Source organism: Carcharodon carcharias, chromosome 3, assembly GCF_017639515.1.
Source record: "Carcharodon carcharias isolate sCarCar2 chromosome 3, sCarCar2.pri, whole genome shotgun sequence".
Taxonomy (NCBI): Eukaryota; Metazoa; Chordata; class Chondrichthyes; order Lamniformes; family Lamnidae; genus Carcharodon; species Carcharodon carcharias.
The window spans coordinates 160,981,498-161,053,586 of NC_054469.1; the positions used below are offsets into that span (position 1 = coordinate 160,981,498).

At 41.5% G+C, this 72,089-nt stretch overlaps 1 protein-coding gene across 1 annotated transcript; it reads left to right on the forward strand.

Moving 5' to 3' along the window:
* The first annotated feature begins 6,787 nt into the window (after window positions 1-6,787).
* On the forward strand, window positions 6,788-47,882 carry nsun2 (NOP2/Sun RNA methyltransferase 2). Its single transcript, XM_041184856.1, has 19 exons — window positions 6,788-7,216; window positions 10,704-10,861; window positions 13,204-13,308; window positions 13,386-13,491; window positions 16,029-16,100; window positions 17,692-17,776; window positions 19,301-19,496; window positions 20,396-20,470; window positions 29,664-29,794; window positions 30,218-30,291; window positions 30,719-30,849; window positions 32,481-32,577; window positions 33,871-33,995; window positions 34,722-34,814; window positions 37,067-37,202; window positions 38,251-38,331; window positions 43,661-43,799; window positions 44,857-44,896; window positions 46,536-47,882. The coding sequence occupies exons 1-19, from the start codon at window positions 7,154-7,156 to the stop codon at window positions 46,984-46,986; spliced, it is 2,358 nt and encodes a 785-aa protein (XP_041040790.1). The 5' UTR covers window positions 6,788-7,153; the 3' UTR covers window positions 46,987-47,882.
* Window positions 47,883-72,089: the final 24,207 nt, after the last annotated feature.

Consider the following 72,089-nt stretch of genomic DNA (forward strand, 5'->3'; position numbering starts at 1 on the left):
GGGGGGGGGGGGGGGGGGGGGGCGGACAGGTGAAGCTGGATAGGAGGCCAGTGATAGGTGGAGGCAAAGGAGAGATCGCAAAACATGTCATAAACAAAAGGTTGAAGGGGTGTTGATGGTGGTGATATTGGCTAAAGGAGGTGCTAATGGTGACATTAAGAGTAGAAAGCAGAATGAGCAAGTCACAGATGGCCCTAGTGGGGGTGGGGGGAGGGGAAAGTGTGGGTGCAAGGATCAAGAAAGGCTAAAAGGTGGGGATAAAACAATGAATGGAAATAAATTTTAAAAATATGTACATATTAAAAAATGTACATAATTTTTTAAAAATTGATAAAAGAGGATCAAAAAGGGGTGAGGATGGAGGCAAGAGTTCATGATCTGAAGTTGTTGAACTCAATGTTAAGTCCAGAAGGCTGTAAAGTGCCTAATCAGAAGATGAGGTGCTGTTCCTCCAGTGTGCGTTGAGCTTCCCTGGAACATTGCAGCAGGGCAAGGACAGACATGTGGGCATGAGAGCAGGGTGGAGTGTTGAAATTGCAAGCGGCAGGGAGGTCTGGAACATGCTTGCGGACAGATGGAAGGTGTTCCGCAAAGCGATCACCCAGTCTGTGTTTGGTCTCTCCAGTGTAGAGGAGACCGCATTGGGAACAGCGAATGCAGTAGGACAAATTGAGGGAAGTGAAACGCTGCCTCACTTGAAAGGAGTGTTTGGGCCCTTGGAAAGTGAGAAGAGGGTAAGTAAAGGGGCAGGTGTTGCACCTTCTACGGTTGCATGGGAAGGTGCCGTGGGAAGGGGTTGAGATGTAGGGGATGATGGAGGAGTGGACCAGGGTGTCCCGGAGGGAATGGTGCCTATGGAATGCCGACGGGGGGTGAAAGGAAGATGTGTTTGGTGGTAACATCATGCTGGAGTTGGCGGAAATGGTGGAGGATGACTCTTTGAATACGGAGGCTGGTGGGGTGAACAGTGAGGACAAAAAGGGGGACTCTATCATGGTTCTGGGAGGGAGAGGAAGGTGCAAGGGCAGAGGCGCAGGAGATGGGTCGGACACAGTTGAGGGCCCTGTCAACCACCATGGGTGGGAAACCTCAGTTAAGGAAGAAGGAAGACATGTCAGAAGCACTGTTTAGGAAAATGGCATTATTGGAACAGATGTAATGGAAGCAAAGGAACTGAGAGAATGGGATGGAGTCCTTACAGGAAGCAGGGTGTGAGGAGTTGTAGTCAAGATAGCTGTGGGAGTCAGTGGGCTTGTAATGAAATTTGCATTTCACTTAGCATGTTGAGGGTAGTTACAAATAAATTAAATGCTCATTGTAATGTTATAAAATCACAAGCATAGTATTGGGAGCACAACAATAATGAAATAACTAAATGACAAATATATCTCACAACAACTTGTATTTATGTGGCGCCTTTAACATAATAAAACACTTCCAGGCGCTTCAGAGGAGTGTTACAAAGCCAAATTTAATACCAAGTAATGTAAGAAGACATTAGGGCAGAGGGCAAAAACTTGGTTGAAGAGATAGGGTTTATGGAGTGCCTTAAAGGCTTAAAACAATATAGAAATGAAGAGAGTGGAGGGTTGTAGAGATTAAGGAAATTTCAGTGTGAAGGAGGAGCAAGACAGTGGAGGAATGTGTAAACAAGGGTAAGAATTTTGAAATCAAGGTGTTGTTTAATCTGGAGCCAGTGTAGGTCAATGAACGGGTGATGGGTGATTGGAACTTGCTACAAGTTAGGACATGATCAACAGTTTTGGACTACTGCAAGTTTAAGAGGGTAGAACATAGGAGGCCAGCCAGAAGTGCACTGGAATAGTCAAATCCACAGGTGACAAAGACACAGATGAGAGTTTCAGCAGCAGATGAGCTGAGGTAGGGGTGGACTTGGGTGATATTACGAAGGTGGAAATAGGCATCCTTAGCAATGGTGCTAATATGTGATCTGAAGTTCATCTTGGTCAAATATGATTCCAAGCTTGCGGACAGTCTGGTTCAGCCTGAGACAGTTGTCAGGGAGAAGGATGGAGTCAGCGGCTAGGGAACTGAGTTTATGGCAAGGACTGAATGCAATAGTTTCATTTTCCCAATATTTAGTTGGAGAAAATTTCTGCTCACCAGTATTGGATGTTGTCTGAGTAGTCTGACAATTTAGAGAGAGTGCAGGGATTGAGAGAGTTGGTATTGAGATAGAGTTGGGTGTCATCAGCATACAGATGGGAACTGACACTATGGCCTGGATTTTTGTCTGGGCTCAGGAAAACTAGAGCTGCGCACTTCTGAAGATTAAAAAATACACAAGAGAAAAAGGATGCTTTGGAAGCAAGGCTAGTCTGGCACTTTGTGAAAGAATTTTACTAAAACCACAGGCCTTTGTACTGTTAAGGCTTCTGCTACATTTTTGATTCAATATCTTTCCCTTGCTTTCATAGAAAACAGTTACAATAAATGCCAGACAGGCAGTATGGAAAAACAAAATGATTAGTGAAGACAAATGTAGGTCCCTTACATTCTGAAATGGGAGAATTTATAATAGAGAGAAAAGAAATGACAGAGCAATTAAACAACTACTTTAGTTATGTCTTCATGGAGAAAAGACACAAATAACTTCCCAGAAATGCTGGGAATCAAGGGTTTAGTGAAAAGGAGGAATTGAAGGAAAGTAGTATTACTAAAACAATAATGCTGGAGAAATTAATGGGGCTAAAAGCCAATAAACCCCCAGGGCCCAATAATCTGAGAGATTTAAGACCTGTTTCCTTGCCCTAACCATAGTGGAGCTCATGGTGTTGTGGGTCAGACCTGACTTGAGCAGAAAACTGAATAAGAAGTTCTGTATAAAAAAGACCTCCATATTTCCATACTTAAGACTAATTGATTCTATAGATATGGCATACTGTAAACCAGGCATCTACAACAAAACAGTGCTCGAAAATGTGTAATGTGTGAGCCATTACTTAGTTGGTAGCACTCTCACCTCTGAGTCACGAGGTTCTGGATTCAAGTCCCATTCCAGGTTTGAGTACAAAAATCGAATGCAATACTGAAGGAGTGCTGCACCATCAGATGTGCTGTATATTGGGTGAGATGTTAAACTGAGGCCCATCTGCCTGCTCAGGTGGATGTAAAGGATCCCATGGCTTTGTTTTGAAGAAGAGTAGGGGAGTTATACCTGTGGTCCTGGTCAATATTTATCTTTCAATCAATATTAACAGATTATCTTGTCAGTATCACATTGCTGTTTGTGGGAGTTTGCTGTGTACAAATTACGACAGTGACTATACTTCAAAAGTACCTCATTGGCACTGAGGAGTCTGGTGTTGGTGAAAAGCTTTATATAAATGTAAGTACTTTGTTTTTCCTATGCTAAGCTGCTGATGTAAATAGGCTGGTTGTCATAAATTTCATGCCTGTTCACTCAGATCCTGGCATAAGTAACAAATATTCATAAAATGCGATTCCAGAACATTTCCGTCCAAATTATAATATCTTGATGAAGAGTCATACGGATTTGAAACGTTAACTGTATTCCTCTCCGCAGATACTGTCAGACTTGCTGAGTTTTTCCAGCTTTTTTGTTTTTGTTTCAGATTTCCAGCATCCGCAGTATTTTGCTTTTATACATCCAAATTATGTCTAGATACATAATTTATCTCTCAAGAAGATAAGGTTGTATTCATTTGCAAACAGCTGGCAATAGGAATCAAACCTGCAGGAATATGTCCAACCAGAGTTATCAGCCCTACAGAAGCAAATTTCTAATCTCCCAGAAATATTGCCTTCATTTTGAAAGCGGGCACATTTTATGCAATCCCAGCCCCAACAGCTTAGAGTTGCAAACAAGAATTTAATATATTAAAAATTGCAAGTAAATATTCTCCCATTATACTGAGTGCAAAATGATTGATATAAGAACAAAAAACTGCGGATGCTGGAAATCCAAAACAAAAACTCAGCAGGTCTGGCAGCATCGGCAGAGAAGAGCACACTTGACGTTTCGAGTCCTCATGACCCTTCAACAGAACTAAGTAAAAATAGGAAAGGGGTGAAATATAAGCTGGTTTAAGGTGGGGGTGGAGGGGGGACAAGCAGCCAGTGTTAGGAGATAACCAAAAGATGTCACAGACTAAAGAACAAAGAGGTATTGAAGATGGTGATATTATCTAAAGGAATGTGCTAATTAAGAATAGAGAGCAGGACAAGCAAGGTACAGGTAGCTCTGGCGGGGGGGGGGGGAGGGGCGGGGGGGGTGGTGAAATAATATTAAAAGGGCATAAAAGGTATGGATAAACAATGGGTGGAAATACATTTAAAAATAATGGAAATAGGTGGGAAAAGAAAAATCTATATAAATTATTGGAAAAAACAAAAAGGAGGGGGAAGAAACAGAAAGGGGGTGGGGATGGAGGAGAGAGTTCAAGATCTAAAATAGTTGAACTCAATATTCAGTCCGGAAGGCTGTTAAGTGCCTAGTCAGAAGATGAGGTGCTGTTCCTCCAGTTTGCATTGAGCTTCACTGGAACAATGCAGCAGGCCAAGGATGGACATGTGGGCAAGAGAGCAGGGTGGAGTGTTGAAATGGCAAGCGAAAGGGAAGTCTGGGTAATGTTTGTGGACAGACCGCAGGTGTTCTGCAAAGCGGTCATCCAGTCTGCGTTTGGTCTCTCCAATGTAGAGGAAACCACATTGGGAGCAACGAATGCAGTAGATTAAGTTGGGGGAAGTGCAAATGAAATGCTGCTTCACTTGAGAGGAATGTTTGGGCCCTTGGATGGTGAGGAGAGAGGAAGTGAAGGGGCAGGTGTTGCATCTCCTGCGTTTGCATGGGGAGGTGCTGTGGGAGGGGGTTGAGGAGTAGGGGGTGATGGAGGAGTGGACTAGGGTGTCACGGAGGGAACGATCCCTACGGAATGTTGCCGGGGGTGCGGTGAAGGGAAGATGTGTTTGGTGGTGGCATCATGCTGGAGTTGGCGGAAATGGCGGAGGATGATCCTTTGAATGCAGAGGCTGGTGGGGTGATAAGTGAGGACAAGGGGGACCCTATCATGTTTCTGGGAGGGAGGAGAAGGCGTGAAGGCGGAAGCGCGGGAGGTGGGCCAGACACGGTTGAGGGCCCTGTCAACGACCATGGGTGGAAAACCTCGGTTAAGGAAGAAGGGGGACATGTCAGAGGAACTATTTTTGAAGGTAGCATCATCAGAACAGATGCAACGGAGGCGAAGGAACTGAGAGAATGGGATGAAGTCCTTACAGGAAGCGGGGTGTGAGGAGCTGTAGTCGAGGTAGCTGTGGGAGTCAGTAGGCTTGTAATGGATATTGGTGGACAGTCTATCACCAAAAATTGAGACAGAGAGATCAAGGAAGGGAAAGGAAGTGTCAGAGATGGACCATGTGAAAATGATGGAGGGGTGGAGATTGGAAGCAAAATTAATAAATTTTTCCAGATCCCGACGAGAGCATGAAGCAGCACTGAAGTAATCATTGATGTACCAGAGAAAGAGTTGTGGGAGGGGACTGGAACAAGGAATGTTCCACATTTTCCATAAAGAGACAGGCATAGCTGGGGCCCATGCAGGTCCCTATAGCCACATCTTTTATTTGGATGAAGTGAGAGGAGTTAAAGGAGAAATTGTTTAGTGTGAGAACAAGTTCAGCCAGACGGAGGAGAGAAGTAGGGGATGGGGATTGTTCGGGCCTCTGTTTGAGGAAGAAGCAGAGAGCCCTCAGACCATCCCGGTGGGGGATGGAGGTGTAGAGGGATTGGACGTCCATGGTGAAGAGGAGGCGGTTGGGGCCAGGGAACTGGAAATTGTTGATGTGACGTAAGGTGTCAGAGGAATCATGGATGTAGGTGGGAAGGGACTGGACAAGGGGAGAGAGAAGGGAGTCAAGATAGCGAGAAATGAGTTCCGTGGGGCAGGAACAGGCTGACACGATCGGTCTGCTGGAACAGTCCTGTTTGTGGATTTTGGGTAGGAGGTAGAAGCAGGCCGTCCGAGGTTGGGCGACTATTAGGTTGGAAGGTGTGAAAGGAAGATCTCCAGAGGAGATGAGGTCAGTGACAGTCCTGGAAACAATGGTTTGATGTTCAGTGGTGGGGTCATAGTCCAGGGAGAGGTAGGAGAAATTGTCTGCGAGTGGACACTCAGCCTCCGTGAAGTAGAGGTCAGTGTGCCAGACAACAACAGCACCACCCTTGTGAGCGGGTTTGATGACAATGTTAGGGTTGGACCTGAGAGAATGGAGTGCAGTAAGTTCAGAGAGAGACAGGTTAGAATGGGCGAGAGGAGCAGAGAAATTGAGGCGACTAATATCACGCCGACAGTTCTCAATGAAAAGATCAAGAGAAGGTAAGAATCCAGGTGGAGGGAGAATATTGGAGGTGGGTAAAAGGATCCATTGAACGGGGAGAGGACTCCTGCCCAAAGAAGTGAGCACGGAGACAAAGACGGCGGAAGAAGAGTTCAGCATTGTGCTGAGCCCGAAATTCATTGAGATGAGGGCGTAAGGGTATGAAACTAAGGTCCTTTGCTGAGCGCTGAACATTCAGTGTTGGAGAGGGGAGGGTCAGGGGGTATGGTGAATACAGGCCAGGGCTGGGAATTGGAAGACGGGGTAGGGACAAAATGACTGATGGTGATTTGACAGTGATTACCAACGTACACATAATAATAATAAAATTGCACAATATTTGAGCTTGTACACGTGAAGGCGGCTGCCCACGCTATTAGCCAATAACTATGTTCACCGCATGTGAAGGGTTAAGTTTGGCGGATGCGCTGTGAGCAGTGAGGGGTGCGGGATATGTAGTAGCGGCTGCGGCAGTATCTTATAATTTTGCTACATTTTGTTGTGGTGGCGCGTGCACTGCACAAGTAGCAAAGCGGGTGTGTGTGTCAGTGGGGCTGAGTGAGGAAGATCTCTCTCGAGCTGGAGGAGCCTCGGTTTTGCGCCGCCTGCTCTGCGCTCCAGCTCCGGTTTTCTGCCGCCTGCTCTGTGCTCCAGCTCCGGGTTTCTGCCGCCTGTTCTGTGCTCCAGCTCCTGGCTTTTCTCGGCCGGTGCCGCGTGCGCGTCAGGCCTGCTCGCGTTGAACTTACGTCCGCTGGCGAGAGCCACGTTTTCTCGCTGCTTTTCCGTCCTCTGCACCATGGGGAGGCGAAAGAACAGACCCAGAAATCGAGACAGGAATGAAAACGCCGGCAACGAACCTGTAGGTATTGAGTAGGACTCGAGGTCCGGTTCCTTTAATTAATCAATATATTCCTGAAAAAAAGTGCCCCGAGTCCAGCTTTTGTTGGACCACACGCATTTGGAAGTATCTTTTCTACCGTTCTGTGTAGTTTCCAACATCGTCGTCCAGAAAGGCAATGTGAATAAATCCAAGATTTTTTTTTGCTATAACTTTTTACTCACTCACAGGCTATGGGCAGGGCTCCATTGGCCTGGAGTATGGTTGAGACGCTTCCTCGATCCACTGTGGTTGTCAGCACAGTAGATCCAGGTTTTTTTTTTACCATGTGGCACTGCTATATTTCTAAGCCAAGATGGTGTGTGGCTTGGAGAGGAATTTACAAAGGGTAGTGTTCCAGTGCCACATGTCCACTTGCCCTTGGACTTCAAGGTGGTGGATGTGGGTTTGGGAGGTGCTGTTCATAGTCTTGGCGAGTTGCTGCATTGCATCTTGTAGATAGCACACATTGCTGCAACTGTGCAACAGTGGTGGAGGGAGTCATTAAGATGGTGGCTAGGGTGCCAATGAAGGGGCTGCTTTAGCTTGGATGGAGTTGAGCTTTTTGAGTGTTTTTGGAGCTGCACTCATCCAGGCAAGTGGAAAGTATTCCACCACACTCCTGACTTGTGTCTTTATAGATGGTGGAGCGATTTTGGGGGATTGAGTTAGGGATGCGGTCACTTGTTGCAGAATACCCAGTCTCTGACCTATTTTGTAGTCGTAGTATTTATATTGCTGGTCCAGTTCAGTTTCTGGTCAATGGCAACCCCACATGATGTTGATAATAGGAGATTCAGTGCTGGTCATGCCATTGAAATAGTTACACTTGTAAAAAATTATTTTGTGGTATGTAGGTGTTGCTGGCTAGACCAACATTTATTGCCCATCCCTAATTGCCTTTGAGGAAGTGGTGGTGAGCCACTGCCTTGAACCGCTGCAGTCCATGTGGTGTAGGTACACTCACTGCTTATCAGCCTGAATATTATCCAGGTCTTACTGCATGTGGGTGGGAACTGCTTCATTATCGAAGGAGTTGCAAAGGGAACTGAACACTGAAGATCCCCGTTCTGACCTTATGAATGAAGCAGCTGAAGATGGTTGGGCTTGGGATACTGCCAATAGACTATGCTACGATAGTCTGGGTCTGAGATGATTGATCTCCAACAATGACAACCATCTTCGTTTGAGTTGGTTTTAATCTAGCCTTTGAAGAGTTTTCCCCTGATCCCTATTGACTGCAATTTTACCAGGGCACCATGACGCTATACTCAGTTACATGCTTCTTTGATGTCAAGGGTGACTATTTGTGCCTCATCTCTAAAATTCAGCCCTTTTTCCTTGTTTAGATAAAAGCTGTAATGAGACCTGATACTGAGTGATTAACCTGGTTATTCATGTTTTTAAGCCACCCTTGGTGATGGACATTGAAACTGCACCTGTGCAACACCAACACACACACACACACACACACACACACACCCCCCCCCCCCCCCCCCCCCCCCCACCCCAAGGGACATCCCGTACCCCTGCTCATCTCAGTACTCCTTCCAAATGACTTCAACATGGAGAAGTATTGAGTCAGCAGCAGAGGGAGGGTGAAAGGTGGTAATCAGCAGGAGGTTTCCTTGCTCATGTTTAACCTGATGCCATGAGACTTCATGGATAGAATATTAAGCTCGGCGGGTGTGCACCCAACCCGGCTGAGCGTAAAGTGATGCGCAATGACATTGGGTGAGTGTCTTGACGTCATCGCGCAGTCCTGCGATATTTTGTTCGGCGGGCGCGTGCCAGAGTTGACAGAGCACCCGCCGGCAATTAAAAGACCTGTTAAGGCCATTAAAAAGATAATTAAATTCAAATTTATGCTGCCCGTCCAACCTTGTGGTTGGCGGGCAGGGGAAAGGGCCAATCGGCCTTTGCACTTTTTAGGAAACCTCATCCATTGGCGGGATGATGTTCCCTAAAACAAATAAAAATCAATAAAAATTTTGCACTTGAATTAAAAACGTGTCCTTGTTCGTGTGACAGGATCACATGAGGGGACATGTTTTATGACGTTTTTATTTTCTTTATTTTTTAAACAGCATTTCATCTCCCTGAGGCAGTTCTGTGCCGCAGGGAGATTATGTCACACACGCATGTGTGAAGTTCACGTTCGGTCCGCTGGCCCTCCTTCCCCTGCCCACACAGGCCGCGCTGAGTGCTGCCATTTGTGTTCCACGCTGGGCGGGCCTTAATTAGCCCACCTGCATAAAATTGCAGTGCCAATCGCGGGCAGCGGTCAGCTTCCCGACCACCCCTGCTGAGCCCGCATGCTGGGGCAAAATTCTACTCAGACCCAGAATCGCAGTTGAGAACTCTTATGGTGATACCTGACGACTGTATCCAGTGTGTGCTACCTCTGATAGACCTTTCCTACTCGTGGGCAGGTCATTCCCAGGGATGGTGATGGAGGAATTTGGGATGTTGCTGAAGGGTATGAGTATGGCTGCTGGGTTGTTGCTTGAATAGTTTGCGGATCCCAATTTCAATTTTGACACTATGCTACTGAGGGAGTACTTTTCAGAGTTGATTGAGCTGGGTTTGCCTTTGTTGGGTCTGAATCTGGTATCTAGGTTGCTGTTGGGTGCCCTGTCCGTTTTATTATTATTATAGTTCTTTGTAGCAGTTTAGATGCAACTGAGTGACTTTCCAGGCCATTTTGGAGGGCAGTCAACTGCGCTGCTGTGAGTCTATATGTAGGCCCAGACTGCACATGGATGGCAGATTTCATTCATTGAACTAGATGGGTTTTTAAAACAACCTGGTAATTTCATAGTCACAGTTACTGATATTTATTCCAGATTTACATAATGAATTGACTGAATTAAAATTCCTCAGCTGCTGCAGTGCGATTTGAACTTGCCTAGATTTAGTTCAGGCCTCTGAATTACTAATCCAGTAACATCAACCTCTGTGACTAACTCCTTAACTTCAACTGTTTGTTCCATGCTTTATTTCCCCATAGGCTGCTTTTAGATTAAATCCATATTATTGATACTGAATGATTTTGGTGTTGTGCTTTTAGGGGTTATCCTGCAATGAAGCAACAGTCCTTACTGCTTCCCGAGGACAAATCAGCAAGCAGTCCAATAGGTATCTGCACAACAGAACAGAAATGCCTGGAATTAAAACGAAAAATGCCAGATTTCTAGCTTGTGTTTATTTTGCTTTTGTGTTGCTGGAATGCCTGGGCTTTGTGGACCAGATTGCCAAGATGTGGAGGCTGTAGTTTGGACAGCCCTATTGTAATTAACTCATGTTCATGTGCAAAAGGACGACATAAGGACCAAGTTAGGTACAAGATGTATTTTTTTTCACTTTGTAGTATAAGGTACCATGCAGATGAGTTGAGTTAAACCATATTGTGGTAAAAATTGTAGCACTAGTTTAACAGTTGAACGTATATTTCCTGCTTCACTTACAGGGTTGGGGAGCTGGTTATCAAGAGATTATTAAAGAGAACAAGCTCTATGAAGAATATTACCAAGAACAAAAGATTGTTCCTGAGGGGGAATGGGACCAGTTTATGGCAACCATGAGAGAACCATTGCCAGCTACTATTCGGATAACTGGATATAAGAGGTAATTGAGTGAGAACTGGATTAGTGGCCCGAATTTTTATGGTAGACTAACGGTGAGACTATCGGTAATCACCGTTACTTTGGAGTAAATCAAGTGGCAACTTCTAGCGTATGCAAATGCACGATTAAATGCAGCAATCAGTAATTTGCTGAATTGCTGTTCAAGTTGCCCTGCCCCTCTAGAAGCTTCACTTTAACAGTACCTTGCTGAAAGACTGGACATTTAAACACATGAAGGGTATTTACCAATTTGGATACACATGAAATGCCAGAAAATTTTAGGGCTTATTCAGTCAAGTTTGTGAATTTGCAATTTCCTTAAATGCTTCCAAACAATCTGGCACAGAAAATTTGCTTTTAAAATTGTGAACTCTCATTCCTTCAAATTTTTCTTATGGTTGGGGACTTAAAATCCAAACAAATCGCTTTTAAAAGCATTTGCTTTTTGTCTCTTTCTTTCCCACTTTATTTTGCGTTCTGAACATGATTTTGGCGTTGAATTAACTATTTTAACTTGTACCCCGCATGCCTTGGTAGGCATTCTTCAATCTGATTGGTAATCTGAATGGTCAAACAGAAACACTATTGCTTGCCCTGTTCAAACAGGTACCAGATCCTCTCTGGAAGGCGCTGCCCTAGTTTGGAGTTCTGATTGTTGTAATCATATTGCAAAAGCCCACATAAAGCTTATAAGTGAGTGTAAATATAACGAATGGCGAGTACATTCATTAACCACTGACAGCAAAATCCAGGTACATGTACCAGTGGTAAGGAAAAGAAAGAAGTTGCATTTTTACAATGACTTCCATGTCCTCTGTATTACCCCAGTGGGCTAATGAATGACTTTTGAAGCAGAGTCCCAGTTGAAGCATAAACAAACACACTGGCCAATTAATTGCATGGCAAGATCCCACAAAGCGTTTTGTTACTATGGCTTTACAAACCCAACCCCACTTGAAGCAGACTGCATTCCTCGTGTTTTGGATTAATAGACCACAGTTAACAATTGTTCTATATTGAAGTAGTATTGTATATTGGAGTTTGTGTGTTGTCACTGTCTTGTCAATTTGACAAACCTATAATAGGTCAGCTTTGGGCACTCAATTGAGCCAAATGCATTTAAAGCTATTGATGTGTACCACAATGTAGTATTTTTATACAAATACTACACTGAGACTGTTAAAACGGCAGTGAGTTATGAATCTGTGGTAGCATTCTCATTTCTGAATCAGGAGATTCTGGATTCTAGTCCTGTTCCAGCATTTGAGCACAACAATCTAGGCTGACACTCAGTGCCATACTATACTGACGGAGTTGCTGTCTTTTGGATGAGGCAGTAAACCTGCCTGCCCCTCAGGTGGACGTAAAAGTTCCAATGGCATTATTTCAAAGAAGAGCAGGGGAGTTATCCCTAATGTCCTGTCCAATATTTATCCCTCAATCAACATTTAAAAAAAAGATTATCTGGTCATTACTATGCTGCTGTCAGAGCTTGCTGTGTGCAAATTGGCTGCCAAGTTTCCTGCATTACAATGGTAACTACACTTCAAGAACACTTGATTGACTGCGAAGCTCTTTGAGGTGCTAATGAAAAGCACTATATAAATGCAAGTTTTTCAGGTGATTTTTCTGTGGCCTTTTGACATGCACAATTCAAAAAAGTTTGCATTAGCTACGTGCTTAAGTTTTATGAAGCCTCTTATTGTCAAAATAATATAATATACTCTTCTATTAAGCGTTTCTTCCTTGTGGATGCTCAAATTGAGAACATTGCCAAGTGGAATTTTTGCTTTAAGCATATTTTTCTCCTTGAAATGAATAATTTCTATCAAGATTGTTAAAGTAATACAGCATTTTTGCTCTTTGGAAAGACAGCTTTTAATATTTACCCAAGGTTAAAATGCACTTACAGTGCAGTAGATGGAGCTTTTTAAAAATGCACTTGTATAAATTTCAGTGGCGTTGTCAGCTGCTAGCTTGTTGCTGACTTAATTAGGCTGTTTTCAATCACTCTTGGATTAAAATATCTTTATTGTCATTAATTCTTTATAGCTCAACTGCCTCTGGGCATCCATTTTCTTTGAGTAAAATAAGGAAAGAACATCTTCCATTTTAGAATGTATTTAAGTGGCAGAGTTTATCGAGCAAAAGATTTATCTTTAGCATGCACCCTGTTATGTGTGTATGTGTGTGTTTTATAAACCTTTTGGGAAGCTAGGAATGAATTTGTTTCCCCTTTGTGGGGAAACTTGCTTTTCTTGCACAAAAACTAAATATTTGCCACAATTTTCTTCGTTCAGAAATTTTGAATTTCTTATCTTTTCTCCCCTTGGTTTTGTAAAGTCATGCAGAAGAGATTTTGCGTTGTCTAAAAACAAAATACTTCCAAGAACTGCAAGACTTAGAGGTGGATGGGCAAAAGATTGAAGCCCCGCAACGTTTGAGCTGGTAAGAAATGTGCACAAATTAATGCTATTGAATTGTTCTCTTCAACAGTTGGGTTAAAATGACACATTTTCTTGCAGGTATCCGAGTGAATTAGCTTGGCATATTAACATTAGCAGGAAGATGCTGAGAAAGTCACCAGTCTTGGAGAAGTTCCACCAGTTCCTTGTTAGTGAGACTGAGTCTGTAAGTATTCAGGAATGCTTCACTTAATAAAGAAGACAGCCCAGTAAGATGATGCAGAAAGCTCTTACAAATGGGAATGCAAGAGACCCAAGTTCTTAAATTACTCCATAAATGTATTTCTTGGCTTATTAATGGATCTTCATCTTAACTAAATTATACAATATCTTTATTTTAGTATCACAAATACAGAAACTTGGAATATATTTCTGTTGCATATTTCTACTTTGTTTTTGGTGTAATTTTGTAGTATGATACAAATACAATAGTTTTCTTCAAATCTAAAATGTTTTCACACCTAATGGAATCTTTATGAACAATCCAGACAATTTAACCTAGAAATATTCAGATCTTTGCCTTATCAAGATAGCTTTTTTAATTTTTACAAGCTTATTATGTTTTACATTTTTACACATGCCGAAACCCTAAATGAATATTTGACGATTATAAGGATTGTTCTACGTGTGGCAATTTTCCACTTAAAGCTGTGCTGTCCAAAAGATCTTGAAACTAACGCAGCACAAACTCAAATTCCAAATCCAATGTGTTGCAAATTACGCGGTTACTTTTATCTCAATTTATTTGCTATTCTTTAATTCTTTTGAAGTAAAATGAAGGGTTAATGAAAATAATGCAGTAGATGTATCAATGGGCTTTCAAAGGGCATTTAATACAGTACTTCCTAGATGACTGATTCAGGAAATAAAAGCACTTAGCATTAGAGGGATGGTGTTAACTTGGGGACAAAATTTCCTAATGAAAAGGAGAAGAGAGTAATGGTGAATAGATGTTTTCTGAATGTAGAGAAGTATGTAGTGGGGTTTCCGAGGTATTGGGACTGTTGCTTTTCTTGTTGTACTGTAAATTATTGACCTGGACTTGAGTATAGGAATACAAATTCAATGCTTACAGATGACACAAAACTTGGCAACTCAATAATGAGCATGTTCATTGTAGCCTTTAGGAGGACATGGTAAGATGGGAAGACACTTACTTGGCAGATTCAATTTAATGTGGTAAGTGTGAAGTGATACACTTGGCAGAAATAACATGTAGAGGCAGTTTAATCTAAATGGTACTGCTTTAAGGATAGGGTTGTGCAAGATCAGAAGGATCTTGAAGTGCATATTTACAAGGTAGGAGGGTAAGTTGAGAAGATGGTTAACAAAGCATTTGGGATATGTGGCTTTGCAAATAGGGGCATTGAATACAAAAGCATGGAAGTCTTCTAACCCTTTACAAATAGCTAGCTAGGCCTTTGCTAGAGTATTGTGTGCAATACTGGTCACCACACTTCAGGAAGGAGGCCAAGACACCGAAAAGGGAGTTTACCAGGATAACACCAAGGAAAAGGGACTTCAATTATATTGAGAGATAGGAGAAGCTGGGATTTTCTCATTTCATCCTTGCCTTTGTAACCTCTAGATTTGACTAATCCGGCACACTCCCGGCTGGGCTCCCAGGCTCTACCCTCCATAAATTTGAGGTCATCCAAAACTCTGCCCATGTCCTTATTTGCATAAGTACTGTTCGCCCATCACCCCTCTGCCTCCTGACCTGTGTAGGCTCCTAGTTAAGCAATGTCCCATTTTTAAATTTTCATTCATATTTTCAAATCTCAATGGCTTTGCCCCTTCCTGTCCCTAGCCTCCCATTGCCCTACAAGCCTCTGAGAAATCTGCACTGTTCTAATTCTGGCCTCTTGAGCATCCTCAATTTTAGTTGACCCACCACTATTAGCTGTGTCTTCAGCTGCCAAAGTCCTAAGTTTTGGAATTCATTCCCTAAGCCCTCCATCTCTTTCCTCCTTTTAAAATGCCTCTTAAAACCTACTTCTGACCAAGCTTTTGGTCATCTGCACTAATATTTCTTTATGTGGTTGAGTGTCAAATGTTGCCCTGTAGTACTCTTATGAACCAGCTTGGCGCATACTATTGTATTTAAATGCAATACATACACACAAGTTGTTCTTGATAGAGAAGCTTAAGGGAAGCCCTAACAGATATTCAAAATTATGAGGGGTTGTGTTAGACCAAGTAGGGAAAAAAATGTTTCCTCTGAAAATTTGAGAGTAACCTGAGGTCATAGATTTAAAATAATTGGCAAGAGAATGAGCGAATGTGCAGAAATTTCTTCACACACGGGGTTTTTAAGATCCAGAACACACAACCTAAAATGGTCGTGAATCCTATTCATAGGAGTTTTTGAAAGGCAAATGGATAAGTAATTATAAATGACTAATTTGCAAAATTGAGGTGTGGGATTAAATTGGACAGCTCTTTCAAAGAGCTGGCACACATAATGAGCCCACTAGCCACCTTTTGTGCTGTAAGACCCTATGATGTGTATAAAATTGCAAGATTAATTGTGCATGGGTTACAATTAAAAGCATCTCATGTCATACCCAAATTCATTCTCATAAATCCTTTATCGTTTAGATAGTCTCCCGCTTGATTGAGCCCATCTTCTTTACTATAAATTGTAGTAGTCTGGGGTTGTAACATGCTTTCAGCTGTGTAATTTTTGTTTTCTTTTTCCAGGGAAATATCAGTCGCCAGGAAGCTGTCAGTATGATCCCTCCTTTACTGCTTGATATTAAGGCTCATCACAAGGTACCTTAGATTTTTTTCTATATAGGAACAAGAATGCTGTACAGAGTAACAGAAAAATATTTAGACTTCTCCTCTACATTCAGTATTTCAAAATAAATCACCTGAGATCAGCTGCATTTGAAAATCTAGAGGGTGCCATTACGTTACTTCTTTTGAATTGTAAAGTAGTCTTAAGTCAACATCAAAATAAAAATGACAGCTTAATTCAGCACTGAAGTCCTGAGATAAATACCCTGTCCAGGAGATAGTGTATTCTAATTAGAGTTTGCACGGAGTAGCCTAGTAACCTAGCTTACTTTTTGTTACCACGAGATAACCTGATGGATTAGTTCGCATTTTGAATAAACTATTATGATTCTGTGAAAATAGGCATAGCATTCTGGAAAGTAGATTCTTAAAGCAATTGGTTTTATTCTATTAAAGGCTTTTGAGGTCACTTCAGAGGACATCAAGAATAGCCATGTACTATTTCTGGAGTAGCATTGAGGTGAGACCAAATGGCTTTCTCTTCATGCAGAACATTAGGTGCAAACGAGTTGGCTTCACATAACAGTTCAGCAGCTTGAAGGTTTACCTGTATTGCTTTTAGCCTGTAAATTAGCAAATTGTTTTAGTTTCATAATTTGCCATGGTGGAATTTAAGCGCACAATCCCTGGGTTGTTTGTCATATATCATAGATGATACACCAGAGTTCCCATAATTGAAGTCTAGAAGGAAACTGGGAGAAAAAAAATCAAGGAGCATTGAGCAAAAGCAATAAGGTTTGGAAATTAGAGACTAATTTCTTGTTAGTGAGTGTGAGGGGAGTGCTGGAGTAATCTCCCCAGTGATTAAGTTTAGAATGAACATGGGCTTTCTATGAAGTTGGGAGGAATCGAGGTGAGAAGTATTTGGCATGAAAGAGGAAACCAAGCTCCTGGAAGAAGTAAAAGAAATGTGCAAAATTCAATGGATATAAGGTTGTAAACTGACCAAAGGAATGTGGAAAACTGAGGTTAGAGCAGTCAAGAGTAAGAGATGGTAACTGTTGCTTAGACTTAGAGATTTATAAAATGTGTTCTTCCTGTTTGTCAACCACATGATTCTAGTTGTTCATGTAAAGGCATGGAGGTCAAGATGTAATGATTTAGCCATTCCCTTAGAAAGGAAATGATTCAAAGCTATTGAATGTATGGTTTTCGTGAAAATCAGAGAATTATTGAATTCCACTTTCAAAATCCATTGCCATAAAGCAACATTTGACTTTGTCACCTTTAAATTATATTCCTGAGTGAGTACAAATGATAACCCTTCTGAACCTAAGCATTCTGAGCCCCGGCTTTTTTTTTTCTGTCCAAATCTGTTCTGAGATCATCTTGACGTGATTCTTAAAGACTTAGTTCAGTTTTCAAAATGATGATGATATCCTTCAGATAAAAAATCAGAATGCTGTCAACTAAACTTTATTCTCCATCTCACAAATGTTTTGCCTTTCAAAATGTAAATTGTTGGATTTTACTATAACATGGTATTTGTGTTTTGACATCTTCATAGTTGAATTATGCTATAAATTGAGTCACGTCAATGTGCAAAACTTTTGTTCCCTGTTAGATTCTTGATATGTGTGCAGCACCCGGATCAAAGACTGCTCAGCTGATTGAAATGCTGCATTCTGACATGAATGTTGCTTTCCCAGGTAATTATCCTTTTTCTGATGGGAGGGCATTTGAATTTTTCAGTGTTGAAGACTTCACTTTAGTATTTCTATTATTAAAGAATAGACCTTCTGAGGGCTGCTACAGTATTAAAACCTGTAAATAGTAATTTTCCATTTCAATTCGGTGACCTCCCAAATTAAAAGTGAGATGAATCCTAATTTTTGAATCCTAATTTAACACGAATCCCAAGACTTTTTCAGGTGGATCCTTATATTTGATTGCAATTTTATTTGATTTGCATTTTATTTAATGATTACATATTGCAGGTTGATCCTTTTAGAAACGTTACTCTGAAATTGACATCTGAAAATGTTAAGTCATAAAAATTTTGAATTATAAAGCAGCAGGACAAAAAAGGCAACCAGATGAAAAACGCTATAATGTTTCTGACCACACACAAACAGGACAAATATGCATTTTAAAATTTGTTTCTGTTTATCTCTGGTTTTTTTTTCTAATTTATGAATTTAAAATTTTGCTACTGGTGCAGCTGCCCAAAATTAGAAGGCAACAGGAAGCATTAATCTTAGTTGAATTCTCTTCCTGATTTAGCTCTGTCTAATTATAATTATTAGTGCACTCTTCTCACCTATTTCTAACAAAATGTGATAAATGTTTTAAATCAATATTGCTTATTGTTTTTACAAGGAAGTGTAGAATGTAAATTGCTTTTGTGTGACAATTATTGCTGATGGCTGGTAGGAGGCTTAGCTTGATCTTTTTATATATTCCCTGAAGCACGTTCCAACTTGATGCTGTTACTAAAACTGTTTTTCTTTTTACTTTCAACATATTAATAATATCACAGCCTTTATTTATTCCCAGGAGTGGGGAAGTGGGGAGTTGAAAATGCACACAGGAGGGACAACCGCTGAAACATATGCGCACTATTTGCAATCATTTACTGATCACAATGTCAGATTAAATAAACACAGGTACCATTAATTCGGGAACAGATTTAAATTGTAGACAATCTAAATTTGATTTGATATCTAAGTTCTTTTTCTAAAATGTTGAGGGTCAACGTTGGAGTGTTTGGAATAGAAAACAATTGGGCAGGATTCATAAATTGTAATTTTGGCAGACTTGATTAATGGATAGTCCCTAAATTTGTTATTGATTGCTCCCACAGTTCACCTTCTAGGGGAATCAACTAATTACAGTAAAGGAGTTATAAAATGTATAAGTAAAGCTAGTTTCGTTTGCTTTCTACTTGGCAGAGTGGAACAGGTTATAAATGCTATTTTATGATGGACTAGAATGTGATGCAACCTGAAGCCAATTTCCTTTTGACCAGTAAAATAATATTGCTAGGAATGTTTGAAGGCTGCAATAATTAAGCAATATCGACTGGAGAAAAAAGAGTGATGTTTCAACTATGTGATTTGTGTGTTCAGAATGACTTTTTTTTTTCAAATTTACTAACTTGATGTTTTTTACTCTTTCACCACATTTTATCGCTGGATTTTTATACTAATGTTTTGTTTTCTTTGTTTTGTAAGAGGGTTTTGTAATTGCTAATGATGTTGACAACAAGCGGTGTTACCTGTTGGTTCATCAGTCAAAGCGCTTGCACAGCCCTTGTATCATGGTAGTAAATCATGATGCATCGAACATACCAAGATTACAGATGGTGGAGACTGATGGTCAAAGAAACATTCTCTTCTATGACAGGATTTTGTGCGATGTACCATGCAGGTACAGTAGGTCTTTTGTATGGTGTGAATGCTATGAGAATGTATTACTGTCTTTTAGGAGCTGTGAGAGATTCCTTCATTACAGCTAAACTTGCTACATCTGGTTGCATGTCATTCACATGCACATTTTCACACTGATTCATGGTATTTTGATACTAATTCTATTCGACATCCTCATTTCTACATGTGGCACTTACCTGTTTGTTATTAAGAGGAAGAAATATAATTCTCTTGAGTGCATTTTGTGTGGTGTAGCTTGCCCTTTTTATTATGTTTCATAATTGGACACAAACATAGTGAAGCACAGTTAGAATTTTGTGAGCATATGGAGTATGTAAAAGTGACTGAAGTAATGGTTATGAGAGAATTAACTGCTGCAGAACATTAAAGGGGTGCGTGTGTCCTTGTCCTTGTCCTTGACGTTCCCCTAGTTATAGTGCAATGGAAGACCATTAATCATCTAAAAGGCTGTGCTACTATATTGCTTTAATTTGGAGTGATTTAAGGAAAAGCCATTTAAACAGGACTAGCCATTGAAAATTGAACTTTTACCATTTGGCTGCTCCACATACTGAATTTGGTATTCGAGGTACTCTCCAATCACCCCCCCTGTTAAACTCTCAATACTGCCTCTATCCAGGAGGGTAGAGATGTCTGTATCATGGATTTTTGTCATCCAGTTTTCTACCAGACACTGCCTTTCTATTGTGCTGAATAACTTCTGAGAGTTTTTGTTCCCCATTGAGTTGCAGCGCTCCAGTCCATTGTCTCAAATTAATAGCGTATCCGAGCATAAGCTTGTCTTGTAGAAATAATAACGTGCAGGGCTAGGTTTTGAATTTGGACTGTCTGTCACTTTGTCTATCTGAATTTTGAGAAAGTGTTTCTTTTTGAATGTAGTGGTGATGCAACCTTAAGAAAGAATATTGACGTGTGGAAAAAGTGGACAACCAGCAACAGCCTACATTTGCATGGGTAAGATTATTAATAATTTTCTAGGTTATTGTCATTTCTAAGGGAATTGATGAAATAGAACAATCTAATGCATTGTTGTATTTTTCACAGTGGCCAACAAGAACTGGCTAATGGATTTCTGAGTTTAAGCTACTATGAATTAGCCTAGTTAGAGAACCAACATGGGTACAGAAGGGGCAGGTTATGTCTGTCCATTATAATGGAGCTCTTCTGAGGATCTGGTGGAAAAGGGTGAGGCAGTGAAGATTATTGAGATTTTAGGAAGACATTTAACATTACCCCAAGTAATTGACTGATTTGCAAGGTGTTAGCCAGTAGGATAGATAGCAATTTAAAGAGCGGTGGTGTGCAGAAGGTTTTTGAGTAGAAACCAGTAATATGTAGAGTTCCACAGGGATCAGTATTGGGGCCACAGTTATTTTTTTTAAATAAGTTAGAAATGCTATATTATACAAGTATACTCGCTTGTTCAACAAAACTAGTCTCCTGATAAGCAGAACTTTTTCCCCCTATTTGCCAGTATCACGTTAAATGATAAAAAACAATGGTTCTCTATCAGTATGTGCCAATCTATAGTGGGCTGTATAGACTCCCATTAAAATGGCATTTGATTCAAAACTATAGCTAGCTCCCCTTTATATGCAATTTATGAGTTAACAATATACAGTTTTCGGTGACAAATTAATTTTCCTATACTAACCAGTTATGAAAAATTAGGAGAATTTATAATCCGAGTGAAGGCTTAATTCTCTACCTCAATCGTGCAAAGCTGATTCAGACTTTTAGAATGCAAGCAGCTTTCCTTTGCTGCCTGATAAAACCGTTTACTTATGTGTCCATTGTCTTAAGTCTACTTGTAGGCAATATTTCTTTAATTTAATTAATTTATAATGGACATAAACATTGAAGATAAAATAATTTGTGTAGCACTTCTATTTGTTTTATTCTTTCATGGGATGAGAGCATTGCTGGCTAGGCTAGTTTTGTTGCTCACCCCTAATGCGCTTGAGAAGATGGTATTGAGCTGCCTCCTAGAACAACTGCACCTTTCTAATGTAGGTACACCCTACAGTTCTGTTAGGGAGGAAGTTCCAGGATTTTCAGCCAGTGACAGTGAAGGAACAGTAATATAGTTCCAAATCAGGATGGCATGTGACTGAGAGGGGAATTTACAGGTGATGGTGTTTCCATGTGTCTGCTGCCCTTTTCTAGGTGGTAGAGGTTTGTGGTTTTGGAAAGTGCTGTTGAAGGAGCCTTGGTGAGTTGCTGCAAGGCATCTTGTAGATGGTCCATGCTGCCATATTGCGCTGGTGGTGGAGTGAGTTGATGTTTAAAGTGGTGCATGGGGTGCCAAACAAACAGGCTGCTTTTTTCCGGGTGGAGTTAAGTTTCTTGCATGTTGGAGCTGTACATCCAGGCAAGTGGAGAGTGTTTCATTACACTCTGACTTGTGCCATGTAGATGGTGAGCAGGCTTTTGGGGAGCCACAGAATTCCAAGCCTCTGACCTACTCTTGGAGCCACAGTATTTATATGGATGATCCAGTTATTTTTCTGGTCAATGGTAACCCCCAAGATGTTGATGGTGGGGTATTCAGTGATGATAATGCTGTTTAATGTCAATGGGCGAGTGTAGGAAAATTAACTTGCCACCGTGAAAACTATATATTGTTTACTCATATATTGCATATACAAGGGAACTAGCTATTGACTTGAAGCAAATGCCACTTTTATGGTGTTCTATAGAGTTCTATATAATGGCACATGCTGATATAAAGAACAATGATTCTCTGTCATCAGTTGATTCTCTCTTGTTGGAGATGGTCATTGCCTGGCACTTGTATGATGCGAATGTTACTTGCCACTTCTTACCCCAAGCCTGAATATTGTCCAGGTCTTGCTGTATATAAGCATGGATCGTTTCAGTATCTGAGGAGTCACGACTGGTATTGAGTGCTGCAATCATCAGTGAACATTCCACTTCTGACCTTATGATGGAGGGAAGATCATTGATGAAGCAGCTGAGGATGTTTGGGCCTAAGACACTACCCTGAGGAACTCTTATGCAGCACTGTCCCGGAACTGAGATGATTGGCCTCTAACAACCACAACCGTCTTCCTTTGTGCTAGGCATGACTCCAACCAATGGAGAGTTTCCCTCCCTGATTCCCATTGATTTTGATTGCTAGGGCTCCTTGATGCCACACTCAGTCAAATGAGGCCTCGATCTCAAAGGCAATCATTCTCACTTGACTTTTTGAATTCAGCCGTTTTGTCCATGTTTGGACCAAAGCTGTAATGTGGTCAGGAGCCGAGCAGCCCTGGCGGAACCCAAACTGTCAGTGAGCAGGTTATTGCTGAGTAAGTGCCGCTTGATTACATCTACCATCACTTTTTAATGATTGAGAGTAGACTGATGAAGTGGTAATTGGATAGGTTGGATTTGTCCTGCTTTTTGTGAACAGGACGTACCTGGACAATTTTTCACATTGTCGAGTAGATGCCATTGCTGTAGCTGCACTGGAACAGCTTGGCTAGTTCTGGAGAACAGGCCTTTATTACTATTGCCAGGATGTTGTCAGAGCCCAATGTCTTTGCAGTATCTAGTGCTTTCAGCTGATTTTTGATATCTTATGGAGTGAATCGAAGTGGCTGAAGACTGGCATCTGTGATGCTGGGGAACTCGGGAGAAGGCTCCGATGGATAATTCAATCTGCACTTCTGGCTGATGATGGTTGCAAGCGCTTCAGCCTTTAATTTTGCACTGATGTGCTGGGCTCCCTCATCATTGAGGATGGAGATGTTTAATTGTCTATGAAAATTCAAGAATGGATGTGGCAGAAATTTGATCTGATGCATTGGTTGTCGGATTGCTTAGCTCTGTGTATAACATGTTGATTCTGCTGTTTGGCATGCACGTAGTCCTATGTTGTACGTCAGGTTGGCACGTCATTTTTTGTTTTGCTCCTTGCATGCTGTCCTACACTCCTTTTTGAACCAGGGTTGATCTCCTGACTTGGTGATGGTGGAGTGAGAGATATGGTGGCCCATGAAATTACAGATTGTAGTTGAATACAATTCTGCTGCTGCTGATGTCCCATAGCACCTCCTGGATGCCCAGTCTTGAGATGCTAGATCTGTCCTGAATATTCCATTTAGCACAATGGTAGTGCCATACAGCCTGTTGGATGGTATTCTCAGTGTGGAGACAGGACTTTGTCTCCACAAGAACTGTGCAGTACCAATTCTGGCATGGAAAGTTGAATCTGCGGAAAGTAGATTGATGAGGCCAAGGTTAAGGATGTTTTTCCCCCTCGGTTCCCTTGCCACCTGCCACAGGCCTAGTCTGGCAACTATGTCCTTCGGGGTTCGGCCAGCTTGGTCTGTAGTGGTGCTATCAAGCCTCTCTTCATGATGGGCATTGAAATCCCAACACAGCCTTGCTGCCCTCAGTGCTTCTTCCAAGTGGTGTTCAACATGGAGGAGTATTGATTCGTCAGCTGCGGGGGAGGGGGATTGATAGGTGGTAATCGCAAAATCACAGAATTGTCACAGCACAGAAGAAGGCCATTTGACCCACGTCTGCGCTGGATCTCCAACCGAGCAGTACACCTTGTGGCATTGCTCCACCTTCTTCCCATAATGCTTCACTTTCTTTTTAGATATTAATCCAATTCCCTCTTGAATGCCTTGGTTGAATCTGCTTCTGCCAAACTCTCAGTGCATTTCAGAAACTAACCACTCACTGTGAAACCATTTCTTCTCATGACTCCATTGCTTCTTTAGCCAATTGCCTTTAATCTGTGCCCCTCATTCTTGATCCTTCCACCAGTAGGAATGGTTACTCCCTGTCTACTCTTAGACAGCTCATGGTTTTGAACACTTCTATCAAATCTCCTCTCAACCTTCTCTCCTTTGAAGAAAACAGTCCCAACTTCTCCAATATATCCATCTTGAGATGGATAGAAAACTGGTTGGCAGACAGGAAACAAAGAGTAGGAATAAACGGGTCTTTTTCCGAATGGCAGGCAGTGACTAGTAGGGTACCGCAGGGATCAGTGCTGTGACCCCAATTATTCACAATATATATTAATGATTTAGATGAGGGGATTAAATGTAATATCTCCAAATTTGCACATGACACAAAGCTGGGTGGGAGGGTGAGCTGTGAGGAGGATGCAGAGATGCTTGAGTGTGATTTGGACAAGCTGAGTGAGTAGACAAATGCATGGCAGTTGCAGTATCATGTGGATAAATGTGAGGTTATCCATTTTGGTAGCAAAAACAGGAAGGCAGATTATTACCTGAAAGGCTATAAATTGAGAGGGAGGAATGTGCAACGAGACCCGGGTGTCCTTGTACACCAGTCACTGAAGGTAAGCATGCAGGTGGTAAAGAAGGCAAATGGTATGTTGGCCTTCATAGCCAGAGCATTTGAGTATAGGAACAGGGATGTCTTCTGCAATTGTACAGGTCCTTGGTGAGACCACACCTGGAATATTGTGTGCAGTTTTGGTCTCCTTATCTGCGGAAGGATGTATTTGTTATAGAGGGAGTGCAGCAAAGGTTTACCCGACTGATTCTGGGATGGCGGGACTGTCGTATGAGGAGAGATTGAGTCGTTTAGGATTATATTCATTGGAGTTCAGAAGAATGAGTGGGGGGGGTGGGATCTCATAGAAACCTATTAAATTCTAACAGGACTAAACAGGGTAGATGCAGGAAGGATGTTCCCAATGGTGGGGGAGTCCAGTACCAGGGGTCACAATCTGAGGACATGGGGTAGACCATTTAGGACTGAGATGAGGAGAAATATCTTCACCCAGAGAGCTGTGAACCTATGGAATTTGTTACCACAAGGTAGTTGACACCAAAACATTGTTTGCTTTCAAGAAGGAGTTAGATATAGCTCTTGGGGTGAAAGGGATCAAAGGATATGGGGAGAAAGCAGGAGCAGGCTATTGAGTTGGATGATCAGCCGTGATCATAATGAATGGCGGAGCAGGCTTGCAGGGCTGAATAGCCTACTTCTGCTCCTAGTTTCTATGTAATTGGAGTTCCTCAACTCTGGAACCATCCTTGTGAATCTTTTCTGTACTCTTGAATGCTTTTATATCTTTTCTAAAGTCTGGTGCCCAGTTGAGACTGAACTAGTGTTTTATGCGAGTTCAACATAACCTCCTTGCTCTTGTGCTCTATGTCCCTCTTAATAAAGCCTAGGATACTGTATGTTTTAACCAATCTCTCAACCTGCCCTGCCACCTTCAATGACTTATGCACATGTTCAGAAGAGTACAACATTTGCAATTCTCCAGTCCTCTGCCACTATCCCCGAGTCTAAGAAAGATTGGAAATTATGGCCAGTGCCGCCACAGTTTCCACTCCCACTTCCCTCTATCCTTGGATGCATCTCATCCGGTCCCAGTGCCTTTATCAGTTTTATGTTTACTACCAGTCTCTTTTCATTCTCTCTTAGCTTATTTTATTTGCTTTTAAAATTCTCCTCTGAACCGGTGTATATTCAGCCTGGCCCTCGATTGTATTATCCACCTGACATCTGTCATAAGCACACTTTTTTTTTCTTCTTCTTAATCTCTATCTCTTTCACCATCTAGGGAGCTCTGGATTTGTTTGCCTTACCTTTCCAATTCGTGGAATATACCTCGACTGTGCCTGAACTATCTCTTCTTTAAAAATAGTCCATTGTTCAGTTACTGCTTTTCCTGTCAACCTTCTATTCCAGTTTATCTGGCCGAGATCCATTCTTACCCCACTGAAGTTGGCTTTCCTCCTTTGCCCTGTTCCATAGCCACCCTAAACCTTATGAGTCCCCTCAATGTTCCCCTACTGACACTTGATCTACTTGGCCTACCTCATTCTCAAGAACCAGGTCTAGCAGTGCCTCCTTTTGCGTTGGATTGGAAACATACTGCTGTAGAAAATTCTCCTGAGCACGCTCTAGGAACTCTTGCCCTTCTCTGCTCTCTATACTACTACAGCACAGTACCTCAAATTCGGCTACCTGAAAACTGCGGTATCCAAAAAAATGGACATTTTTGCAATAATTTTAAGTCACTATTAAATGAGTGAAAAAACTTAGTGGCTTGTTCGGGATGTTGCTGCATTGGCACGGTGGTGTGCAGAGTAGCTAACCGTTTCATGTGACTTCATTTCCTATGCTCTGAGTAGCTTAGCTTAGCTCAGCTCTCTGACAGCTTCACTAGCATGCCTGTGCTTTAAATCCAGCACAGCCTGCAAGTCAACCTTGCTAGTGAAGCTGGCTGAACTTTACCCAGAGATTGGCTGAGACGATTGCTGAAAATGATTTGGATTTGAATGAAGTCAGTGCAGATGTGGCAGAGACATTTGAACTCGCCCAGGAAGAACAAAAGACCCTTGCCGAATCCAATATGATAGAATATTTAGATATGTTTTCTACTTGGGAATACATTTTCGGTCAGGCTAAAGGCAGTAGTGCCTTTGAAGCGAAAATTGGAAAAGTTAAAACCAAGCAGAAGGGTTGAGAATTCATCAGCCTGGGCTATATATAAGAAAAGTCTGCCCAAAATAAAGCCAATATGCCAGATCCAGCTTTGTTAGCATCAACAGAGAAGGCAGGTGAAGCTCTGTGGCAGGTATGTGTTCCATAAACGCTAGAAACTCAGATGGACAGAAAACATTTCAATTTGTATTTTAAAGGAACAACTTCTCGATTTCATGTGTCCCCCCTATTCATTGAATTAAGGTTCCAATTCTTTAGCCAAAAACTGGCAAGACCCAAAATCCAGCACGGACTTTGTCTTGAGGTTCCTGGTTTTGAGACACTCTACCTGTACTATCTCAGTCTGTATTCAGATAATTAAAGTCCCCCATTATAACCACTCTATATTTCTTGCACCTCTCTGTAATTTCCTTGAAATTTGTTCCTCTGCATCCTCTCCATTAGTTAGTGGCCTGTAGATTACACCAAGCAATGTAATTGCACTTTTTTTGTTTCTTAGCTCTGGCCAAATAGCTTCTGTCCTTGACCCCTCTGGGATTTCCTCTCTCTCCAACATTTCCCTTTAATCATACTGTCACCACCCCTTCCCTTGCCTTTCTTTCCTATCTTTTCTGAACACTTTGTATCCAGGAATATAATACCTGATTCTACCCTCCCTTGAGCCAGGTCTCTGTTGTAGCCACAACATTGTATTTCCACATGGCAATCTGTGCCTGTAACTCATCAATCTTATTTACCATACTCTTGTGTATTAACATGCATGCACAGTAGCCCTGATTTAGACTTTATTACTTTCTACTTTACTCTGAACTCACCTATTAACTTACTATTTCCGATTCCAGATCTATTTATCTTTCCCAGTATTGGTATCACCTTGATATTCCTCTCTAATATTACTTCCTGGTTCCCACACCCCTGTCAAGTTGGTTTAAACGCTCCCTAGTAGCACCAGCAAATTAACCCTCAAAGAACTCAGCCTCATCTCTATTTAGGTGTCACCTATCCGGCCAGTACAGCTCCCATCACCCCCAGAGCTGGTCCCAATGCCCCAGAAATCTAAAGCCCCCCCCTCCACCATCTTTCCAGCCACGCATTCATCTGCTTTATCCTCCTATTTCTATATACACTTGTGTGTGTGATACTGAGTGATTTGGAGATTACTACTTTTGAGATCCTGCTTGCGAATTTCCTATCTAGCTTCCAAAATTTTGACTCTACGACCATGCACCCCTTTCTGTCTCTATCCCTGGTACTAACGTGGACCTTGGCTACTGGTTGTTCGCCCTTCCCCTTGGGGTGCTGTGCAGCTGTTCAGTGACATCCTTAACCTTAGCACCAGGGAGGCAATTCACCATCCTGGACCACGCCTGTGGCTGCAGAAACAGCTATTCTCCCAACTATTGAATTTCCTATCACGATTGCTTTTCCAGTATTCTTTGTGTCCACCTCCCCATGTACAGCTGAGCCACCTGTGGTGTCACGGACCTGGCTCTGGCTGCACTGCCCAGATGAACCATCACTCTCATCAGTATGGTTGGAGACTGGTATGACAGTCTGGTGGTTACCCATACCCTCTCTTCCCTCGTACTTTTAAGCTGCGAGATGACCACATCTATGAACATGCTACACGCAAAGTTCTGAACCTCATGGATGCACCGCAGTAATGCCAGCTGCTGCTCAAAGCTTTGAAATCCAGAGTTCAAATTGCTGCAACTGACGCAAAATGGTTATCCAGGACATGGGTAGCTGGGGATCCTGGAATTCCCATATAACACTGGATGTACACTCTTAAGGTTGTAGCAGCACTGCCATTACTCTATCCATTAGATAATAAACCTTTACTGATAGTAATAAACCTTATTTAAAAAATTTTTTAAAATTACACTCGCTAGCTTCTCCATCCTTTCTGTTGGCTTAGAGTTAGTCCATAACTTTGGAGAAAGGGAACCACAGCAGCAACACTCACCAGCCAATCACTTCATGGCTTTCCTGTGATGTCACAGTTTGATTTCCCCACCTCCACCCCCAACACTTTTTTTCCACACTCAATACTTCCCCGATGCTTCAGGTAAGTCAGCAGGAAGTTTCTTTGCACATGTTTGACCTGATGACATGAGACTTCATGGGGTTTAGAGTCAATGTTGAGGACTCTCAGGCAACTCCCTCCTGACTATACAACTGTGCTTTAGATCTTTTACACCTACAAGAGCAGGCACTTGAAGCCTTCCTCAGTATAGCACTCCAATGTCAATGTAGAGTGGAGTTAGCTTCCAATTAGGAAGATATCATTGCCCAGTAGTTCCTAATCTCTTTATTGCAAACGGTTTTATAAAAGACGCAGTACTTGGTATACAGATACACTTCTGGTGCAATCAAAATCAGTTTGTGTATGGTAGGTAGCAAGTGCATCTTTATTATTTTTGAAATCATCGAGATGGTTGTGAAAGTCTGTTACTTCAGAAAAAACTGCCTTGTGTCCAGACAGTAATCTTGTGGTTTGGCAGTCTCTGGCTTCTTTTCCTGGAAGACCCGGCCTGCATTATGGAAGTCGATCTTGTCAAAGCCATCAATACTCCCTTTTGTATTCTATTAGAGTTTTATATGTTTACTCTTATTTTATTTCTTTAATTCTGATTTACTCATGTACTTCGTAGAGCAAAATTTTTGTCTCATTTTAACTTCCATATCCAAGTTTGCAGCAAAGAATTGCAATCCGTGGTGTGGAACAGTTGGCAGTTGGAGGCAGAATGGTTTACTCCACCTGTTCTCTGAACCCTATTGAAAATGAAGCTGTAATTGCAACTATTCTTGAGAAGAGTGAAGGTGAGCATGTCCAATATTTACACCGATTGCAATTTTGTTTAAAATAAAATTGTGAAATAATATAAATTTGTCCTTTTTGAAAAGCAATAAGACTTGTAACCTATAATATTTGCATTGGAGCTCAACTTTAAAATCACTATAATCAAAGTGGAATGCTTTAAAAGAATTCTGCATGTGAAAATGTTCTGTTATTCTAAAGTACCAAAGACATATTTGAGGTTAAAAATCCACTTTTATTTTGATTTAGGGACTTTGAATTTCTTACAAAAGCTGGCATTATTCAAGTTGTTTGAGTTAAGGGAAGAGAAGAATTGAATCTTATAAATTAGTTTAACATTTGAATCATCACTTCTGACAGCGTGCATGGGAGAGATATAAAATTTTTGCACTTAGGTTTGTTGACAGAATGCTAATTTGTTGTAGGAACTCTTGAATTAATTGACGTCTCATCAGAGTTGCCAGGGTTGAAGCGGATGCCTGGCTTAACATCATGGAAGGTATTATTTGAGCTAAAGCTCATTTCTTCCTCCTCTCCTCTGCTCAAGATCCTCTAAAATATCATGTTTTTGTTCTTGACTGTCAGAACACTGTGAAGTAATCAATTTTAATCTTTCAATGTACAATTGAAGCTGAGTTCAGCCCAATCTAGAAATGTGGCATCTTGTGACTTTGCAACTGAAAGAAAGGGTGGGATTTGAGTTCCATTTGTGATTGACTTTTCAACATGCTCTGTTTTCTCTTGCTCTTTTTTTGACCTCATGTTTTTCTGGTCTTAGCTCACAGTAGCATGGGTGGGGTGAAAAGATGCGGTGTGAAGATTTGAAGAGTGTAGTTCTTAAATTATAATTTTTTATGTTTTATTGGTGCGTAATTGAATTGGTTGCTTTTGTCTTTGATCGTAAAATTTATTTTACTGTACGTCAGGTAATGACGAGAGAAAGCCATTGGTATGCGGAATGGTCAGAGGTACCAGAGAACAAACAGACCCAGATCCGTCCTACGATGTTCCCAATCAAAGACCCTGAAAAGCTCAAACTAATGAATCTGGAAAGATGGTTGGTAGTGTTTGGCTCTTGTGATATTACTAATATGATGTATACAATGTTTAAACTTATAGGTGAAAGTATAACTAAATTAAATTGTGGAATCTGTTAAATTAGAGCGCTAGTTCACGGTTTGAGTTTTTATTTAATTGATGGCACAAAAGTGGGAGAGTAAGGTGTCAAGAGGACATGAGGCTACAAAGGGATATAGATAGGTTAAGTGAGGGGCAAAGATCTGGCAAATGGGGTATAATGTGGGAAGATGTGAAATTGTCCATTTTGGCAGGAAAAATAAAAAAGCATATTATTTAAATGGTGTTAAATTGCAGAGGGATTTAGGTATCCTAGTGCATGAATTGCAAAAGGTTAGTATGCGGGTACAGCAAGTAATTAGGAAAGCTAACAATGTTATAATTTATTGCGAGGGGAATTGATTACAAAAGTAGGGAGGTTATGGCTCAGTTGTATAGGGCTTTGGTGAGATGCTATCTGGGGTACTATATACTATATTGGTCTCCTTATTTAAGAAAGGATGTAAGTGCGTTGGAAGCAGTTCAGAGAAGGTTTACTAGACTAATACCTGAATTGGGCGGGTTGTCTTATGAGGAAAGGTTAGACAGGCTAGGCTTGTATCTGCTGGAGTTTAGAAGAGGAAGAGGCAACTTGATTGAAACATATAAAATCCTGAGGGGTTGTCACAAGGTGGATGTGGAGAGGATGTTTCCCTTTGTGGGAAAATCCCAGACTAGGGGGTCACTGTTTTAAATGGGCAACCCCTTATTTTTAGACAAATGAGAAATTTTTTCTCTTGAGGGTCAGAAGTCTTTGGAACTCCCTTTTTCAAAAGGCAATGGAAATGGTGCCTTTGACTGTTTTTAAAGCAGAGATTCTTGATGTGCAAGGGGGTGAAAGGCGGGATAGGCGGGAATGTGGAGTTGAGGTTACAGTCAGATCAGCCATGATCTCACTGAATGGCAGAGCAGCCTTGAGGCGTACACCTGCTCCTAGTTCATATGTCTGTATCTTGCGACTAACCTTGGGCATATCCATGCTCAGTAAAAGCTTCAACCTATCATTACAACATATACAAGGAGTTTTCTTTCACTGTGGCTTATTAACCTTGTCAATGCTACACTACACTTATTTTAAGCTATTGTAGCATATCGTGGTAATAAAAAGGTACTTTATGAAATATAAAATAACTCTGAAGTATGAGACCATATGTTGTCAACCTTTGTTAAATACTTTTAAATCATTCATGACATTTTTAGTATAAAATTTTATGCGTGCAGTTTATTTTGTAAAATTGTTTTTGTTTGTATAAACTATAATATAAATAGTAGCATCTTGACAAGTGTATTTAATTTAGGTTTTGCTTAGGATTGCCATATTGAAAGAAACTGATTATTAAGAAAGGGGCAACAAATACTGTTTTCATCTGTGCCAAAATATCAAACCTCCTTTCCCTACTTAATTGGCATTTTGATTATAGAGGAAAGAAAATTGCAAGCAGTTTTTTGTAAGATTATGAATATTTGAAAAGAATTGTGTATAAGTTATGGTATGTCACTGGCTCACAAGAAAAACATAGACATATTCAGATTTCACTTATCTTGTATGACAGCCCTTTTTTTTTTTAACAGCATTAGGATACTCCCTCATCATCAAAATACTGGAGGATTCTTTATTGCTGTTCTGGAGAAAAAGGCTCCAATACCATGGAACAAGCGAGAACCAAAGGTAAGATGGTCTGCCTGTTTGTAATATTTAAAGAAATATTTTAGTACTCAATGTTTCTACATTTTTTGCTTTTCTATCTCCAAATTTTACTGTTCCAGATAGTTAGCAAGAAGACAGTGCTGTCGAGAGTAATGTTCCTGTGTCGGTCTCTGCATTATGCATTTGACTGAAAAAGTAGGCAGGTACCCTGTTCATTGTTGCTTATTGAACAGAATTGCTAGGAGATTTGCAAGAGCTGTTGAACTAACCTTTTTTTTCCCCCTCTACTTTTTCCCTGCTTCTTATAAGGAAGCATCTTTGTTGTATCCCATTGTGATCATTTAGACAATCTATGCTGGTACAAGCATCACTAAACTGCCTAAAATTTTTTGTTGTCCTTTTCGTTAATCTGCCTGTGGAGTGACCTTTGCTTTACCCTCCAAGGTTATGCTTTGCAGTAGTAAGCATTTTTATATTGGGGATGGGAGCAAAGTTAAAGAAAAGGATCTATGATCAAATATGCTGTGTCCTATTTGAGAGAAATCTAATCCTGTTTTATAACTAGGACATTTTTTTTGTAACTGACATCTGTGCAATGAATCTTTGCAGTATGTTCACTCCATAATAATCATGTCCCTTATCTGTACCCTGCCAACTGTTTTAATTAACACAGGAATAGGAACGTTGCCCCTACCATCTTGCTAAACACCTGGATCCTTAGCAAGTTGGAATGCTTAATTAAGCTTGGGTTAAGCCATATTCTTATCAGCTCCATGCCTGGAAATTGAGGAAGGCTTGGCCTTCAGTGAATCTGTGCCCAGTACTACTGTAGTACTCTAATTGAAATTGTACATATGTATGGTGAAAGATTTGTCCTTTTCAAAAAGATTGCATAGAATTGATGAATTCAATCCTCATAATACTGGCAAAAACTATGGAACCTTCTGTGAAGAATGGATTTTCACATTTTCCAGTCACTGTAAACCTCTTGCCCTATTAAAGGTTTCCTTGGACTGGGTTGCTGAACCTGACAGCCTTTCATCTACGTCCACCTACCCACTGCCCCCCCAAGCCCACCCCCATCTGTCTCATGTAATAATATATTTTAAAAATTCAGACACTGGTTTTGTGGAAACAATGGAAGGATATGCAGAGAATTTGATTCCTCTAAAGTGGCCCGAATCCATTCTTGTTTTCCCATTCTGAAGAAAAAAGATTGATAGAAGATGCCAGACAGACTGCACACAAGTGGCTGTAGAGGACCAATCTTTCCAAAGCTAATTTAGTAACTGTTTTAATCTGTGTCTTTGGCAGCTGAGCCATAAAACAGCAGCAGCTAATACCCCAGTTGAAGGCGATGAAAAACTTGCGGTAATGGAAGAAGTTAAAAAAACTGATGATGGTGAAGAATCATCAGCCAGTAAAGATGGTATTTGTTGGTAGGTTATACCATAATTTGTGGAGCTCACTAAGTATCCTGCTGAAAGATCACTTGCCGCTTGTATATTTTATGGCTGCTTTGTGCAACATTGGCATGGTTTCTTAGTCTTCAAGGGCTGCAGCAGTCCATGTTGTGGAGCAACATAATGTGGGTTTGTGCTTTTGATCCTCTGTGGTGAGCTAATTATGGTCAACTGTGTAGCTGGGGGGAGCAGAGGGTTGGAGCTTCCAGGTTGGTAAAGGAAAATCTGGGCTGAGTTGCTTTGGGATGTTTTTACTACAACTTTTAATAATTGACTATTCGAACTACACTCTGAAACCATTGGGCAAATTGGCCGCCATCTTAGTATAGTTTGAGTTGCGATTCAAGGACATCCAAGAAACCATAAGGTGGAAACTTTGTTTTAAAGCTTTCCCATGTCCTTCTCACTAAAATCTCGAATACAATTATCTATTGGGTTTTAACTTCACTGGCTGATATTGGACACTAGAGTATGAAAAAAAAAGTCAGGCTTGTTTAATATGTTTACTATTTATGAAGTCTACTATTCTCACGCAATTTATTGCTTTTCCTCTCTGACTGGGTTTAAATGGTCCATTGTCAAATACTTTTAAATGCTGATGCTATTTGACATGAAATGTGAGTGAGTATCTTCTCTGCAATTTCTTGTAAATATTGCATCAAAATGATTCTTGTGAAAATTCCATTTTTCAATTATCTTTAGTCCACCACCATCAAAGAAAATGAAACTATTTGGATTCAAAGAAGATCCGTTTGTGTTCCTGAGTGAAGACGATCCAATATTTCTACCGATTCAGTAAGAATTCTTTGAACTTGCTGCTCCTGTTTTCCTATCTGAATGAGAATGAAAAGATTTAAGAGTGACCAGTGATTAAATTCTACTGATTTGAGTTGGGCTGCTTTTTTTGGGTCTGTCTTCCATGAAGTGTTTATAACAGCTAGCAGTTGCTTAGAATTAAAGTCGATTTAATAAATGTCTCAATTTGGTAGGTCCAAGAATGGAAAAAATTTATCAATATAATGTAAGAATACTTGGTGAGTGACATAAGCTAGTTAACCCATAAGCAGTGTACCTTCCAGATCTGATGGGTCCACAGGGGACTCTTGTCACTGTATAATGAGTCGTATGTTGTTGCTCTAAAAGTGTTGCCTACATGTAGAAGGGTAGTGAGTAGTTAAGGTGGGGTGGTGAATAGTTTTGGTGGGTGGTGGATGAATCTGAAAGTGGGATGAGATACTCGGATGGTAGGTGTAATAGTTTATAATTATGGTAGATATATATTTCACATCACTTGGTACAGGGGAGTACATAGTTTTGAGATGGGTGGTGGTCAGTATGTGGGGTGGCTCTGGCCAACAATAATGTGGCTGTTGTAGGAGGGGGTGGCTGCAGTTAGGATCATAGGAAGTTTGTGGGACAGAAAAACGTCATTTGGGCCATTGTGAGTGCGCTGGCATACAGTGAGCTATAATGTAGGATGAGTCTACAGACCCAGAATCTGGGTCTAAGGCTGCACCTATATGCTTAATTAATTCCTGGGTCAGCCTGCTGATCCAAAGCTTTAACCTATTGCTGCTCGGCTCTCATGAAACTCAGTCGCGTCTGCTCAGGCAATATTTGTTTAATTTTAACCTGCAAATGTTCCTAGAAGTTCTATAATTTTTTTTATAAAGCACAAAATGATTGAACAGTACATTTGTATATCTAATGGCAGGGCAGTTGGTTGTTGGTAGATCTGGGATTTGGAGTTGAAGTGAAACAGTGCCACCTATGGAGGGCTATCTGTAAGACGATTAAAAGCTAACCTCAGTAATGAAACTATTGCAGATTTTCGTAAAAACCCATTTGGTTCACTAATGCCTTTTAGAGAAGAAAACCTACCGTCCTTACCTGGTCTGGCCTACATGTGACTCCAGATCCTCAGCAATGTGGTTGACTCTTAACTGCTCTCTGAAATGGCCTCACAAGCCACTCAGTTAAAGGACATTTAGGGGTGGGCAACAAATGCTGGCCTTGCCTGCGATGCTCACAACCCATGAAAGAATAAAACTATGGTGTGTAATCTTAAAATTTGAGCCTGGCCATTTAGGAGTGAAATCGGGAAGCACATATTCATACAGAGGGTAGTGAAAATCAGGAACTTTTTTTTCTCTGTCAAAAGGCATTTGAAATTTTATTTTATGTTGGACAAGTGTATCTATGGCTATAGTGCAAAGGCAGGTAAATGGAATTCAGACAAAAATCAATCATGATCTAATTTAATGCCAGAACAGATTTGAGGGACTGAATGACCTACCTATTGCCAGCATCTTGTGTTTCTAAGCAGGCACTAGTATTGTCCATTAAAAGAATTGCTAAGAGTCACAAGGCATCTCAAAATTATGACATGGAAAGTGATTTTGAGAATCGTGTGTAATGGGAGGAATTATAATCTGTGTGTAATTTTGTATGTATAAATTTAAATTCAGTAATACAATCTGGTTCTGTTCAGAAACAACTTGCAGTTCATTCGCACAGTCTTGCTGCTGCAAAACTGAATTGTCTTGTAACAGCAAACCATATATAATCCTTTAGTTGTTGAAGCTAACCTGTTTTTTGCTTTGTTGGGCTAATTATGTCTTTGTGTAATGCAAAGTAGTAGTCATAGAGATGCAGTTGTGCAAATTCTTCCTGGCAGATGAATGCCAATTATGGCAATGATGTATCTTTTGTCAAAGCTTTGGTGCCTTGATTGCATTTTGGAACAGCTTTTGAGTTGCGGAATGTCCAGCTTGCTGATTGAACTAATGAAGGTTTAGTGCTACGCTTATATTACTGTAATCAAACTGAAGAATAACACATTAAATATGCATATTAATTTGTGGTAAGAACATATCCAATAAACTCAAGTATTTAAAACAGTAATCTGTGCAAATTTTACAGAGTGTAATTTTCTGATGCGTGATATCTGTTCATCTATGTTGTCAATATGGGTGTCCTGTTAGATTATCTGCTGTATAAGAAAAATGTGAGACATTTTATCAAAATACTGAAACAATTTTTAATAGGGAATTTTATCAATTGGATCCATCTTTCCCCAAGTCGAATGTCCTCACTAGAACGCATGAGGGAAAGAAGCGTCACCTCTACATGGTTTCAAAGGAACTAAGAAATGTGCTTCTCCATAACAGTGAACGAATGAAGGTTGTTGACAAAGTTTCCTATTTTTTTTAAGTCTAGCTCATATTGGTAGGCTTTTGAGTCATTGAACATTTTCATTTGGGGAGGCCTCTTTCCTCGTTTGCCATGCTTTTACTTGTGACAGATCAACCTGGTCTATGACAGGCAGCCTGCCAGATCAGTCTTCAGACTTGAGACTTGCTTTTCAATAAATATACTTTTAAAGCCAATATTCAGCTAGTGAAAACCCTTTTTAATGAGTTAGTATAGAGTTATTAATGAAATGAAGTGGATTTTTTTAAAAAAGCTAAGGAAGGGAAGAATATGATATAACTAGAAAAAATGAAGTGCTAAAGTCACTGATTATATGGTTCATTTAGGAATAAAGCAATTCTTGAATTGAGTTATTATTGTAATAGTTATTCACCATCATGATGCAAGATCTGAAAACTCAAGCAACTGGCTTGTCATGGTCAAATAGCACCCATGTGCAATTTGATATCAAATATAAATACTTCATATACTTTTTAAACAACAAAACTTCACAGTCATGAACTGTTTCTTCACTAATGGTTTTCATGTAAGTGTCCAAATGTTGGAATTAAACATTTCATGCCCCCATGTGCCAAATTAAAAATCCTTATCCTCTAAATTGTTTCATGGCCTTACTTCACCCTATCTCTTCAACCTTCTCCAACCACTAGTCCCTCCTAAATGTTCCACTTCTTAAATTTCAATCTTCTTTCTCTTCACTGCACCTTCCCCCTTAACTCTCACATGTATTGTTGATGACTGAGTTTTTAACTGAGTTGGCGCGCCATACTTAAAAAAATTAAAACCCATCTCTTCAAATAAAAGGGCTATCTCTTCAATACTTCGCCTACTGCCTTTTAACCTCTCTCGAGGTTCAACATCAGTTTTCTTTTTTCCTATTTGTGAAGTACTTCTTTACTTAGAGAAGCTATATAATTGTCTACAAATTATATTTTTAGATTTGTTTGTAAAACAAAATTGAACATTTTTAACTTTAATATTTGTAGGGTGCTGTGATAAATCTGGTTTATTCTCCTAGGTGATCAATACAGGAATTAAAGTTTTGAGTCGCAATAATGATGGGGAAGAATTTGGTTGTGCCTTCAGATTAGCACAAGAGGTAATAGTTTCGTCATTTACAGATTTTCTGTGGTGATATTACCGATAAGTTTAAGATAAATAACTTTCTAACATTTAGACAATTAACTTTGTGGGGCATTTTTTGTTGCACAAATTAGGTTTTCAACTAGAAAAATGCTCAAATTTATTTAAAAAAAAATGTAAACACTTGCCCTAATCAGGTACACTGTGTTGTAACTCAATATGTATGTAACTAGCTCTCATGGGAAATCTCACATTTTGCAATTACTTGTAATGTCTGTAGGTGGTGTTGTGATTGGACTTTTAATCTCATCTGTAACAAACACCAAATGTTTGTGAGGGATTGTCTGGTCCTTCATAGGAACATAGGAGCAGGAGTAGGCCATCTGGCCCTTCGAGCCTGCTCCACCATTCAATAAGATCATGGCTAATCTGGTCTTGGCTCCACTTTTCTGTCTGCCCCCCATAATCATTTGGTGAACTTTCTGGGATAAAGTGCCACTTTTCTTAAAATAAAAATTCAAAATATTATATTTAATGATATAATTATCCACTGAATTGGCTTTTATGTTTTATCTTTTATGGCCTCTTCCAAAAACCTGGACTTAGGCAGGTTGTTTTTGCCCTGAATTGTAATGTTTGCTGAATTTAAATTGTGCAGTCTCAGCCTGTGCAGCATACATACTCCCCAAGATGCATCAGCAACAGAACTGTTGGAATATTTTTCTTCATGCTGCTTTTTAGTTATTTAATTATTTGAAAATCTAGAGTGGAAATTTCAAAAACTTCATTCAGGCAAAGTTCAATTTTACTTTTTTCAATTTGCAGTTTTATGTGTGCACGTAACAAAATGACAGTCCTAATTGTATACCTTGAACCATTTGTGTGCTATAAGCTTCAGGGAGTGCATAAAATTGAGACACAAAGCCTTTCCTCATCTTCACTTGAATTCAATTTTCAAATGATAAGTTAGTGGAAATTTGAAGCAAAGTGCCTATAATTATGATGATTGATAGTGGTATTCATGGTTGGAAAATATTAGTGTTAGTCTAGTGACACCTGCCAGATAAGGTGAGTCAAGAGAAGCAATCTTTAATTAGCTCTTGGTTATCATCTGTTCCAGTGATAGAAAATTTTTAATGTTAATTTATGACATCTGTTCAACATTGTCTTCATAATTTAAATCCTTTAAAGCGAGCAACAAATTTAGTATAATTTTAATAATTAATTTATCAGCTATGATTTATAGCAGCAATTTGTCAGTTAATCATCATCACAAGCCTGTAGCACTTTGCTTAGGTCATGGCTGATCCATACCTCAACTTTATTTACCCATCTTTGTTTCATTTCCCTTGATGTCCTTATTTAGCAAAATATTATCAACCCCCGTTTTGAGAATTTCAATTGATCCATCATCTGCAGTCTTTTGTTGGGAAAAGAGTTGCAGATTTTTGCTGCTAATCATCTGAAAAAGTGCTCCTAAATGGCCTAGCTGTAACTTTTAAGATAATTTCCCATTGTTCTGGATTCCCCATTTGGGGAAATAATTTCCCTAACTTTTCTAATCATTGTCACTTTCAAGAATTTTGATTACATCATTCTGCTAAACTCCAGGAGGTAAAACCAAGTTTATGTAAGCAGTCTTAATTTAACCCTTAAAGCTCTGGTATAATTTTGGTGAATCAGTGCTGTACCCCCTCCGAAGCCTGTGCACACTGAAGTTCAGTGCCCAAAACTGAATGTGGTACCTCAGATGGGATCTTGCTGATAGCTGGAAATTAGAATGTTTAGACTTTCTTACAACAGAGAGAAAGAGGTACATGTTGAAGAATCCATCAAAAGACATTACTTTTATGGTTTGGAAAGATACTTTTAAACGTCACCAAATCAGACATGGAACCTTCACCCAATGTTATCAAGCCCTTGGCCTCCCTTTTGCTGACACTCCAGAAGTTTGGCAGTGCGTCAAACCTCATATTCTAACCATATTTGTACCAAACAACAGATTTGCCTTCTATAGTTCTACCAATCCTTGGATTTCCCCTTGTGCAGTGATGCCAGATAGATAGAAGTGGGGAGAGTGGGTTGACCAATCCGTTGTTGGGAGACAGGACAGTCATTGCAACTTTTAAAGAAGGTCAAGTTCCTTCATTTTTTAAAAAAAAAGTTTCAATTTTTTACTGCTGTCGGACAGGCTACCTAGAGCTTTGGAAACCTGGCAGGTGAAAGTCGACAAGATGGGCTGGATCCATGTGTGTCTTTACAACACTACTTGTGAGCTGGGCAAGTGGGCTTGTTTTCTCCCGACCCAACAAGCTACCCTGTTTAGTAATTTCAAAAGCTTTCAGGATCTCTTTTTTTCCCCCTGCCTCCCTATGAGTGATTGGTCAATCTGTAGAACAGGCTCCTTCAGGAGGCGATGGAACCGGTTGGCCGTAATTCACCCAAATTCCAATTAGAAGATTTGCTTTAGCAAATAAAATTTTGCAGCATGGTATTTTAGCCGTAACGTGGTAGATGTAGCATGCTTTGGTGGAAAAGATGATTTTGGAGCCATGGTTCCAAAGCACTGCAATACTGGGGTTTTCTTCATATCATTTCTGGGCCTATGGTAGGCTGTTTTGATGGAAGTTCATCAAGAACTCCCAATTATATTATGCATCTATCAGGATGCTTGAAGGGAAATTAGATACAGTTTTTTTGTCTTGTAATTATGTTCTTGGGCAAGGACCACTCCCTGCCCCCCCCTCTCCTGGAGCTCCTGCCAAACTCCAGTTCCACTCCAGTTCTCCCAACCCCATTCTGCTGAATCATAGAATAATCCTCCAGTATACTGAAGTACTGTCGAATGCCTCAAATAAGAGTTTTTGCTAGATTGTGCTTTTTATTTTCACTGGAAGTCAGCCAAAACAGCACAATAGGATCACAGAATTTCAAAAGCAAATTATGTCCAGCAGAAATAGAGTTTCCACGATCTTTTGTGATTTTCTTTTTTAAAAACAGCATTGTGCTGAATGCTGGCCCTGCCTACAAAAGTAGTCTCACTGTGCACCATTGCAATTTTCAGGTAATTGAACCATTGAAGAGGCTCTTAAATTTAAAAGACATTTTATTTATATATATTTTATATATTATATATATATATGGAACGGGGTCTGCACGCCGACGCGTAAAATAACGCATCCCGATGTCACCCCACATCATTTAGATTCTCAGTTTGGCTGGTGCGCAGCCAAACTGTCAAAGGCCTATTAATTACCTGATTGAGGTCATTGTCAGGGCTCTGCCCATCCAACCTTACAGTTGGCAGGCAGGCCGGGAGCCCGGGCGGGCTTCCGAAAAAACATGAAACCTCACGGGCGGGATGAGGTTTCATGAGGGTTTTAAAAATGTTTATTAAGTTTTAATATTCAAGTAATTGACATGTGCCAGCTCATGCGACAGTGTCACATGAGGGGACATGTCAATTTTTTTCTTCTCTGTTCAGCACAGTTTTTAAAGTTGAAGCGATCTCCCTGAGGCAGCACTTTGCCTCAGGGAGATCTGTGGGCTCTTTCGTGCATGCGAGAAAGAGCGCACAGACCTGCCCAGGGAATCCAGCCCCGTCCGCACAGGGAGCACGCAACACTTCAGGGCGGACATCATGCTGGGCAGGCCTTGATTGGCCCACCCACATAAAATGGCAGCGCGCCTCTGACTGGGGGTGCTGGCCGGGAACCCGCTCGCAAACGCGTTGGCACAACCCCCCCCCCGACAGGCAGAAAACTCTGCCCATGGTTTTGTGTCGTTTTTAAAGGTCATTTTGGTTATTTAAAATTGGGGTTACTCACTGGCTAAGCCCTGATTAAAATTGTTTATTTCTTGTGACAAATTCATTTTCGGCTTACACCATGTTATCATTCTAAAATTTTAATTTTTATGAAAAATTACATTCCAAACTGCTGCCCAGTCGTTCCAGTTCTGTGTAGGTTTTACGCTTTGCATTATGCAAATAAATGAAGAAACTTGTGGTAAGAAAACACATCTCAACTAGCACAATTTGCACCCAAAGCAGAAACCCCACCCCCGGTTCTCTTTGGTGTTTCTGATTGTGTGGTAATATCTGTCCATAATTTAGCAGCAGCTGTTTACAGTTTTACTTTATGGACTTGAACATGAACAGAATGGGACCTAGTCTGAGATTGCCCAAACTTATTTCAGTTTGGGCCCTAACAGCCAGCAGAGAAAGGAGATTTTCAGTGTAAGGAAGATTTGTATCCATCCTCAAAGATACAAGGAGACTGTGCCAGAAAATAATCAATCACTATTATGCCTGAGGAAAACGGTGTAGCTGGCAGCTTGAATATACTTATTGAAGATTGGGTTCATCCAACCTTATCCCTTACCGCATTTGGAGTTTAACTCTCAAAATTGCTGCTGATGTGTCGTACTGTTTGGCTGTGCTTGCACTGTTGGGCAGCTGAAGAGATAACTTAAGTGGTTCTGGTTTGCAAATTATTGCTTTGCAAAAGAAATTAAGAGTTGACATGTCTGTGATGATCATTTGGCAGAGGGAACAAGACTTTTTAAATGTTTAATGAGATATAAATTTTAGATAATTTGAGTGCCATCAAGAATGGGTTGGAACTTTGGAGGCTCAGAAAATTATTAAGACTGAATAAGCAGAAATAACTTTAAAACCATTCAAAATATGGATCCTGTGCTAAAATGGCATTAACAATTTTTTAGCAGTAGTGTCTGTGAGCTGAGTTTTTTGAAGGATTCCTTGGAACCACTGCTACTTATCACAGTAATTGTACTTAATTTTTAAAAATCAATCCAAAACCTGCGCTCTGGAAGTTGTTACAATTTAGCATTACTAGAGCTAAGCAAATGTTGAGAGCAGCCAATTGGATACTTAGACTCTCCAGGACCTGACATTATGGCTCTTGAAACACAGATAGCTCTGCTCTATTTGCGCTCAGGATGCATATTTCATCCTGTTTGAATTTTTTGGGCGTGGATGTTTAGGAAGGTTGAGTTGTACTGCTGATGCCCAATTGGTGGCTACATCCTAAATCACCCAAATTTGTTGTCATTAGAAGCCTGATGGTTAAATTAACTGGAGCATAGATTTAAAATTTATTTATGTTGCTCTGAGATTCCAATGTATACAGTGTGATCTACTAATACATAAGGAGAACATCCTTCCTGTAAGAGAACCTGTGATTAGAATATCAAAAGAAATACCTTATTGTGTAGAGTGTGAATTACTTGAATTATATTAGCTGACCAGTGTATTAGAAATTAGATACCTGTTCCTCAAAGTAAAATATAAGCAGCTAAAAGTACACTTATATGTTCTTCAGGGTATTTATACTATAAACCCATACATTAATGGAAGAATCATTAAGGTTTCTATTGAGGACATCATGGTGCTGCTAACGCAAGAAAATCCATTCATTGGCAAACTTACAAGTGAACCTCAGAAACAAGCCAAGAAACTAAGTAAGTTGCTAGGTCGGTGTCTTTTTTAAATGAGCGGAGAACTCTTTATTATAACTGTAGAAATTAACCATGTTTCTGCATTTTCTTGAAAGTATAAGTTAGCATTTGTTTTTGCTGCTGTGCATGTTATTTTTTACATTGCTCAGAAATGGTCTAATTGCCTTTTGGTATCTCGAATGGGTTCCAGCTGCAATAGTAAAAATTAAATTTAGAAGCTTAGCGTGAAGCTTTAAAAATGCCAGGTGTTTGTTTGATCATGAGCTCACTCACTGCATCACGCAATTCCCAATGTGTTTGCATCTGAAATTCAAATCCACTGAAGTGATTTACCGTACAGAATATGATTAAAATCTGTAGGTACCATTAGCATTCCCTTTAAGGCTGCTCTTTTTTTTCAGTCAACAGGCACGCATTAAATAGGTGAAGCCAGCAAAGTGGGAAAGGAATTGCATGTATGCAAAATCTGCTGATGGCCACTTGCCACAGATGACTTATTTGATTTTTCCAGAGCGCTCATCCTCAGAATGTTGGACCTTACTTGATTTTATTTATTAGCGGAGTTAGTCCAAACCAGATTTGGGTACAATGTTTATGGTCACTAAATTATAAAGAAAATGTATCATTATGAATATAAAGCACGGCAATATGGATAGCATAGAGGCATTTTTTTTTTGACTATCTTCGCTTTCCATGTTGTGATTCATTCAGAATGAGAGAGAAGGGAACTAGAAGGGAAAAGTGTGAATTTTGACTGGAATGGATTGAGAATGGCATGTGGCTTGGAATTTGTAGTCTTTGTAGCTGATATGCTAATCTGTTACAAAGTAGTGTTAATACAGTGTTTTACTTGTACTGAATAACCACAGAAGTAACTTAATTCTATAAGTGGCCATGTCTTTCCACAGCACTAGAATTGTTGTAACTCAACATGTATTATGCTAAAATCTTTATTTAACACCCAATGAATTATTCAGAAAAAAATTGAGATGTTATCTTAACATTACTCGAATGGAGTTAATGAATAGCCAAATAAATACTTCCCTTTTTATTAAAACAGATATGGGGAGCATTGTGCTGAAGTATGAACCAGAACCTTCGTAAGTTTTTCACTAAATTATTTATTTTCACTGGTACTTTTAATGTACATGTTAGATTTTGTACCCTTTCTAACTTGTCCAGCATTCACTGTGCTGGACATCACAGCAGAACCTGCTCCTGTCTTCAACTGAAGTTATCCATATATATTTTCCTAGCGTTGTGAAGCCAATTTCAACAACTTTTTTTGGCATTTCATTCCACAAATCCACACTCCTAGCTGTCGTAGTGGAATTCAAAGCGATGATCTCTAGGTTGACTATACTAACCACTAAACCACTCTCTTACATTGGATAGTGACTACCAACAGGGACCCACAGATTGTTTATGTAATTTAGGTTTAAATGCCTGTGTGTTTTTTAAATAATTTATTCCAAAATCTGTTCTAAACTTATTCTAGCAAGAAAAAGACTAATCCTCAAAAATAATTGATATTAAGTATTGACACCTCCCGTTTGTTTTTGCCAAACTTCTTCCTACATCCCATCCATTATCAATAATGCTTTTATACATCATCTCTGAAATATTGCCTGCCTACAGCTCCTATTTCTCCCCGCTGGCTACCATCACTCCCAACCATTGCTGAGATCTTTGTCTGTACAATTATCAGGGGATTTGACTTCTCAAATTTGCTGGTCTTTTTTTTTTTGCTCTGCCCTCCTCTTCCACTCCCCACCTATATTTCTCAAATTTCAAATTATCCAAAAATCAGAATTCCCTACACTTAACTGCACAGTGTCTCACATTCTACCCTTGCTTTGCTGCACTGGCAAACCCAACAGATCTGCTTATAAGATGCTGTTTCTTGTGTTAAAATTCCTCCCTGGTCTTGTCCTATCCTACTGTGAGAGTTCCTGTAGCCAATTGTCCTTGTTTATAACCTCCACATCTCTTTATTTTCTGTTGACCTATCTACCACCACTTGTCATTCCTTTAGTCATTAGTTCTTTAATTCTTGTCCTTAGGAAATCTCTCCCTAAAGCAACTTTCCACCATGCTTTCAACTGTCTCCTTCAAATTTTTCTCTTTTGCCATGCTTTTGCAGCTTTCCTTAACTCGTTGCTTTTTCTTTCTTTGAAGCATTGTGATGTTCTCCACATGAGTGGTGTATCATTGTCCATTCAATGTGGGGAATACCTATTTTTTTTTTAATTGTGGAACTTTCCTTGTTGACATCTTGAACAAATCTCCAGTCATGAATTGTGGAAGAAAAGTAGTGGTTATAATTGAGTTAGTGATCATTTGTCTGGTTTGGCTGTGTGGAGCAGGTCTAACTCCCATTTTAAATACTATTGCCTTCACTTATCTATTTTGTGATTGATCATTCTCTCATTTGCTGCTGCTTTAATGGTGCACTCCAAAGGTGTTGGGAAATAAATTAGTTCCATTCAAAGAATGGGGATGATGGTGCTGAAGACAGGTAATTTTTAACTATTTCAGCTATTATCTTAAACTACAAATCTCTGTGTTGGTTTTTGTTATAACTTTCCCATGGTTAGAAATGGTGAGCTATTGATTTGGAAAAATTTCTTTGGAAATAATTTATTCCTAGGTGATTTCCACCCCTTCCTACCCCAAATGGACATAAAAGTAACTTACTGACTTCATTCCAATTATTTACTCTTTTGTTTCTTCCCACAGCTGTATTTACAGAAACACTGAAGGTCCAAATTGCCCAATTGTACTGTGTGGTTGGAGGGGAAAGAATTCAATCCGTGCCTTTGTTGCTAGGAACGAGCGTTTCCATTACCTACGAATGTTGGGAGTCGAGGTTTTCAGAGACAAGAGTAAGGGTGAAGGATCAGACAGTACGGCTGCAAATACTGAGAAAAACAAGGAGCCAATGGAAGAAGGGGAATTGAATTTAAAGAGAGAGGCTGAATGTTTGAAAGGGGATTCTGACATACTACAAGAACCTGAAGAAAAATATGATAAGATCCTTGGGACCACAGAAGAATCTGAAAAACATCAAGAACAAGTACAGCATGCAAAGATGGAAATCAATGATACATTAAGAATTCCAGAATCTATTGAGTCATGTTCAAAAATCGAAAACTTTAGTGCTGAAGCAGCATGTCCTGATGCAAATTAACCTTGGGTTTCTACTTTTTAAAAAAAAATGCCAAACATGTACTGATGCAGATTGTAGCGTAAGTTATTTTATGACTTAGTATTGGGTATCCAGTTCTGCCAAGCGGTTTCTGGAGGAAAATATTAATTTACTTGCAATCCAAACTTGAATATTTCTTATGAATGTACTCAGAGCTTTAACTAGGCAGATAGGTTTGAAAGCTTATTCGATTACAAGTTATCAGAGCATGAATTAACCACTTTCTGATTTCAATATCATCTTTTCTGTGAAGATATCTTGGTCATTTGCCAGACATACTCTCCACAAAAATTGAATGAAGCAAGTATCTTCATGAAGGGGCAGGGAGAGGGGAAAAGAATTGTATCACTTTCATTATGACTTCATTCATGAAAGATGATGATTTTTGACTCTATGCACATGACTAAGTTGCATTGTTTTTTCAAATAGTTTGACAACCCATTCTCTTGAAGAAAATAACTTTTAAAATGACCATCCCTACTGTTTGGTGGCATTTTTGTTAATGCTTCTATTTGTGCTTTTTTAAAAAAAAACTTTGTGAACCCTGTCTTTGAAAAATGACTTTAGTTAAATTTATAAGCTGAAGTACTAACTTTTATTTTAAAGGATCATGGTTTTATGGTAATTTTGATCTCTACTTAAATAGTAAACTAGAGGAGCTGATTGACTATCAATTATACACCTGCCTGATTTTCTACTGGTTTACTGCCCTTGTGTTGAAGATGATAATTGCCCCTTTGAATTCAATCATTAATTACTTTGCAAATTCTGTGTATGTACCAAAGGAAACTGTTTCAAGTTTGTATTGAACATGATTCCAGATGTGAGGACATTTTTTTTTCAGTCATTTTTTGTCCAATAAAAGGCACTGGATCTTGTAGTTTTGATGTGTTCATGTTATTTTCAATCCTCTTTTGTTCTTGTTAAGTTCCCAGTGGATATAAATTAGTTGAATCTTGCTACAATGGAAACCTACCCAAAGTCTAGCAATGATGTTTAGAGACTGCAATCAAAGAAGACTGCAATCATGAAGCACTGTTTGCGTGTAAACGTTGGAAATTGTCATTTACATCAAAGTTGGATGTACGTGTGCGTGTGTGTCAGTCATCAGGCACCTGCACTTGGCAATGTGCTGTCTGGGTAGGATCATAGAATATGGAAGCAATGAGCAGTTCATACACTCCAAGACATTCTGATGAATCTCATGTTGTGATACAGTGCAGTGGGTAAGAAATTGTCCTAGAATTGGTAGAATGTGATCTGGGCTAAAATTAAAATTGAGAGAAGATTTTGTCTACTGTGGATGATGGAAATCTGAAATAAAATGCTGAAAATGCTCAGGCCGGGCAGCATCTGTGAAGTCAAATAATTAATGGGTGTAATTTTCAACCCTGTTGTGGTGGGAATGGCGCCATAAAATGTGATGAGCCATTCAAAAGTCCATTGACTTCGGTGGGACTGTAAAATCCTGCTGGCGTAAAATTTCACCCAATGTTCCAGGTCTGTGACCTTTCATCAGAACTGGGAAAAGTTGGAAATGTAATAGTTTTTAAGGAGGGGAAAGAGTGGAAAAACAACAAAAAGGAAGGTCTGTGATTGGACTAGAAAGATAGGAGAAATTAAATTACAAACGAGTTGGTGGGAATAGCCAAAGGGAGTGGTAATGTGACAAGGAACAAAACAAAATATGGATCCAGAGGAGGTGTAAATGGCAGAATAATTAACAGCTGCTGTTGGAAAGCAAAAACAAATTAAAACTGAAACCTTCAATTAAGAGGAGACAAAATGGGGGGCGAAATTGTTGCACTGGAGGCTATAAGGTGTCTAATTGAAAGATTAGGTCCTGTTCCTCGAGCTTGCGCAGAGCTTCACTGGGGCACGGCAGCAGGTCGAGGACAGAGATTTCAGCATGGGAGCAAGGTGGAAACTTAAAATGACAAGCCTTTGGAAGTTTGGGTCTCATGCTTGCAGATTGAGTGGAGGTGTTCTGCAAAGCCATCATCCGATCTGCATTTCGTCTCCCCGATGTAGAGGAGATTGCATTGTGAGCAGTGAATTCAGTATGCAAAATTGAAAGAAGTCTATTTATGTTACCAATACGAAGTTTATAAGATGGTTATGTTTATTCCAAGATACAAAGGAGTTGGGAGTCCAGAGTTTAGTGAATTAGCATTTCTATCTGGATACAAGTGCCCATGTGATTCATGTTGCCAATGATCAGGTATTTGAGAGAAGAACCAGAGCAAGCCATTGTAGTATTGGATCACAGGGGTTTTTCCCTAAGGTATCCCTGAAACTCTAAGACAAAGGAGTCTGCAGGCATCAGAAAGAGAGCAGAGTGATAGAAGCGGCCAGCCCTGCACCTGAAGCAGAGAAAATGCTGACTATTATTCAACATGCAGAATTCGGGTGGGAAGTGGTTGTCATATTGAAGAGACCCAAGTTTGAGAGGATTTAAACAAGGTTAGAAGATTTGGCTAGAGGGAGGAATCTCCAGTGTAATCCTCAATGAAAGTCAGCCCTGGGATTAGCTGGCTGGGAAAGGAAAAAGAAGCAAGTCTTCAGGAGTGGGGAATAGGTTTGGACTGGTTCCAAGTATCTACTAAGGGACAGAGTAAAGTATTATTATGATGGAGAATTTTCAGTTCTAAAAGTTAAATGGAGGAAACTTTTCTGCCTTCTAGAGTTTACGTTGCCCACAAAAAGTGTTTAGTCAATGTGTTTTGTTTGTTACAGTAAGCATCTTAAAACTTGAAATCTTGTGTGATCCATCCAGTTAGTCACTGGAAGTTTGAATATTTTTTTTACAAGTTATTGGTCTCTACAGGGATCATAATATGTGAATTGTTGCACCTCCTGGAAGGAGTTTTGGGGCATTGGATGGCGAGGAGAGAGAGGATAAAAGAGCAGGGCCAGAATTTTACACTCGGCATGCGGGGTTGGGCCTGATGTGCCGGAAGATAAAGTGACGCGCAATGATGCCGGGCATGTATCCCGACGTCATCGTGCTGTTTCGCGATACTTTGTTCGGTGGATGCACACTGGAGTTGGCTGTGCAGCCGCTGATAACTGATAGGCCTATTAAGGTCACTAAACAGGTAATTAACATGAATGTTACGCTGACCATCCAACCTAACGGTTGGCGGGCAGGCGAAAATGCCAAGCGGCCTTTACATTTTTTTTTAGGAAACCTCATCCACGAGTGGGATGAGGTTTCCTAAAGCTAATAATGATTTTATAAAAACTTACTCTGAAAAATAAAAATATGTCCCATCTCATGTAACGTGAGGGCGCACGTTTCATTAAATTTTTATTGTTTTTATATTTTTTAAAAAGATGCCTCAGGGAGATTGAAGCATTCTTCTGCGCCCATGCGCGAAAGAGCACTGGACCCAACTCTCCCTTCTCCCCCGCCTGCACAGGCAGCACTCACTGCTCGGGTATCACGCTGGACTGGCCTTAATTGGCCTGCCTGCGTAAAATTGCAGTGTGGAGCCGATCGCCAGTGGCAGTCAGGTTCCCGACCAATGAAAAATCCTGGCCCAGGTGCCATATATGCGCTTACATGGAAAAGTGCTGTGGAAAGGGGACCAGGGTGTTGGGGTGACTGAGGAGTGGACCAAGGTGACATGGAGGGAATGGTCCCTTCAGAAATGGAAGGGGTTGATCTGTTAAACGTGTTCAATTTATATGAATATTTACTGGCAATTAACAACTGTCAAATTAGAAGCATAAAATACAAGCTGATCTATATGTTTGTGTAGCTTTTTATTAACAGCATAATTGGGATTTAAAATATTTAACGAATAAATTGTTCAAATTTGACTTACAAAACTATCTAGAGGTGTGTGTATACATACATTTCCTTGATATGAACCCTCAAATTATGACCTGCCACTTACTTCAATCTTATGAAAACTTTCCCTGAAAACCTGTTTCGGTTATTTGCATTACTGATCATTCTATCATAGTGTTGAAAATGGGTTCTCTAGATCAATTTGAATTTTTCAGGTCAAATAGGTTTAGAGTTGAGCAATAATGGAAGCAATATGATGGAAGAGGCGGAGGGGAGGAAGAATGAGGAGGGAACAAGGAATGGGAACTGAGTTTGTGTTTACTATTTTGTTTTGCCAATCATTTGGCTCATTTTTTATTAAATTGTTCATTCATGGAATGTGGTGTTGCTGATAAAACCAGCATTTATTGCCCAACTCTGTTCACCCTTGAGAAGGTGGTGAGCCTCCTTCAACTACTAAAGTCTGTATGGTGAAGTTGCGCCCACATTGCTGTCAGAATTCCAGGATTTTGACCCAGCGACACAGGAATGGCAATATATTTCCAAGTCAGGATGGTGTGTGACTTCAAAGAAAACTTGCAGGACATGGTATTCGTATGCATCTGCTGGCCTTGACTTTCTTTATGATGGAGGTTGTGGGTATGTGAGGTACTGTAAAAGGTGAGAGACTATAGTGATGCAGAACATCTTGTAGATTATCCTGTTATGACCTCAGCTGAGGTTGCCCCTGGACAAGCCTGGTCCCAGAGTGGAACCGAGCTTGATCGATCCTAACTTAATAGTTTGTTTAGGTACGTGGGGAGTGGCCACTGAACAGAGTCACTAGAGTCAGCTGATAAATGTTTAACAAAAGAATAAAACATTTATTTAACAAGAAAAGATGAACTGTATTACCATACTCCTTCACCCATCAATATACCTTTACAGATTTATACAGTTATAAGGATACAATGCAAGTTACAAATGCTATTTTATACTCTAATGTTCACAGTAAGTACACAATCCATGTAAACCAATAGGCACCCTGTAGTCAGACACCACACTTGAAACCAAGTGACAGATGCCACCTCAATCAGATGCAATGGATCTCTCCTCAACTCTTCTTCTCCCCCACTCCTCAGATGCCTGTCACACCATGAGCCAATTGGTCTCAACAAACTCCACCTTTCACAAAAGGATTCCCGATCTCCACTAGAACTTGCTTTAGATGCTTTCTCTCAGACATCTTCTGCAACGGTTCACCTCCAGGGTTCTGAACTCTTTCTGATGTTCCTCTCCCCTGGGTCACCAGGAGCATTCAAGTTGTCTTCCACGTACTGTCTCTTACTGACACAGCCATCAACAGTACCATTGCTTCACATGCCCATAGCAAAGAGTTAGTTACAGACCTGGCATCTTGCAAGCTGTTCTTTCTCACTTTAAATCTGCTTTCTGCAGCTTTTGTCTCTTTAAATCCAAAGCTTGGAGTCTTTCTCTCTGCCCCTCGTTCTTAACTTCACTTAGCAGGACCTTTTCTAGGTTCCTGTCCTTCCTTTGACTAGAAGGTCTGCTTGGCACTTTCTCCTGTTCCATTCCCCTGGATTTTAGGGTCTCTAGCTTGGGACTGGCTATCTGTCCCCTTTGTTCCAGTCTTTCCGGGCAGCTACTTTTAAAACCAACAACTCAAATGGCTTCCAAAACTGCCATTTTTAGTTTCTTCTGTGTGTGTCTGCGGGAGGGACCTGCCTCTCTGGACCCTTATTGCTAGGCAACAGCCCAGTTTCTCTACTCTTTTTTTAACTTAGCTTAGAGTCGTAAAAGTCTAAAAGGTGCCTGCATTTCTAATAAAAGTGAAACTAAAATTCAATTTGACCTTTCTTAACACAGATACAGAAATACAAAATCAAACATTAAAGGTAAAACTCATTCCTAACACCCACAAATACAAATATAACTTACTTAAACTATCTCTGTTTCCTAACAATATACACATTGCTGCTATGTTGCATTGGTGGTGAAGGGAGTGAATGCTTAAAAGTAGGGAAAATCCCAATATATTCCATACGTATATTAATGGGAAGAGGATAACCAGGGAAAGAGTAGGACCCATAAGGAACCAAGGGGGCAATCTATGGGTGGAGCCAGAGCACATTGCTAGTGTTGAATAAATACTTCACGTCCGTCTTCACCCAAGAGAATGAGGATGAAGGTATCGAACTTGGGGAGAGAGACTGCGAGGTTCTTAAGAAAATTAATATAAGGTGTGACAAGATATTGGAGATGTTGGCTGACTTAAAAGTGGACAAATCTCCAGGTCTGGATGATTTGTGTCCCAGACTGCTGAGGGAGGCAAGGGAAGAGATTGCAGGGGCTCTGACCCAAATTTTTAATTCCTCTCTGGCCACGAAGGAGGTGCCAGAGGACTGGAGAACAGCTAATGTGGTTTTGCTATTTAAGAATGGTTGTAGAGATAAGCCAGGGAACTACAGGCCAGTGAGTCTCACGTCAGTGGTAGGGAAACTATTGGAGAAAATTCTGAAGGAGAGTATCTATCTCCACTTGGAGAGGCAAGGTTTGATCAGGGGTAGTCAGCATGGCTTTGTCAGAGGGAGGTCATGCCGAACAAATTTGATTGAATTTTTTGAGGAGGTGACCAGGTGTGTAGATGAGGGTAGTGTAGTTGATGTAATTTATATGGATTTCAGCAATGCCTTTGACAAGGTCCCACATGGGAGACTTATAAAGAAGACAAATGCACATGGGATACAAGGTAATTTGAAAAGGTGGATTCAAAATTGGCTTGGTTGTAGGAGGCAGTGGGTGATGACAGAAGGATGTTTTAGTGACTGGAAGCCAGTGTCCAGTGGCGTACCACAGGGATCTGTGCTCGGTCCCCTATTATTTGTCATTCATATAAACAACATAGATGACTATGTGGAGGGTAGGATTAGTAAGTTTGCGGATGACACAAAGATTGGCTGGGTGGTTAACAGTGAGGTTGAGTGTCATGGGCTACAGGAAGATATGGACAGGGTGGTCAAATGGGCAGATAGGTGGCAGATGGAATATAACCCTGAAAAGTGAGATGATATACTTTGAATACTTAATTGTCAAATTACTCCTTCCAATAAATGGCATGGCACTAGGAAGTTCTGAGGAACAAAGGGACCTTGGCGTGTGTCCATAGATCTTCGAAGGCAGGGGGGCATGTTAGTGGGGTGGTGAAAAAGGCATATGGGACATTTGCCTTTATCAATCGAGGCATAGATTACAAAAATAGGGAGGTCATGGTGGAGTTGTATAGAACCATGGTGAGGCCACAGCTGGAGTACTGTGTGCAGTTCTGGTTGCCACATTATTGGAAGGATGTGTTTGCACTGGAGGGGGTGCGGAGGAGATTCACCAGGATGTTGCCAGGGATGAAACATTTAAGTTAAGAAGAGAGGTTGGATAGTTGTATTCGTTGGAGCAGAGAAGACTGAAGGGCGACCTGATTGAGGTGTACAAGACTACGAGGGGCATGGACAGGATGGATAGGGAGCAGCTGTTCCCCTTAGTTGAAGGGTCAGTCACAAGGGGGCATTAGTTCAAGATGAGGGGCGGGAGGTTTAGGAGCAATGTGAGGGAAAACTTTTTTACCCAGAGGGTGGTGACAGTCTGGAATGCACTGCCTGGGAGGGTGGTGAAGGCCTCACATCCTTCAAAAATACCTGGATGAGCACTTGGCACGTTATAACATTCAAGGCTACGAGCCAAGGGCTGGTAAATGGGATTAGGGAGGTAGGTCAGGTATTTCTCACGTGTTGGTGCAGACTCGATGGGCCGAAAGGCCTCTTCTGCACTGTGATTCTCTGATTAAGGGATAATGATCAGCGGGCTACATTTTCCTGCATGGTGTTGAGCTTCTTGAATGTTGCTTGAGCTGCACTCATTCAGGCAAGTGGAGAGCATCCATCACACTCTTGGAGCTTCTTCTCTTTCTGGGACCCTTATTCACCACACCCACCTCCCCCCCTCAATCATGCATGATATCTTTCTGCTTTTCAAGATCAACCAATCAATTCACCAATCACAGAAAGCTACTATTAAAATGATGATGCTCTGGTTACAAATATCATTAAATATATATGCAGCAAGGGTCATTAATATTAAAGAGCAGCAATGATTTAATGCAGTGTTCAATTGTATGCATCCTTTAAGTGATCCCACTGTGACTATTAAACAAACCAGAGAGTACAAATTTCATTTTAGCAGCTTCATGCAGTATTGTTAATTTTACAGGAAAATATCCTATTTGTTATTTATAACATAGTGCAGACAATAACACTGATTTTGGAGACTGCCTCAGCCCTCATTCACATACTCTGCACATTGCACCGTATGAATGCAGTGACAGTAAATTCATATTTGGGGAAAAGATTCAATGCTTGCAACCCAGATAAACTGTACAACATCTTTTTCATAATGCAAAAGAATTAGAAGACTTTCTCCTGCCTGGGTGCATGATATTATTCAACACAATTATTTCATAGAATGGGTGTAATTGGATTATATTTTATCAGTAATCTCACAGGATAGAAAAATCAAATGACTCCTGAGCAATAAAGTAGAATGATTGAACAACACAAGTCTTCACTGTCAGTGAGAAGCATTGGAGCCCTCAGGTGTTTCCATGTGACACCACTTTTAAGAGGCCAGAAGGCAAAGACTGAACGGTTCATAATTGTATCTGTGTTTTCTTTCTGAAGACTCTGCTGATTGCTGCTTCTCACTACAATATATTTTCAATGTCTACAATATTTCAATATCTCAAAAATGTCATAAAAACATCAAGATAGAGTGGGATAATAGGTCAGTAGACAAAAGGACAAGGTTGAAGTCAATGGAAAAGACTCTTGAAAATCATGTGCAAGATAAAACAGGTTACTGATTCACTATGAGCCCATTACACGCTCCTGTGTAATGATCGCCATGATTCCATCCTCTGTTCACAAGATAGTTATGGATGATAAAGGCCATTTAACCAAGCTCATTTGTATATCCAGAGCACATACATATTAGGAGCAGAAGTAAGCTTTTTGGTCCCTCAAGCGTGCTCTGCTGTTTGATTACTTTACTTACATTATACCAGTGACTACAACTTAAGAGTACTTAATTGGCTGTAAGGGATTTGAGACATCGTGAAAGGTGCTGTATAAATGCAGGTTTTGTTCTTCTTTCATTACATCTGCATGTTGTAGGCAGGGTGACTGTAGCAATGGTGAAATTGGAGGCCAAATGCTAATTCTCTAAGGGTATTTAATCATATACCAATCAACTGATGTTATAAAGGAATCACTACAGTTACAAAAAATTCAACTCTGTAGCTAATACAACACTGTCATTCTGAATTCTCTGGTGCTAACTCACAATATATCATAAATGGCATCTTCTCCTTTTATGCTATCCTCAGGATTGGCCAATCAGACATCTACCAGCAGCTTAGGAAAAATCTTCAGTCAATTGAATTATTGATCTGAAGTTTTCAGAGAAGAATGATACAAGGTACATAAATTGAGCATGGCCTGAGCTCAAGAACTGAATTGTTTCCCCATCCCCAGAAACTGTCCTACAAATTGTGTTGACACCCAATGTACAGCCTAAAATGGAAAAATGTAATAAATAAGAAACTCCATGAGCAAAAAAAGTAACACCTCCCACCCACGCCACCTCCACCCCATCACACACCTCTCGAATTGTCCACAACTTCCCCCAACCCCTCAAACAGCCCCAACCTACTCTCACCCCTCCAAAAGCCCACCAACCTGCCTCCCACCCCTCTAATGCTTCCCAATCTCCCCCCACCCCTCCAACAGCCCACCACCTGTCCTGACCATCTTTCCCTCTCCCCACCCCGCATCCAATTGGCTCTAAGATAGAGATTTGACGTACCATTTTTCAACCAGGAACACTCTCCTTTGCTGTGCTGCTGCTGCTGATCTTTGAGCATCTCCATGGCTTTTCTGCCTGAAGATCGGATGCAGCAGCATCACTGCAGCTCAGTGAAACTGGCCTGACACTGACAGACCGGCTTTTAAAAAATCAGAACTCAGCTTGGAGATTCTGATTTGTGTTTTTGAAGTTGGCTTTTCAGGCCTGAAGCTCTACCTCTGGTTGTTCAAACTGGTGGACAACAAGAAACTCCGTTCAGAGCAAGGATCCTGCACCTCCCCCAGCCCAGCCTGGGGCCCTGGTGTTTGGTGCCATCTGCAAAGCTGCCCCCTCCCCCTCCACCCACCCCACCTCTCCTCCTGGGTCCTGTTTGTGCCTAAATGGTGAACAGGAGTCACAAAGTGAATCACTTGCCACAGGCTGTTCTTTTGCGTATGTGGCTGGTTCAGTTAAGTTTCCGGTTAATCGGGACGCCCCCGCACCCCCCACCCCACAAAAGATGATGTTGGTGGGGGATTTGACAACGGTAATTCCATTTAATGTCAAGGAGGTGGCTAGACTCTTGTTGGAGTTGGTCATTGCCGGGCACTTGTGTGGTGCAAATATTATTGGGACTTCCACTGGTACTTCAGAAATTCTTGATATGTGGTTACTTGGACTCACTTTCTTCCACTCATTGTCCAAGAATGTTTCAGGGTGTTTCAAGGAAGTTTTTCTCTATTTCGGAGAGGGGAAGGAGGTGTGATGTATGCACTGTTTGGGGGTTGGGGGGAGTGGGTGTGGAGGATGTGGAGGGCTACAAATATGCTGAGTACAATTGTGGAAAGGGTTTATATATTCACGGGCAGGAAGAGGGAGTCAAAATCATGATAAGGATGAAAGTGGAAAAAATTATTTGCAGAAACAAAGGATTGCAGCACAAGGACAAAATCTGGGTGCTTGCTCTAGTGGATTGTACTGATGAATGCTCGGAAATAGTGTGTGCCCATCTCTTCTTACTCATCCTTCTCTCTTACTCTTTTCAATTTTGGTGAAACACCTGAATATATTGCTGCCTTGCAACCATCAAGTTTAATATTTTGTAGTAATCTGAGTGTAATATACCTTTAAGACGAAAGTTGTAATGGAAGATCACATGATCTTGGTATCCAATAGTAGAGTAGCGCAGGCTAACTCTGTAGTCAGTAACCTTGAGTTAGAGTCTGAAGTGTGAAAACAAAGTTTTGAGCTGTAAGCACACAAGCGTAACTGCTGAGTTCCTTATGTAAATAAACAGAATATGTTTCTTCTAACAAAGATCTACTAATCTTTTCTGTCCATTGTACCAACACGGTCATCTTGAAACAAGCGTGGAACCTAGATTCTTAAGTCCCTACAAACCAGGGTACAGGATCCAACAAACTGGCAACGAGAGTGAAGAACAAGAAAAAGGCACAAAAGGATGAGAAAAAGCAAAAAAGAATGAAGGAAATCAAGAGAACCGAAATCGGGTCATACCTTGCACCGCAATTGTAAGTAAAGAAAAATTTCAGTCCTGATCATCAAAACAATCCCCTCTGAGCATGTCACAATTTGAAAGAGTTGAACCTTTCAATCTAGCCTCGGACAATTGGTTTCATTATGTTGAATGCCTCATGTTCTTCTTCCAGGCGAATGACATTGCTGGGGAGGAGAAGAAGTGTGCGATCTTCTTACCTACGTGCAGGAGTAAGACATTCAGATTAATTCAGAATTTTTTGGCGCCCAGTGCCCCAGACTTAAAAAATTTTGATGACTTAGTGAGCCTCGTAAAGAATCATTACTAGCCAAAGCCCTTGTTGACAATGCAACTGTTCAAATTTAACTCAAGGAATAGAGCTGTAAGGGAGACAGTTTCTTGTTATGTTGCAAGCCTGAAACAATTAATTGTTTATTGCGAGTTTGGTACATCTATCAATGATATGCTTAGAGGTCATTTGGTGTGCAGTATAAATGAAGATGGATGACGATTACTGTCTGAAACAAATTTTAATTTTCAGAAGGCATTGGAAATTGCCCTGGCAATGGAAGGTGCAGTGCGGGACTCGAAAGACATACAGGGAGTGCAAAATGGCGCCGCCCTCCATGTTGGCCTCAGCCAGAAAGAACACGAAAGTACAAGGCTTTGCTCAGAAGTTGGAAGCAGCCACCCCTAGCAGACAAATTAAAAGAAATAACTTAGCAGTGAAAACATGGCATAATGGTAATAGAGGTGGAAGCAGACAACCTTGTAATGAATCACAGTTTTAAAAAATTGAATGCTTTTTCTGTAATTGAAACAGAGACATCATGAGACATTGTAAAGATAGAATCAGGCAGACTTTCAAACAAAAGCAAAAACCCAATGTGATCTACAGCATTGAAAAGCCTGAAGTAATGGATTCAGATATTTTTTTGTTGTATAATTTAAACAGAACCTATGTAACCATGAGAGTGAATGAAAGGCCTATCAGAATGGAAGTGGATACAGGAGCATCCACTACGGTGATAAGTGAGCATACTTTTAAATATCTTAATCATGGAGAGCGTAAATTTGGAAGAAACAGATGCCAAATTGAAAACTTATATGGGAGAAGAAATACAAGTCAGGGGCATATGTAAAGTCACAATATACTACGAGGTCAAAAAGTGCAACTACCCTTGATTATGGTAGCAGGTGAGGGACCTAGCCTCCTTGGATGAAACTGGTTGAAAGAAATTAAGTTGGAATGGATTGAAATCTTCCAACTGAGAACTAATGGTTTATCACAGCTACTACAAAAATATGCCTCAGCCTTAAAGGACGAACTTGGGAAGATTCAGGGGCAACAAGCAAAAATTCATGTGGATCCAGAGGCAATGCCCAGATTCATGAAGGCAAGACCAGTACTTTATGCAATGCAGGGTAAGGTTGATGCCGAAGTGGACAGATTAGAAAAACTGGGAGTGATACAAGCAGTGCAGTTTTCAGAGCAGGCAGCACCAATTGTACCTGTTCTCAAACCTGACCAAAGCGTTCAAATTTTTGGAGATTACAAATTAACAGTCAATAAAGCGACTAAATTGGACAGTAATCCCATACTAAAAATTGAAGATTTGCACTCTAAACTGGTAGGCGGAACCGCCTACATGAAGCTTGATATGAGACATGCTTATCAACAACTGGAATTAGAGAAGAACTCCCAGAAGTTTGTCACCATTAATACACACAAAGGGTTGTACCAATATGCCCATTTACCTTTTGGCATATCTTCAGCTTGCACCATATTCCAAAGAACCATGGAATGCTCACTACAGGGATTGCCCCATGTTGTAGTTTATTTAGGTGACGTTTTGGTTACAGGACTCACTGAAAAGGAACATTTGGTAAACTTGGAAGAAGTTTTAAAATGTTTTTCGCAGATGGGAGTGAGATTGGAAAAAGAAAAGTGCACATTCCAAGCGAAAGAGGTAACCTACCAAGGTCTACACTCGGTTGAGGAAGAAGTGAAAGCCATTAGAGAGGCACCAGCACCAAAGAATATATCCAAACTCAAATCATTCCTGGGGATGATCAATTGCTCTGGATGCTTCTTGCCTAATTTGTTGACAGAACTGGCACCACTGTATTAATTACTCAAGAGAAACCAATTATGGTCTTGGCAAACACCACAAAAAGGAGCTTTCACAAAAGTGAAACAGTTGTTGCAATCATCTACCCTTCTAGTACATTTTGACCCAAAGAAAGAGTTGGTGTTGACATGTGACACACGTCCCTATGGAGTGGGAGCGGTGCTCTCCCATCGAATGGACAATGGATCAGAACGGCCTATGGGATATGTATCGAGAACACTCAATAGGGTGGAAAAGGGGTACTCACAGTTAGAAAAAGGCAGCCTGTCAATCATCTTTGATGTTAAGAAAGTTCACCAGTACGCACACAGTCATCATTTTACTATCATATTATACCACAAGGCATCGGAGGGATTGTTCAGTGAAGACAAGGCTTTATCACCTATAGCCTCAGCAAGAATACAAAGATGGGCATTGAGCTTATGAGTATATTTTCATTCATAGACCTGGAAGTCAAATTGCAAATGCTGATGCACTTAATCGTTTGCCTATGCAAGTAAATGTTGATGTTCCAATTCCTCAAGAATTCATCTTATTATTAAACTTCCTGGATTCATCGCTGATATGTGTGAGACAGATTAGAGATTGGACAAGTCGAGACCCAGTCTTATCTAAAGTAAGAGAACAAGCTCTTCGTGGTTGATTACAAGAACAGGAATCTGATGAAATGAGACCATATTTTTAGAGAAGATATGAAATAACCAGCCAGGAAGATATCTTATTGTGGGGAGCACGAGTGATTGTCCCTCCAAAAGGACGAAAGCCATTGTTGTCTGAACTTCACAGTGCACATCCCGGAATTTCCCGAATGAAGGCCATAGCATGCAGCTATCTATGGAGGCCTGGGCTGGATGGAGAAAAAGATAACTTAGTGAGAAGTTTTGTGCAGCGTTTTAGCAAGTGCAAAAGTTACCTTCAACAGCTCTGTTACACCCTTGGGAGTGACCAGGAAGGCCATGGGTGCGATTATGCATCGACTATGTGGGACCTTTTATGGGAACAACTTATCATCAGTGCTCACTCGATATGGACAAATATGAAATGAAGTCACCAACATCTTCTGCTACAATTGACAAGCTACGTCAAAGTTTCACCATCAACGGATGACCAGAAGTGGTCATGTTAGACAATGGAACTGTATTTATGAGTGCTGAGTTTCACCGGTTTATCTGCCTCAGTGGTATTATTCATGTAAAAACTTCACCGTACCACCCTTCTTCAAATGGACTGGCCAAGAGAGAGGTCAGACGTTCAAGTCTGGTATGAAGAAGTTGTCTGGAGATTCTATAGCGACTAAACTAGCATGTTTCCTTTTCCATTATAGGGCCGCCCCAACAACGGGGTGTCACATCTGCGGAATCATTGATAAAATGCCGTCTCCGATCAAGATTGAGAATAATTATGCCAAACTTGGCAGGTGTGGGGGGGGAGGTGGAAAGAAGTCAGGGAAGTCAGAAAATTGGACATGACTGGCACAGTCGTGACAGGACGTTTAATGTAGGAGAGAAGGTATCAGTGAAGGATTTTAGGTGAAATAAGTATAGTAACTGGACCTCTTTCCTACCACCTGAAAGTGGAAGATCGAGTTATGCAGAGACATGTGAATATAAGAAAAAGAGAAACAAAATACCAAAAGTGATTCCATCATCGCTCGTGACTGAATTAAGGTTTACTGTTCAAAGAACTCAGCTGAGTATAGATGTGTCTGAAGGGTCACCTGCACATCTAAGAGTTGAGGAAGCAGATTTGCAAGTACCTACCAAAGAGCCTGATGCTCAGACAACTACAGTGAGGGAGGTTCCAGATAAAACATCAGCAGCTGTAGAGCTGAAATGATCTACATGCATAAGGAAATCCCCAGAAAGACTGACTTTGTAAACTACTTATCTATGCGAAAAAATTGCTTGAGAAAGATTGTAAAATATATTTCTGAGTAAAGGGGGAGGGAATTCGTAATCTGATGTGTAATATATCTTTAAGGCGAATGCTGTAATGGAAGATCACATGACCTTGGTATCCAATGGCAGAGTAGTGTGGGCTACCTCTGTAGTCTTGAGTTAGAGACTGAGGAGTAAGCACAGAACTTTGAGCTGTAACCACACAAGTGTAGCTGCTGAGTTCCTTTTGTAAATAAACAGAATGTGTTTCTTCTAAGAACAATCTACTGATCGTCTCTCTCCATTGTACCGACTTGGTTATCTCAAAACAAATGCTTGTGAAAAGTGCCATATAAATGTAAGTCTTTGAAGTCTTTTTCCTTTGGATTATCAGTGCACTAACCTTATGGCAACCCAGGTCCTTAAGCCCCTACAAATCAGGGTACAAGATCCAACACGTTTATACACTTTTTAAAAAGCTAAATAAACCAATAGATATCTGGATCGGGTTTCCATGTCTCTCCTAACAGATGCATACTTCAGTTGTATTCTACCACACTTGTAAAATGACACAAGACTGTTGAACCGCAATTTGTTTGAATTTATTTGTGCAAAATGGCTGTTGTATTTCCCACATTATACCAGTGACTACACTTCAAAAAAAGTACTTCATTGCCTGTATAGCACTTTGAGATAAAAGCAAAAAAACGGATGCTGGAAATCCAAAACAAAAACAAAAGTACCTGGAAAAACTCAGCAGGCCTGGCAGCATCTGCGGAGAGGAACACAGTTAACGTTTCGAGTCTGAATGACCCTTCAACAGAACTGTTTTTCCAGGTATTTTTGTTTTTGTTTAGCACTTTGAGATGTCCAGTGGTTGTGAAAAGTGCCATATAAATACAAGTCTTTGAAGTCTTTTTCCTTGGATTATCAGTGTACTATCCTTTTGGCAGGTTAGTGCTTACTGGTGTAGCACTCCATTAATTTTGATTTCACCTGACAGTGGTGAAAATTCTAAAATTATGATAATTGACCACATGTAAGTCTCAGAATGCAGCAAAGCAGTATTGCATAATTCTCTCTAATTGTCGCCTTTTAACAGCTTCCATTGTTACTATGCTGTAATGTCAAGGTGAATGGAAGTCTGACATCTGCTATACATCTGATGACTCATTTAGTATTACTGCCACAAACAATTATCGGATTGAATAAAGACAAGGTTGAACTCTATCCACAGTTTATACAATATGATGATGCTGCTTCATCTCACATCAATCTACAAGTTTGTTCGCTATGGATTTAAACCTTAAAAAGGCACTAATCGTGCTCACATTACTGAGTTGAGAGAATGGACTTACATGGCCGAATTCAGAGAAGACAGCACCAACTAATTTCAAAGCATTCATTGCATCATGCTCCCAAATTCAGATAACACAGAGTTCACAGTACAGATTTGTGAGAACACAGCTCTTACAGTACTGACTTCAGAGAATGTGCGGGGCTCACTTAATTGATTTCAAAGAACACAATGCTTACGCCACCTTGTTCAGAGATCACATAGCACTCACTGCTGATTTCAGAGAATGCACAGCGCTCAGTACTGAGTTCAGAGAATGTGCAGCATTTACTACTGATTCCAGAGAATGCACAGTGCTCCCATTCCTGAGTTTAGAGAACATGCCGCTCTGATGCTATGAATTCCAGAGAATGCACAATGCTCACACTGTTGAGTTCAGAGAACATGCAGCACTGACACTGTTGATCTTAGAGAACTCATAGTGCTAACAGTACTGAGTTCACAGAACCCACACGAATGCTTATGCTGCCGAATTTAAATTGGAAGGGTTGATGTCATGGAGAGATTTCAACCTAAGGATGAGAATTTTACTATTATAGTATTGAAAGATCATGAGCCAATGAAGGGTAATGAGTACAGGCTTAATGGGTGAATGGCATGTCCTGTGAGTTAGGATACATGCAGCAAACCTTTGGATGAGATGAAGTTCACTGAGAGTAGAAGATGGGAGGCTGGCCAGGAGAACATTGGGATAGTCTGGCAAATAACACATCATTGTAATGTCATGCATGTTGGTCGGACCAGTGCAGAGAATGCTTTCCTTTTTTAAAGGATTTGTTTGTTCATTCTCAGGATGCAGGCAATGTCAGCATTTATTGTCCACCCTAGATGTCCTGGAGAAGGTGAGGCCGCCTTGAACCAGTGCATTCCGTGTGGTGAACGTGTTTCCAGAGTGCTGTTAGGGAAGAAGTTAGCATACATAGGCTGGGATTTTCCACTCCGGCCTGTGGTGGGCATCATGGCGATGGGAGGGGAAAATATCGCAAGATCAAAAAATAATAATTTTACCGCTGTCATAAAAGCAGTCCGGGATCCTCCGTTCCAGCTGTCAATGGTGGCCTGCGAATCCTGCCACAACACACAGGGAACATCATTTTAATACATTTGCATTTATTATAAGGCTGCTTGCTGGAATCATCCCCCTGCACTGGATCACTGGGGTCCAATTACACTGACGTGTTTCACAATGGTACATAAGTGATGTGCACCTGGCAACCTGCACTTTGCTCGTGACTTTGAGGTTCATTCACGTACCTTGCATGGCACAGCATTCACAGCCACTCAGACTCAACACCAGGCTTCACAGGCCGCACCATATCGCTTTCAGGGGGCATGTCAGAGGCAAGTCTCTATCTACCAGATTAGCGTCTCTATCTACCAGATTAGCGGCAAGGCAACAGTGGCTTTTAATGTGCTGCAGAACTAGGCCTCCACTGGGAAAGGGGGGAAACTGGCCTGGGGCAAGGGAAGGAGCTGCAGTGCAAGGGCTCCACTGCGGGGTGAGAATGGGGAAGGTTGCACTCAGAGACATGACTGGGGGTGGGGTGCACGGTGGGGAAATGTCCTCAGTGCCAGTGTGGGGAGAGAGTCAGTTACAGAAAGACATAAGCGACTTTGGGTCAGAATGGGAGGATCGCTGAGTGAAGAAGCACTTCAATGTTGAGCTTGCAAAGATTGTCCTTGTCCCAGTCCAGGCAGGGGGAGGGCATGTCAGTCTAGTCTCAGTTGTGCCCAACATGTTGTGTGCAGGGCATTATCTCAACATCACGCGTGTTATTCTGGGGATTTCTTGCAACATACTTGCCGCAGATGGCATAGTCATGGGAGGCATCTGCAGCCTTTAGATGGGGAAAAGGTATTGTGGTGGCTTTAAAGGGTGTTGGAAGGGGGAGTGAGTATAAATCAGACTGTGCAAGTGCCCTAAAGATGAGGAGGGGTGAGGTCCACACGGGGCATAGGCACATCTACCTCACCATGTTCAGGGAATAACAAAGGGATATCCACCACAATCATGATGGGATCAAGGAATACAGGGGGAGGATTGAGAGGTTCTTGGAGGGAGGTAAACCTGAACATTAAACTCCTCAAGATTAATGGGAGGGTTTTCCATACTCAGACAGGGAGGGATTAGGCTGGTCTGGTAGTGAGACCTCAGCACCAACATCTTCGTACCTGCAGCGATGGTGCAGTACAATATTAAAATGAGGAGATACTCTGCTTTTGAGGGCCGATTAGACGGCAGGTGCACACACTGGGGGGCCGATTAAACGGGCACCCAACTGAGCTGTGCATTCCTAAATGAGGAGCAGTGCACAGCTGAGACATGTTAGGAACCTTTCAATGACAATGCAGGGAATCAGGAAAGCGAAGCTATAAGGTGCCTTCATGCGGGACTAGTCTGGCAAAGTGGCACTAATCGATCTCCTTGTGTTAACTCCTTATTCACAGTGTGGAGTTTCCCCAGAGCAGTAACGCACTCCAGAGAAGTTGGGCAACTGGATAAGCTCCAGATGCGTGTTACAATCATGGCACTGGCAGCTTCACAGAGGAGAAGCCTCAGGCCTACCTCAAGTAATCTCAGTTCCTGATTGAACATTTTCCGTCGTGTATTCCAAAGAGTGTGGTATTAGAGTACAGTGAATGATGATCCATGCACCTGGGCTGAAAGCAGCACATTCAAGCACCTGGCCAAAGCAATCTCATAGCAGTCGGTCATATAAAGGGCGGGCAGAGGGGTGGGTGGTGGAGGGAAGGCGCACCTTGAAACGAACCTGGCCCTGGCCTGGACTCTTAGGGCAATTAGGTTCCGACATCAGAACAAAGCCCTTGAACCCACATTCACTGATGAGTCATTGACAGAAATAGGACCTTTGGAGGCTGCTGCTGACTCATGTCTGTTTCTCATTGATGCTGCAGACCATCAGGAAGATGGAGCTTGGATTTATTGCTGCTGCATAATGGCTTACAGGCAGGAGGAAGGAGGAGAAGATTGTGATGCAGGCACCTGGCTCACTAAAGGGTGAAGCTAAACCCTCAAGACCAAGGAGCTCCTCCCGGATGCAGAGGTTAAGGTTCACAGCTACATCATGCATAGGCGCCTTGCAAGACCAAGGATGTACAGAAAACACATATCTTATCTGCAGATGAGCGACACACAGAGTCACCAATGCCTCCACATGTCCAGGGATCTGGTGACTCAAATTTGCCACATTCTCCAGGAATAGGTGCCACGGGGATTGGGAGGGTTTCCATTGCCACTGGCTGTGAAAGTAACTACTACACTGAACTTCTACGCGTGTGGCTCCTTCCAGGGCTTTACCGGGGACCTCTGGTGGGTCTCACAAGCATCCAAGCACAAATGCAAGGCCCACAATTATGTTAACTTCAACAGAGATTAAGCCAGGACCCCAGAGCAGTGGGCTTTGAGCAGTTTCCAGATTCCCACAGGTGCAGGGTATCATCAACTGCACTTGTGGCTATAAAAATCCCTGGTAACAGGCACTCCAACACATAAACAGGAATGGCTTCCACTCGCTCAATGTGCATCTGGTCTGCACATAAGAAACTTATGAAGGTTTGCGCCAGAAACCCAGGAATCGCCCATGACTCATACATCTTGAGTAGATTACAGATCCCAGAAACCTTCAAGGGCCCACACAGGATGCAGGACTGGCTCCTCGGTGACAAGGGGTACCCGCAAAGGACATGGGTGATGACGCCCATGCAACAGAATCCTGCAGAGAGAAGCTAGAACAATGCTCGTGCTGCTACCCGACCAAAGGTGGAGCACACCATAGGAATCTTAAAGATGGGACTTCAATGCCTGGAAGATCTGGAAGAGCACTCCAGTACTGGCCCCAAAGGGTCTCACAGATCATTGTGGCATTCTGCGCACTGCGCAACCTGGTGCTGTAAGAGAGGAAGTCTTGCCAGATGCCGACATGGAGGAGTGCACGCCTCCCCCGATGAGGTGGACATCGAAGGGGATGAGGGCATTGAGTTGGAGGAAGTAAGGCTACAGAGGGAGACCATAGCACAGGCCAGATGAGGCAGGCATGCGTGTGGGGCCCTCATAGTCACCAGATTTCTCGAGGAGGATAATGAGTTGCAGTGAGTACCCTCTTGCACAAGTGCCCTCCATCATGGGCCAACTTTAACACCAGCGTTCTACTCCTCTCAATTCAACCATTCACTTTAATATAAGAATGAATAGTTACACATTGTCCTGATCCTTTTGAAGGATGATGAAACCTCAGGAGCATGTGCCCTTGCTGAGATGAGGTGCTCAGGCAGGAGGGAATCTTGGCATCAGACGCCAGGAGGTGTTGCCTCTTCAAGCATATTTCTTGCATCCCAGTCGCAGCAGCAACCTACAAGAGCCAGGAGCTGTTCCACTATCGTAGCTGTACACCTTCCATCTGACAAAACTCCTCAAGGGGATCAATCTCCAGCAATGGCACATCGCATTCTGTGTAACCCAGATAGTAAAACTGATAGGGCCAAGGCAGCTGAGGACGTTCCGCAGGTGGGCATCTATTCAGAGATGATGCAATCCTCTGTGTTACCTTCTTCTCTGTCACATTAACATCTGGCACTCTCAGTTAGGGATGCTGGCCTGCTTTTATCCTCACTGTACTATGCATGTAGACCTCCTGAAGATGACGACTTTCAATCATTTGCCTGCCAGGCATTAAAATGCTTCCTCTTTGAGACACACATTGTGCCCTCATGGCCAGCCCTGTCCCTTGAAAACTCCAAAATATTCAGACACCAGACACCATGAGGCCCTCAAGGTGATGGGTCATTGCTAATAACGACCAGACTTCAGCTTCAGTACATCCTCGCTTCTATCCCATTGCTCCCCTCCACATTGTCTGAAGCTATGATGTGCACTTCCAGAGGATGCTCAAAGGCTCGATTGACTGCCAAAAATCACCATTTACAATGACATCATATGTCTCAGGGAGTGTTTAGGCGATGGGACACACAGCGCTGCATCCCAACATTGCGACGAGAGCCCTGTGGCCGCAATAGAAACAATTACAGGTTGAGAAACGATCAAGGTTGTAGGATCGAGTGCCAGGGCAATAATGTGACTGAGAGCAGCAGAGTTTTGGCAGCTTGAGGTGGCAAGGTCCTTCCACTTATTGGTGAGCTTAGTAGATGTACACTCAGAAAATTGGAAACGAGCTCCGAGTATGGGCTCATAGCATGAAAACCCTGCTGATGGCAGAGAGCACGTGGAGTTGTACAATATAAGACTATTCTCCATGCGTAAACAATCTGTCCTTGTACACTGCACCTTCACCTTTCAAGGATGCAGACAAGAAAGAACACTTCTGCCTCAATCTTCTGTAGCCAAGGATAAACATGTCATGGCCCTACAAAGCATGTGAACAAGGTTCCTCCGACAAGTGCACTTTACATTAAAGTCGAAGCATTACTGATGCCGAGAATGACCTGAAAAAGGGGCATAAACTGTGGTGATATGGAAGCACACTACAAAGGTGAGAGGCCCATGATAGCGACATCTGCGATAAGTGAAGGGAGGCACTATGGAATCACACCTGATTGATAGCAACACAGCTCATCATAAAAAGGAGGCATACACAAGAGGACATGTGAAATGGGTGCAATTCTATTTACATTTCTAAACATTATATACATATTGTGAACACCCATGCCACTACTGTGCTCCTAAATTTTTTAAATTTTCTAACCTTACCGCTACATCTGCATGCATCCACAACTTTAAAGGTGCTGGTGGAAGCAGCCTGGTGACTGCTACGCCCTGTTCTCTGTGATGACTTTGACAAGCATCCTTTGGAGGGCCCCAGCTGCTTTGGGTGTCCAGCTTTGGGGCAGGTGGACTTTCCTCAGCCTGTGGACTGGAGGCGATAGTGTCACAGGAAGAGGGATTGAAATCAACTAGACACTCCTGGAGTCACCTGGGTTATGGCCCAGGGGTGACCACTTGCTGATCCTCATCCCAATGGGTGCCCAAGAGCCCCTGGCTGACTCCTTGAGGAGAAGGGGCAGCTGGAGTGAAATCGGGGTGCCCGGCCCCCCCACCCCGCCTCTCCTTTGGCTACTGATGGATGCCACCAATGGCTACAGTGTTGCAGTGTACCTCCTGCACCAGTGCAGGACAGATGTCCTGGACCAAGGTCTCCATGGTGGCTGCCATCCTGCCAGTGTTGACCTCTGTGTATTGGCATGACAGCGCTATCACCTCAGCCTAAAGGCAGACAGACTCCTCCATCATCCGTTGCAATCTGAGGACTGCAGCTGACATCCCTTCCTGATGTCCCCATGATTGTTGCTGCAGCTCCACCAACTGATTGAGGAGCGAGTCTAGAGGCTCGTCATCTGATTCGGAGTCAGCAGAGTCCTGGCCTCCAGCAGTCCTCTGAGTGCTGCCAACCTCAAAAGCCTCTGCCTCCACCTGCTGTGGATCAAACTGCGCGCTGTGCTCACCAGGTTGTGACCCCAAGGTTGCTCTCGAACTAGGTCCCACCGAGATGGGAGTCTCTGCATTGCTGAAAGGTGTGGGTGAGTACTGTGATGGGTCTTTTGCAGTGGTGTCCTCAGGATCCTCATCTGACGTGTCGTTTGGGTGCGAGCTAAGGTCCTGGCTGGTTGAGGCTGTTGGGCCCTTGGCTGAGGTTCCTATGAAAGAAAGTAGAGATAATTAGTGCATGGCAGGAGACACCTAAATAGGACAATGAACTCTCAGTGTGGTTGTTGAGGGATGAACTGGTGCAGGATCCTCACGTGGGTGTTTGCTGCCGACCTCACCAGTGCCGCATGGTCCATGCCCTCTCTGGCCAGCTCAGTGGCTCAGATTTTGAACTGAGAGAGGGCCTTGAGTTCTGACACTCTAGCCCTGGCCTGGGACCTCTCCCTGCAATTATGTCAATCTTGTCTTGCATAAAGACAGATGGAGAGAGTGTGAGCAAGACACATGCCAGGGCAGATGATATGGATTCCTGGCATGTGTGGCTGGTAATGGGAGATATGGACAGGATGAGGACGCGATCTCCAGAGGAGATGTGCCCAGATGGAGATGTGAGGGTGTGTGTGAGAGAGTGAGTGATGATGTTCTTTGAGCTGGCAGTGAGTGAGATGCCACTAAATGTGTGATGGGCTTGTGAGTGTGTGAGTTGAGATTGATGAGATGGTTGACTTACCCTGGCTGCACAGATAAGATCATTCATCCTTTTTCTGCACTGGGTGCCTGACCTCTTCTTTGCAGCATTGGCAGTGACCACCACTGCCACCACCTCCTAAGCCTGATTGGTGAGTTTACTGGATCTCCTGTGGCCAAAGCGAGGGTAGACAGTGGACATTATCCTCTAAGGTATGTTAGGTGCCAGTATCTGAGCTGGTTACTTACTGTGAGTGTCAGATCAAGTGGCCAAATCACTGATATAGGGTTGTCCTCTCCCTTCCTCCTCAGCCTGCTGTAGCTGGCCTGGCAGCAGTTCTTGGGTGTCTGAAAGCATAAGAGCACAACGGGGGATTGGGGTGAGGGCAGGGGGATGGGGTTTAAAAGGAAAGGGCCATAGCCACACCATTTGCAGTTTTCACCATGCCACATGGCAGGATTAGGGTGTGGGGGGGGGGGCATAAGGCAGTAATAAACCACCTTCATGAATGGTCTCGGTAATGCTGAATACTATGTGCTGTCACAGCCAGCCCATGATGTGGAGCAAGAAACATAAAAATCGACTGTAAAAGCTTCTGCAGTTTTCTAAAAAGGAAAAGATTGGTAAAGATAAATGTGGGCCCATTAAAGGCTGAGCCAGGAGAATTTATAATGAGGAATAAGGAAATAACCAAGAAACTAAACAAATACTTAGGGTGGAATTTTCCCAGATGTGCATTAAGTGCAGTAGCAGGTGGGAAAAATGGCGTCCTACCCATCGATGGCGATGGCGGGTTTTCATGCCATATCACCCCAAACCCGTCGCACTAATTATGCATTCCTAGGAAACACACTGTTTCCATGGTGGGTGGGCTCTCATTGTCCTCCTGCTATCTCCCCACTGTTGCATCACGCCGGCCGCCATGTTTAAAAGGCAGCAGCCAGCACAGCGCTCATCGCTACCAGCTCACCACTGCTGCCTGGGAGACATGGCCAGCAAAGGAAAAAAGACTGCACCCACCACATTCACCATCCCCCCCACCCAACCCTGGTTAAATGACAAATCCCTCAAATGCCTGCTGAATGTTGTGGAGGTCCGCTGCGATGTTCTGTACCCCTGCTCTAGCCGCAGGATGGGCAGCAACATGACCTCTGGCTTGGGAGGTGGTGGCAGGAGTGGTCAGTGCCAACCTCCTACAGAAGAGGACAGCCACCCAGAGCCACAAGATGATCAATGATGTCCTCCGTTCTGCCAGGGTAAGTCACTCTTTTCATCGCCCTCAACTCTCAGTCACAAACCCATCACACACCCACCGAGCCCTCACTCACTGCCAGTTCAAGGGACATCACCATTCACTCTCTCATACAGACCTTCATTGTCCTCATCCC

Coding starts and splice junctions, on each gene's coding strand:
- nsun2 (XM_041184856.1), top strand. CDS start 7,154: ATGGGGAGGCGAAAGAACAGACCCAGAAATCGAGACAGGAATGAAAAC. Junction 10,862..13,203: donor CGGATAACTGGATATAAGAG/GTAATTGAGTGA, acceptor GGTTTTGTAAAG/TCATGCAGAAGAGATTTTGC. Junction 44,897..46,535: donor AAGTATGAACCAGAACCTTC/GTAAGTTTTTCA, acceptor TTCTTCCCACAG/CTGTATTTACAGAAACACTG.